This window comes from Natator depressus, chromosome 2, assembly GCF_965152275.1.
Source record: "Natator depressus isolate rNatDep1 chromosome 2, rNatDep2.hap1, whole genome shotgun sequence".
In the NCBI taxonomy this organism is placed as follows: domain Eukaryota; kingdom Metazoa; phylum Chordata; order Testudines; family Cheloniidae; genus Natator; species Natator depressus.
This window is the reverse complement of record NC_134235.1, coordinates 261462196-261532636: the sequence shown is the minus strand read 5'-3', so window position 1 is coordinate 261532636 and position 70441 is coordinate 261462196. Positions and strand designations below refer to the sequence as shown.

The 70441-nt window shown below is 51.7% G+C and overlaps 2 protein-coding genes across 2 annotated transcripts; both read right to left on the bottom strand.

The window, feature by feature from the left end:
* Nucleotides 1-3266: 3266 nt before the first annotated feature.
* On the bottom strand, nucleotides 3267-29037 carry LOC141981941 (uncharacterized). Its single transcript, XM_074943557.1, has 10 exons — nucleotides 28849-29037; nucleotides 28308-28688; nucleotides 26501-26627; nucleotides 25140-25253; nucleotides 23093-23206; nucleotides 21254-22447; nucleotides 7867-8325; nucleotides 5919-6023; nucleotides 4945-5058; nucleotides 3267-4625 (listed from the first exon to the last, which is right to left on the bottom strand). Exons 2-10 carry the CDS (start codon nucleotides 28509-28511, stop codon nucleotides 3664-3666), a joined length of 3393 nt encoding a protein of 1130 aa, XP_074799658.1. The 5' UTR covers nucleotides 28512-28688; nucleotides 28849-29037; the 3' UTR covers nucleotides 3267-3663.
* Nucleotides 29038-39341: 10304 nt separating this feature from the next.
* On the bottom strand, nucleotides 39342-70104 carry LOC141981940 (uncharacterized). The gene is made up of 14 exons (XM_074943556.1): nucleotides 70081-70104; nucleotides 68901-69260; nucleotides 67981-68107; nucleotides 62820-62975; nucleotides 62055-62168; nucleotides 61707-61811; nucleotides 54809-55943; nucleotides 54122-54257; nucleotides 50288-50644; nucleotides 49500-49626; nucleotides 45402-45557; nucleotides 44641-44754; nucleotides 44292-44396; nucleotides 39342-43530 (listed from the first exon to the last, which is right to left on the bottom strand). The coding sequence occupies exons 1-14, from the start codon at nucleotides 70102-70104 to the stop codon at nucleotides 42308-42310; spliced, it is 4239 nt and encodes a 1412-aa protein (XP_074799657.1). The 3' UTR covers nucleotides 39342-42307.
* Nucleotides 70105-70441: the final 337 nt, after the last annotated feature.

Below are 70441 nucleotides of genomic sequence, written 5' to 3'. Positions count from 1 at the left end.
AGGCTTCCTTTGTGTAGTGAAGTCTCTGGTGCAACAGGATTTAAACTTTTCCCGCATTTAGAGGCTTTGTGTAGTGGCTCCCCTTGGGGACAAACTGGGTGGGATTACGGGGTTTGTTGGAATGTGAATGTTTGCCCACACTGGAAGGGCTCTTCCCCTCAGCGAATTCTCTGCTGTGCCTTCAGGTATTACTTGGAGCTAAAGGTTTTACCACACTCGCTCCATTTGCTCTCCCCTGTGTGGGATGTATACTGCAGTTGAAGGTAACGCTTACAAAGGTAGTTCTTCTCACACACTGTCCATTTATGCACAATCTCCTCCTGCAGGTGACTTTTCTCATGCATGGAGAGATCACTCTTTAATCAAGTACACTATATCCACCGGATCACCCTTGTCCTCAAAGAATCCTACTAGATTGGTGAGGCATGATTTCCCTTTACAAAAGCCATGTTTAGTCTTCCCCAACAGATTGTGTTTATGTGTCGGATAATTCTGTTCTTTACTATAGTTTCAATCAATTTGCCTGGTACTGAAGTTAGGCTTACTGACCTGTAATTCCCAGAATCACCTCTGGAGACTTTGTTTTTTTAAATCAGTATTACATTAACTACCCTTCAGTCATCCGGTACAGAATCCAATTTAAGCGATAGGTTACATATTACAGTTAGTAGTTCTGCAATTTCATATCTGAGTTCCTTCAGAACTCACGTGAATACCATCCGGTCGATAAATGCAAAGTTATGCACACTGGAAAACATACAAAATGATGGGGTCTAAATTAGCTGTTACCACTCAAGAAAGAGACCGTGGAGTCATCATGGATCGTTCTTTGAAAACATCCGTGCAATGTGCAGTGGCAGTCAAAAAAGCGAACAGACTGTTAGGAATCATTAGGAAAAGGCCAGAAACAGAAAGGATCATACTGCCTCTATATAAATCCATGGTACGCCCACACTTTGAACACGGCATGCAGGTCTGGTCACCCCATCTCAAAAAAGATCTATTAGAACTGGAAAAAGTACAGAGAAGAACAACAAAATGATTAGGGGTATTGAACAGCTTCTATATGAGGAGAGATTAAAAAGACTGGAACTGTTCATCTTAGAAGAGAGACAACTAAGGGGGGATATGATAGAGGTCTATAAAATCCTGACTGGTGTGGAGAAAGTAAGTGTTATTTACCCCTTCACATAACACAAAAATTAAGGGTCACTCAATGAAATTAACAGGCAGCAGGTTTTAAACAAACAAAAGGAAGTACCTCTTTACACAACATTCAGTCAACCTGTGGAACTCATTGCCATGTGATGTTGTGAAGGCCAAAACTATAAGTGGGTTCAAAACAGAAGTAGGTAAGTTCCTGGAGCAGTGGTCCCCAACCATTCTGTGGGAATAGCACATTCCTATTCCCAACAGACTGTGGTGGGCGCCAAACACCCCGCTGCCCAAATGCCGCCGAGAACTGGCAGTGGAGAGAAGCCTTGCTGCCGAAATGCCGCCGAGAAACAGCAACGCTTCTTGGCCGCCTTTTGGTGGGTGGTTCTCAGGTGGCCGCGCTTGGCAGCGGCATTTCGGCAGCACGGTGTCCTGCGGGCGCACACCATTGCACCATTGCTGGCCACAGGACTCCATGAGCAGCCAAGGCAGGGCCAGACCCACCCCTGCTCCAGGAGGGGCCACCTTCCCATACGCACCTCAATATTGCAATGCTGCTCTTAACAACTAGTTCCAGGAGCACCCACGTAGGGCCCCACAAAGAGCAAAGCACGCAGACCAGGGAAGGGGGAAAGATCAGGGTGGATACTGGCCATGTCAAGCAGTGTGATTTGGTGACTCGGATCAGCCTGTTTTGCAGCCATTATCACATTGCAAACTCGGGTCTAATTTGCTTCCGGCTGCCTACCCTACATCCCATTCAGTCATTGCTGCTTCCTAGATTTCTCCCTCCCATTGGATCGTTTTTCCCCAGATGCGTCAGCTGCATTTTCCCAAGTGCCTGTCACACGCAGGCTCAGTCTACGCTACAAAGTTCTGGCAGCATAGCTATGTTGGCTAGGAGTGCCGGGGTGGGGGGAACCCCACACCCCCTAGCTATGCTGGCAAAACCCCCAGCGTAGACGCAACGATCAACCGTTTCTGGCAGCAGAGCTCATATGCAGCACTGTTGTAGCCACGTCGGTCCCGGGACACTAGAGAGAAACTGGGTGAGGTCAGATCTTTCATTGGACCAACTTCTGTTGGGGACAGAGACAAGGTTTCAGCCGTGACAAGCTCGGAAGCGTGTCTCTCTCCCCAACAGAAGTTGGTCCAGTGAAAGATACGACGTCCCCCGCCTTGTCCTGGCCTAGCGAACGGCGTTCAGGGACATGGGGTACCTGTTGGTAGGGAAAAAAAAAAAAAAATCTATCTCCATTAGGGGGCTCTTCCGGCACAGCATAGCACAAGGGTCCCCAACGCGGTGCCCGCGGGTACAATGTTCTGGGTCTGCGCATGAGAGGGACACCAGAGAGGACGGCTAGTGGGGTCCCTTTTTCCCCCCATTTCTCCTCCTCCCCTTGCCTCCACCCTGCAGACTATTGCACGATTACCACTGCAGGCCCACCTTAGGGCACCCTCTGCAGGGAAACTTCCCTGGCACAAAGGGCAGCTAGGCAGCCTGTGGCGGTTCACCGCTGGGAAGAACACCACTCCCAGCCTACTGAGGTGGAGCGACTGCAGCCTCAGCGCTGCCCACCGTGGTGGGAGTGCTAGTGTGGACAAGGTGCCAGCGACTGCCGGCTTCTGGTCCCCGTGTCACCGAGAGTTAGGCCTGGCTGCATCTGGGCAACGTGCGCCCGTGTAGCTGCAACGGTGCAAACCCCTAATGCAGAAGGGCTGCAGCCGTTCCAAATGGGACTCGCCCCAGCACTGCACCAGGGCAGCGTCCCTGCAGGAGGGGGCTGCAGTTCTCCTGAGCACGGCAACCTATGCACTGGCATGCAGGGCGCTCCCAGGCACCCAAAGGCCAGAGAAACACGTTAGCTGCAAATTCAGCCGGCTGCGTCATCCATGCAGCTCCACTTCCCCCGACGCCACTGCCCGGTTCTTTCTTCATGCCGGTGCTGGCTCCCCAGTGCCGACAGCCCTGCTGTGAGAACAGGAGAGAGCTGCCCGAATTGCCTTTGGCTTGGGGAGAAAAAAAGGCCTAGTCCAGCAGAATTCAGCCAAACTTTATTCTCCATTGTGCAAGAGAAACAGGGAGAGGGATGAGGGCAAGGATGGCTCCCTACATCCCCAGGAGATCTGAAAGCAGCTGGAGAGGTTCAGGGCAGCAGGAGCTGCAGAGGAGAAGGCTGTGATGCCCGTAGCTGTGACACTGCTCCGGGTGGCAGAGACCAGGTCTACATGAGCAGAGGGGGCAGAAGAGTGCGGAGAAATGTGCTCAGCTCAGTTTCACAGAGGGTTTTAGCCACAAGAAGTTTCCTGCTAGAGTAAACCAATGTGGTCTAGTGGTTAGAGCACAGGGCTGGGATCCAGGAGACCCAAGTTCGATTCCCGCCACTGCGTGACCAAGTCCTTTCACTTTTCCTGCCCCCGCTTGGGGAGAGCCAGGCTCCTCTGGGCCCAGCCCAGGGGAAACACTGCACAAGGGCTGAGTATCATCATCAGCTCCCAGACCTCCCCTCAGCTCCTCTCTCGCACAGAGGCATCTGGGCGCAGGCTGGGGGCCGGCCCTGGCTCAGCACTGTGAGTTCGCTGGTGGTCTTTGAGGGACTCCTTGCAGCGGAAGCTCCTCCCGCACTCCCCGCACCGGAAGGGCCGCTCGCCGGTGTGGACGCGCTGGTGCTTGAGCAGGTTCTGCTTGCGGATGAAGCTCTTCCCGCAGGCGGCGCACCGGAAGGGCCGCTCGCCGGTGTGGACGCGCTGGTGGTACTGCAGGTGCTCCTTGCGGCCGTAGCTCTTCCCGCACTCGGGGCACTGGAAGGGCCGCTCGCCGGTGTGCAGCCGCTGGTGGTTCTGGAGGTGCTCCTTGCGGCTGTAGCTCTTGCCGCACTGGGCGCAGGGGTAGGGCCGCTCGCCGGTGTGGACGCGGGCGTGGTAGGTGAGCCGGGAGCGGTGGAGGAAGCTCTGCCCACACTGGCCGCACTGGTGGGGCTTGGCCTTGCCGTGGGTTCTCAGGTGGATAATCAGGTTCTGCTGCTGCTTGACGTTCTGGCCGCCCTCGCTGCGGGCATAGGGCCTCTGCCCGCTGCGCGTGGGCTGGGGGAAGCTCCTTTCGCACTGGACTGGCTCATCTGCCGGGGAGCAGGCCTGGGATTTCGCGGCACTCGAGACAAAGGGCCTCTCTCCTGCCCGCGCGACGTAAGGGGCAGCCGTATCTCGGCTCTCGCAGGGAACTCTGCCCCACCCAGGGCCCGATCCTGCCCCTGCGGAGGGCAACGGAGATTCTGACCCTGGGAGCAGGACTGGCTGCTCAGAGGATTTACTGAGCGCAGCTCCGCACTGATCCTCCACCACGTGGGCATCCCAGGGATCTCTCTGCTCAGGACTCCAGAAAACCCGCCTTTCCGACATCATCCGGTGCTGCTCACGGTGGGGGGGATGCTCCTCAAGACACTGCGCCTCCGTTTTGGTCACGGTCCCACCTGGAACACAGAGAGAATCCAGCCACCTTTGTGCCAGGAAAACGAGCCCTGGCTCGGCTCCAGCCGAGATCAGGTCCCCACTGTACCTGGCATGGTCCAAACACATGATAAGAGACATCCCTGCTCTGAAGAGCTCCGGTACTATGCTGCTAAGGGCCATCTGAGAATCCACCTAGACAGACAGAATCTAAACTGACCCGTGCGGGATGGGGAGAAAGGTCTGATCGTTATCCTGAGCGCTGCCTTCTCTCATTAGCTAGAGTTTGTGAAGCCTGTTAAGAGCTATGGGCCAAAAGGCCACATTCAAACTATCACTCACTGGTGCTCAAAGCCATCAATGTTTCTTTTTCCCTGGAGTCCTGCCGGCTCCCAACACAGGCCTCTTCCCCTTCTTCTGTCCGGGCCACAGCTCCCGCGGGGGAAACTAGAGATTCTGTTGGCAGGAGAGAGAACAACATTATGAAGTGTCCCATGGAGATCAGAAAAGCAGCTCCCGAAACAGGGCTCCGCCCAGTGGCGTTCTCTCTGGGGGGTGGGCTAATTGGACACACCTGAGGATCCGGAGCCAAAGGAAACCGGGGTGGGCTTGAGACCTGCTGAAAGGTCACAATGGCAGGTTTAGCAGCTGTGACTGGTGGGAAGCCGTGTGTGATGATCCATTGTGGGGAGGGCTTGCATGTAAAGCACTGGCGCCTTGCGGGGGTGCTGCTGTACAGGGATCAGGAAGCTGCTACGGGACGCAGTGAGACTCTGGAGCAATTCGACAGCAACCGTCTTTTCTACCTACGGCTCCGCCACAGTTCGAGGGGCGGCGGCTGAGCGGCTAAGGTGCTCCACTGCAAGCCCGAAGGTCGTGGGTTTGCGCCTTGCTCAGGCCACCTCGCCCTGCTGCAAACCGCGTCCCTGGTTGGCTTAGGGCAGTCCCAGGCAGCTGCACGGGATGCTGACCACAGCGCTTCTTCGCGTACTGTTGGCTACGAAACCAACATGCCGTAACTGCCTCAGCCCCGTGAGCCGCTGGCTTGTGGGGACAGACTTCACCTGTGGCCCCAAGCACCTCCCAACCTTTCCTGTATTTATCCTCCCACAGGGGCAGCCCTGTTAGCCTCATTACGCAGATGGGGAACCGTGGCACAGCGTGATTCTCACAGGCAGGGAATGAACTCAGATCTCTGGAGTTACAGACGGACCACTGCACCGGCCTTCCTCTCTCCTCCTTATATAGGAGTTTAAGAGGATTTGGTTAGGTCTGTTTTTCTTTCCAACTCCAGCTACCGTAGGTGGATTACTGACCTGTCCCGAGTCCCGTGGGGATCTCTCTCTCTGCTATGTCCCCCCGGTCCCTGACACATGGCTCTTCCGTCCAGGACAGGAGGTAACGTTTGGAAATAGCACCATCTGGAAAAGGACATCAGAAGCGGTTACATTTCACCATCAGTCACTGGGTCCCTGCCACGTTACGAGGACTTGGAACCAAGAACCTGTCATTGCCAGAGGCCAAAGAACTCTACTGAGGAGACACAATGACTGAGCCAGTGAGGACTAGGGTAGGGACAAGATGCACCAGAAGGACCCAACAGGAGAACATGGGCGCAGGCCCAGCACAGACCAGATCAGAGCAAGGTCATACACACATCAGCCAGTCAGGTCCATGGAGACTCTGGACCACCTCTTGGGCACTGGGGGGACGGGAGATTGGTGGTAACCCCTTCCCCTGCAGCATGCATCTCGGGTAGCCAGCTGTAGCAGGGGCTTCCTCTCTGTGCGTGCAGAGGCCAGCACGAGGGACCACTGAAGTCCTATGGATTCAGTGGGCCGTGCAGGTGAGGCGGCTCCTAACTGGAGATTACAGAGTGTTTGCTCGCACCCGCCAGGCTAACAAATAAGGAAACGATAGAGTTCGGGGGCGGCCAGCTTGTGGGGAAGGGAGCAGCAGTTTAAGGGCATGTTGCTGTGTCAATACCCAGTTCTTGGTTAGCATGGTCTCCCCGCACACGTCCAAGGACTCTAATAACACCCCTGCTGATCAGCACAACCCGACAGGGCCAGAACCACCCACTTCCACGTGCCAGGTTCTGATGTGCTTCTGCCTGGCAGCAGGTTTGTTTGGCCCGTAGCGGCCCTAGCTCCGGTGATCCCAGCGGGCAGCTCGTGGGGACCGAGTGGGGGGCTGTGCTAGCGTGGCGCGCGTCAGACGAGCCCAAGCCCGCGGATGCCAGTGGCGCTCTCACCGCCCCCAACGTGGGCAGAAGCAAACCCGCGAGGAGGGAGTTTCCAGTAGGTTCCGATGGAGAAAAAGGGGCCGGATCCTCATGTACATTAGAAGCCCTGCCGCCGCTCCGGTGGCATAAAGGAGCTTGGGAAGCGGATGGAGCTATCACGGCCCTTTTATGCTAGCAGAGCTTTAGTGCAAACGAGAATCCGGGCAGGGTGCACCGGCCCTGGTGGGCCACCATCAGCGTGAAAGCCCAGAAGGCAGCGCATTGCTGCGCGCATGACAATGGACTCCCCTAGGATTTCATGGGGCTGGCCAGCTGCGTAGGGGTAGCCGTAGGAACGATCCAACACCAAGAACAGCCCAACACAACTTTATTTTGCATTGCATCTGCCATATAAAACTACACCGCCAAACACTTGACAGAGTTTAACTGCACGCTTATGAAATTAAAATGTAAAAACAACGGGGGCGGGGACACAGCGCAACGGGCGAGAAAGAATCAATCTACATCCAGAGGGAGGAGAAATGTGGGGAGAGGCGGTTCTGGGGGCAGGAGCTGCAGAGAAGAAGGCTCTCACACAATCTTGCCGCTGTGGGTGTGGAGCGGGAGAAAGGAAGCGGGTTCTAGAGAAGAGACCCAGGAGTGAGGCCATGGGGGGGGGGGGTAGAACCAGAGCGGGACGTTAGTGGGGACTCGGGGGGACGGGAAGGGACGTGGCTGTTCTCTGGGTGTGGGAGAAGGCGGGGAGCAGCATTCGGCGCATGCACCAGCCTTTCCGGCTCTCTCTGCAGGTTGCGTGGAAGGGGCTCGTCCAGGGGATGGGAGATGGGTATGAAAAACGTGCTGGGGGTCCCTCCGAGGACGTGCCAGACACCCCGGCTGCCTCGCGCCCCGCGGACGTATTTGGTAAAAGCTTTGTTTCTGGCACGGTTTTTCACTTCGCTGCCTTGGATTTAACTCGTGGTCGGTTACGACCCAGTCCCGAGCTGCCATGTGGTCTAGTCCACGGAGTCCCAGGATCTAATCCCCAGTGCCCAGGGCCTGCGGGAGCCCAGGCGGGGGCCCCAGCTCCGCGCCATGAACCCGCTGGTGGTCTTTGAGGGACTCCTTGTAGCGGAAGCTCCTCCCGCACTCCCCGCACTGGTAGGGCCGCTCCCCGGTGTGGATGCGCTGGTGCTTGAGCAGGTTCTGCTTGCGGATGAAGCTCTTCCCGCAGGCGGCGCACTGGAAGGGCCGCTCGCCGGTGTGCAGCCGCTGGTGGTTCTGGAGGTGCTCCTTGCGGCTGTAGCACTTCCCGCACTCCTCGCACTTGTAGGGCCGCTCACCGCGGTGGATCATCTGGTGCCGCACCAGCCCCGAGTGGCAGTTGAAGCTCTTGCCGCACTCCCCGCAGGCGTAGGGCCGCTCCTTGGCGTGGCTCCGCTGGTGGATCTTCAGGCTCTTCTTCACGCTGAAGCTCTTCCCGCACTCGGCGCAGCCGTGCGGCCGCTCCTCCCCCAGCGCGCCGGCTCCCCGCGGGATCAAGGTGCCCGGTAACTCGCCGAAGCTGCCGTCCGAGCGGAAGGATTTACTCAGTCTGTTCTCGCCGGGGTCGGCTTGCTGCGTCACCGAGCCACGCTGGCTCCCGTAGGCCGGGGCCTGGTAGAGCGGCTCCCCAGAGCCCCCCAGGAGCCCCAGCTCTTCCGGGCCTGCCTGGCGGTGACGCTGCTCCTCCGACTTCACCATGAGCCCGTCGCCTGCCGGAAGAAAGAAAGAGAATCTCATCCCTGGCTCTTTGGGGGGAAAAGGCCCCGATCCACAGCACGGTCCCACGGAGCCGAGGGTCTCAGTGGCCTGGGCTAGGATGAACCTGGGATGGAGACCAGCGGTGAGAAGGGTTTGAGCTCTCTCGGTTACATCCAGCTGCTTGAAGAAGACCAGCCCCAGCCCCGGGAGAGAGGGTCAGTATCTGGCCCAGGGGTGGATTTCATCCAGAGAGAATTGGGTCACCGCCACCCAAAGCACTCTCTGGTCCCAACCACATAGGAAACAGGGCTTTGCAGATCATTCCCGACAGTCCTCACAGGGCCTGGGTCAGGGCAGCAGGACAAAAATCCCCATTTGTTTTAATGTGTCATAACAGTACTTTCCCCCCATCACGTCTCCTAACTGAGGAGCACAAAAAATTCAGCAAACATTAACCACTTCACCTCCAGCTAGATGAGCTAACAGTCCCTACTGGCCTCAATCTCTGAGCACCCCAGGAGAGCTGGGTCCCAGCTCCTAACACCTACTGTATGCTCCCTCCCGACTTCCTGCCCGAAGGAGAGGCTGGGGGTAGGGAGAGAACCCAGGAGTCCCAACTCCCTCCCTCCAGACCATCTTTTGTCCCAGTTCTACTCTATTCTAGGCAGGTCCTTACACCATCCTCATCGCCACAGTATCTGAGCGCCTTCCAGTCACACTTTAAGCGGCGTGACGACCCTCCGTCACATGGTGATCAGACAGTGGAGCGCTAATAAAGGTTTCTGGCTTGGGAAAAGATTGATTGTGCCCATTTTCCACTCTAAACATATTATTAAGATCTCAGCCGAACAGGCACCGGGCTGGCACTCAGGAGATGTGGGTTTCATCTCCAGCTCTGTCACATCCACCTTGGCCAAGGCATTCGTCTCTCCGAGACTCAGTTCCTCATCTGTACAATGGGGTTCTCTCTGTCTGGTCTATGGAGCTCGTGAGCTCTCGTGGCAGGGCTGTCTCTCGTTACGTGGCCGTGCAGAGCCCAGCACAATCTCAGTTAAAGAGTCTAGGTGCCACCAAAACCCAAAGGAGCGCTCATCGCTGGAAACACCCAGCCAGACACTCAGCTACGAAAACCAAACAAACCCAAAGTCGTACTTTCACAGCTGAGCACGTTAACCAGTTGCAGGCTAAAGCCAAAACTTCCCAGATGGGTGCCTACTCCTAGCTAGGAGCAGCCGTCACCCAAAGTCTGGGCACACATGGAGTTGAACAGGTGCTGGGGGAATGTACCACGAGACTCCAAGGTCCCTGGCCAACGGCAGAGGTATTTGAAACAGGGGTTATTCCGGGTGGCAGACGCGGAAATGAAAAAGCATTTAATCGCTTCTCAACAGCTATAATCACTGAGGCTCTAACCACCTGCGCACACGCAACCCTGCCCTGGGACTAAACAACAGGGGAAGTTCCCCACTAGGCCTCATGCAGGCGCTCTGCGCAGGGATCAGCTCCGGCCCATCTCGGATAGTGCATAGGAGAGGAAGGCAGCATCTAAGTTCCCTCTAAGCTGCACGGCCGCGCAGCTGCCTACTAAACCCGGGCAGGGGCTCAGGGCTGTGGCGGGGAGAGGCGCCCCTCTCTGCCAGCCCCAGCGCAGACCTGCCCCAGACTTGCCGCCGCCAGGGGAGAGGAGCCCCTCCCCCGGCCTGGCCCAGGACCACCGGAGCTGCCGGGGAGAGGAGCCCCTCCCTCGGCCCAGCTCAGCTCTGCCGGAGCGAGGCGCCTTTCCCCCAGCCCCGAGCTGCTGTGGTGAGAGAGGGCTGGGAGAAGTGGGTCCTCTCTCCCCACCACAGCCCCAGGACAGCATGCACCCCAAGGGACCACTGTGATCATCTAGACCTGCCCACAAATAAACCCTAGAGCAGATTGTTTTTTGAAAAACATCCCATCTTGATTTAAAAGTGGTCAGTGCTGGAGAACCCACCACAACCCCTGGTAAAACATTCCCATGGTTAACGACCCTCACTGTTAGAAACTGCACCTTGTTGCCAGTCTGGACTTGTCTAGTTTCAGTTTCCAGCCATTGGGTTGTGTTAGACCTGCTGTCTCTGCTAGCCTGGATATTGGTTCTCCATGGAGGTACTTACAGACTGTCATCAACTCACCCCTGCACCTCCTCTTTGTCGAGCTAAACCCACTGAGCTCCTTGAGTCGGTCACTGTACTAGGTCCGGCTCCACCAGCAAACCCTCTCGTAGCGTCCTTTCGCCAGGAATGCGGATACCCGCTCCCCAAATGAAATGAGTTATGCCAGCAAAGAGACTTTTTGCTGGGATAACTGTGTCTACACTGGGGCTTTTGATGGCACAGGGGTGTGCGTGTGAGATTTTTCACACTTCTCACCAACACAGCTATGCCTGCCGAACATTCAGGCGTAGACCCAGCCTGATGCTGCTTCAGCCACAGCCAGCTGAAGATTCTGCGGACGAAGGAAGGAAGAGGGAAGCTGCCCAGATCTAGACCAATCAAGAAGCTTCTGCAGGAATCACTTGGAGGAAGATTCTTTGGCCATCTTTATACACGAGATCAGACGACACGATCACACTAGTCCCTTCCAGCCTTAAAAATCTACGAACTGGTGTCTGCCACGAAGACAGGACAAACCTTCCCAACTGCAGGAGTGCTCCCAAGGGGCAGCTGGACTGCTGATTTTTGCGCATTAGCCCCTGGTTTTGGCTTCTTTTAAGCCATTGCTCACCTGGGCCAGGGCCAGTGAGGATTTCTCTTTCGGCCAGCTCCCACGAATCCCGGACACAGGGCTCTTCCTCTTGCTTAATCCAGGATAAAAAGTCCTGGGCAGAAATCAGAGCGTCTGCACCTGAGGGAGAAAATGAAAACACACTGCTTTCTAATACCCACAGAACACTCTGCTCTCAAGTGGATGGCCGGTCTCTGTGTTGGGGGGAGCCAGAAGGGATGCAGACAGGTGCACGAGGCCATTCAGACCTGTCCTGTGCCCTGGAGGTCAGATTGCTCACAAAAAGGAGGGATTAGAATCAGAAGAAGCTAGGACGAAATGGAGGCCTCCCCTCCTTCCCCCCCCCCCCCTCCAAAATCAGAGGCTGCTAAATTTGGGCCTCAAGTGACTTGCCCAAGGTCGTACAACAAGTCAGTGGCAGGACAAGACCCATGAAATGGACGAGCAAAGCTACAGAACCAGCAGAGTTCTGAGAGGAAGCTGTGCTCAATTTCCTGCTCTTTCTCACACTCGCTATTTGCAAGTTGTTTGCATCGATTAGTCACCTGCGCAGGGGTCCGTGGGGATTCCTCTCTCCTCCGAGAACTGCTGCTCCCCAGCAAAAGGCCCCTCCTCTTGTTTGATCCGGGACAGAATGTCGGGCGTTGACATCAGGGATTCTGTTCGAGGGATAGAGAATTAGAAGAGGTTCGTGTATCGGCCATTGAACCCTTCGCACCCATCTCAAAGCAATGCCGCTTCCGCGCTCCGGAAGGGGCATGTTCTGAATCGACACGAACGTGTTAGCAAGGCTCTTGGCTGAGGGGTGAATACGGTACACAGCATATCGTCATGCTATGCGTGGAAGTGACATCACTGGACCTGCTGAGGTGCTTTAGAAATAATAATTCATTAAGCTCCGAAATCTCCCTGTGAGGTAGTTAAGTATTAAGCATTGATCACTTCCACAGGTGGGGAAACTGAGGCACAGAGCAGTATGCCTATACTTTCCAATAGGGACCTAACTTTAAACTAACTCATTATCCAGGTGCTGAGCATCCAGAACTTAATTTGAAGTCAATGGGAGCTCCAGGTGATCAGCATCCCTGAAAAATCACACACGAGGGGTCTCAAGTTGGGCACTAAAAAATGGGGACCCCCAAAATCAGAGGCCACTTTTGAAAATCTGAGCTTAAGTGACTTGTCCAATATCCCACAACAAGTCAGTGACAAAATTAGGAACAGAACCCAGGAGTCCTCACTCTAAGCCTCAATGCTCACCAGCTAGAAATCACTGCTTTCCCATTACGGAAGAGCTCACATAGCGGGTCGAACCAATGGTCCATCTAGCCCAGCATCCTGCCTCCAACAGTGGCCAGTACCAGAGCTTCAGGGGCAGTGAATAGAACAAGGCAATCAAGGAATGATCCACCTGTCTTCCACTCTCAACTTCTGACAGCCAGAAGTTTAGGGACACCCAGATCATAAGTTGCGTCCCTGACCCTCCTGGCTAATGGCCATTGACAGACCTGTCCTACATGAACGTATCCAGCTCTTTTTTGAACCCAGTTATACTTTTGGCCTTCACAACTTCCCCTGGCGAAGTGGAGCAGGAGTTATGCCTTAAGAGAAGTTGTCTAGAGCCCACGGTACAGCCATCATCAGAGATAAGGAGCGAGCAGTGACAGGCTGAGGAGCGTAGCCAAGTAAAAGGGTACACCAACGGGAAGGTGTCCTGAATGGTTAAAAGACCAAAAAGAGCCGAAGAAGTCAGGACTGGAGGAAAACCATGAGCGACACCAACAGGCCTTGAACGGGACACAGACACATCAGCTGCAATTTGCATTCCACTCCCTGCCTCTGAGTGCTCGAATCTCATTCCTCACCTGTGCAGGGCTCTGGAGGGATTTCTCTCTCCTTTAAGTTCTGCTGATCTTGGACACGTGGCTCTTCCCCTCGTTCAATCCGGGGCTCGGGGTCCGCTTTGGAACGGGTACGGTCTGTTCACAGAAAAGATACCAGGGGAACCCAATGTTTCATTTTACAGCATGCGATTGTTAGAGACCTTTCATTTATTTAAAGCCAACCCCATTTCGTCACTGGAGGGGACGGGGGGAACTTTGCAGCAAAAGCTATTGACAAAGACCCTGTGGGAAGGTAAAGCATTCAGGGGAAGGTGGGCTGTGCTCTAAATTCGAAGATCTCCGTATGGAGAGGAGCTCACAGAGTACAAATGGTAAACCACTCACCTATTCATAAAACTACAGAAGCTCAAACCAGTCCAAGGCAGGGCAAGCAACACCCGCCTGTAACTCTACTCACCTGGCTCCGCATTAACAAAGTGGATTTTTCACTAGTGCCATGCAGAGCCATGCTGAATATGCACAAGTAAAGATCAGTATTGGGGCAATTTTAGCCCTGATGTCAGCAAGCATGACTCCAGAGACAACAAACCCTGGAGACGGATGGATTGGACCCATGACAGGGCAGGTGAGTCTCTCCCATTAAATGGGAGTGGAGTGTGGATTGGAGGTCTAATTGCTAACCTTTGGGAGAGTCTAGCCACCGCCCCGGCTGAAATGAAAAGGCCTTGCGCTCTGCCTGGAGCTGGGGCTGTCTCCAGCACATCACAGATCACACACACCGTCCGGTAAGCAATGAAAACGCATGTTTACCCAGCGAGCTCAAAGATTCATAGTTCTCCTTCACCAGGTTATTGTACAGCTCCTTCTGCCAGTCTTCCAAATTCTTCCACTCCTCCGCAGAGAAATAGACAGCCACATCGACAAACGTCACCGGCATCTGCAATCACAAGCGTGTGGGAGGTCAGCAGAACTGGCCTGCATTAGGCAGGAGGTCAGACCAGACAATCGCAATGGGCCCTAAAAATCTACGTGTGTAAGCTGGGAGTCTCAGTCCAACGCCCAGGGAACAGTGTCCACATAGCCAAAGTCAGCATCCCTTTTGGTGCCAGTTGACACCTTTGTTGGCAATCTCAACAAACAGGCCAAAGACCAAATGGGCCATGAGGGCTGAACTGCTCTAGTTCAATGGTTCTTCCAGGAGAGGGTTGCGGTGAGACAGCGGAGGGAAGCTCGGAGCGCTGCCCGCTCCTCTCAGACACAGGAAGACTTCGGTCTCCAGTGCCACCAAGCCAACACCTTCCCCCAACGTCAATGTCACGCAAAGATTCACAGGAAAGAAAGCGGAGTTACACTGACCCACCGTATTATCCAGCATTACCGCTCCTCCTCATTCCAAGCAATTCCACAGCAGTAGACACACGGACCTACACATCATGGAGATATTACAGAACATTTCAGCACATGCTTCTCAGCACTAGCTGGGATATCGTTACCTTGGGGACCTCCCCTTTAGTGCCTGGGGGGAGTCTCAGGACCCAGAAGTTCCTGTTCTTCAGCAGGTTCTCCACATTCTCCAGCCTCCTCTGCAGCAGCCCATACTCCTGGATCAGAGTTCCCAGCACGGCCCACTTACTCTCCAGCTGGTTATTGAACTCCATTGCTGTTTTTTCACAGTCTATTAATTTCTTCTCGGCCGTCCCAGATCTCCCCTCCAGGCTCAGCAGGCGCGTGGCCAGCAGATCGATCTTCCGCTCCATGGCCTGCACTGTGGCCACCACAGTCCAGAGAGAGGCCTCTGCAGTGTGCAGCTGTGCTTCTCTCATGTGAGCGCGCTCGGGGACAAGGGGCGGCTGCAAAGGCAGCAGATGTTGCGCCTCGACGTTCCATTCCTGAATCTGTTTGCAGGGAGAGAAATCGACAACGGCTGAAGTCGTGTTTATTCAGTGGCAAAACGCTAAAGGATCAGGGAGGATGCGGATCAGGATCCAAACATCCCAGTGTTTATCTGAACCTCACTGGCTGGGATTTGGCCTGGGTCTCTCAGGAACTCAAGCTCTCGTCTGTGAATTCCAGTGCATCCTGTTGCCAGCCAATCTAGAAATGCAAGGCCATACTTCCCCACTTCACTACTTGGGCTTCCAACCCCAACTGGAAAGAAAGTGCAAAGACTGGCAAATATCCACTGGCCAAAAGGAAAAGAGGCAAACTAGGTCAGTTCTTATTGTAGCGAATTCCTCCTCCCACAACAACATTCTAACCTGCAGAGGAATGTCCAGCCAGGCCAGGCCAGCCCAGGGAAGCCTGGGGAGAAGAGAACGTGATAGATGAGAAGCACGGCCCAGGGAGGAAGGGAGCATGTGCAGGGGACACAACAGAAATTAGCTTCAGTCACAACAAACAAAGCACACAGCACTTGAGTGGCATCCAAACAAAACACCTCCCTGATGTTACATTGAGCACAAGACAGTGCGCGGGTGACAGTTATTTCAGTGGAGCCTATCTAGGTATTTATACCATGTTCATCAGTGGGATAGCTGGAATAGTCATTTGCTCCCACTAACACCAGTTAGGACCTGATCCAAAGCCCACTGAAACCAATGGGAGTCTTTCCACTCATTGTTATCACAGCAGGAGTTAGGAAGCCTAACCGAGGATCAAGGCTCCGTAGTGGTAGATGCTGCACAGAAAAATGACAGAGACTTTGCTCCAGAGAGCTCACAATCTACAGGTCAGAGACAGGACACAACAGATGACTAATCAAATGAGGAGGGTGCAGGTTGGGAGGATGAGGGCAACACAGAGCAAAAGAGTTTAGCAGAAAAGTAGAAGCCATAGTCTATGGACTCTACCTGGCTTTGGGCAGACCTTTCAGGGCCAGCAGGAATGAACGGCCAATTTTCCATCATGGCAAATGGTGAAGAGGGAGGTGCCCCACGGATCTGCACTAGGATCAGTGACTAAGATATTTACTAACTGGGAAGAAGGGGGCAAAGGTCTGACGATGGCAAAAGTAATTCAAGTTAGTCAGGACTAAAGAAGACTCAAGAGGGACGTTTCCAGCCTAGGCGGATGGGCGGCACAAGGGCAGACGAAATTCCTTGTTGACAGACACAATGTAACCCACTCTGGAGGATGTATTTTGAGCTTCCCGGGCATGCTGTGTGAAATCCAAACTTCAGTCTATCAAATCAACATGTAGCTGTGATCAAAAAAAGCAAAGACAATGTCAGATGCACGAGGAGCAGGACAGAAAACTATACTGAGCAGATTATTGTTCTAGTGGGCTGAGAATTTTTCAACAAACTTTTTCCCCGACTGGAAAATGCTGATTTGTCTAACCTGAAATTTTTCACAGAAATGGATCCGTTTTGAGGAAACTTTTGTCAGGAAGGTTTCCCGGGTCTAGGATGGAATTGCTGGTCAAAACCAGAGAACATCTCACCCCAATGGTTAGAACAGGGATTTGAACTGGGGTCTCTGACATCCCACCACTGGGCTATTGGCTATTCTAGAGGGAATCTCTCATTCATGTTTTTTCACAGAAATTTTCAAAAGGTCCCCGTTTCCTTCTGATGCAGAATGAAAATAAATTTTGAAACCTCAAATTTTTTTTGCAAAATTGAATTTGTGTTTTCCACCAGCTCTAGTTTTCACACCATCATACAACTCAATGGGATGCCCTTGGCTGGACTCTTGGGATCAGTTCTGGTCACTCTTTCTCAGAGAAAATAAGCAGAGTAGAAGAGGATTAGAGATGGACAACAAACGATTAGAGGCCTGAAAAAGACTTCCTTAGAGATTGAAAAGCTTGGGGATGCTTAGTATAGACAGAGCAGGAGACGATACAGGTCTACAGAATACCGAATGGTCTAGAAACAGTGCGTCAGAAACCCCTCTTCACCTTCTCTCGGAGCATAAGAACAAGGGAACGGTCAATTAAAGTGAAAACTAAATTACTTTAAGCAAACAAAATTGTGTAAGTCGGTGGAACTCACTGCCACAACATATGTTTGAAGCCAAGAGCTCAATGAGGATGAAGAAAGGCCTGGACATTCCCATGAATCATAAAAGCCTCCCAAGAAGGGCTCGTGCTTCAGGGAATGAGCCAACCGGGCAAGAGTCTGGAGCGCTGTTGATTCCCCAGCTCAGCTGAAAACAACTTTCCTGCCCCAGTGAAGCCCAGGTGTCCCTTTCCCAGTCCTGACCTGCGGCTGCACCATCCGGCCCAGAAGTCCCCAGCTAGCCTGAATCCAAATGTTCAAATCCCGGCAGGGGCAAGGCAGTCCCCCCACGCCCGCTGTTCCGCGTGGACAATAAGGCGGCCAGGGCACTTCCAACGCCGAAAGGCCTCACCCCACTGCCCCTGCTCAGGCCGACCCACGCTGCTGCGGCCTCCGCGGATGTCCTGCCCCCCAGAGGGGGCTGCCTCTCGGCGGGGCGCTTTGGGATCGCCCAGGAGGGCCGGGACGAGGGAAATGACCCTCTCAGACAGCCCTCGGCGGGCGATGCGGCGGGGGGCGACTCGCAGCCCCCCCCGGGCCGGCCCGTGCTGCCAGGAGCCGCGAGCCCCCGGGCGGGCTCCGCGGCACGAGCCGGGCCAAGCCCCGCTCCCGGCTCAGCCCGCGGGCCGGGCCCGGCCCCAGCGCGGCGCTCCCTTACCTGGGCGGGGGCCCACTCGGCCATGGCCCCGCGCTGGGTGGCTCTGGGGGGAAGCGGCCGGGCCGGGGCTCGCTAGGGGCGTGGGCCGGGTCCCGCGGCCATGCTGGGGAGGGAGCGGCCCGAGTGCAGCCTGGGAGGGAGCCGCCGCCGCCGCCGCCGCCTCGTTGGTCCTGCAAAGAGCGCGGGCGGCCGGCGCGCCAGGGGCGGCGAGCTCCGAGCAGTGCCGCCTACCGGGCGCGGGCGCGGGCGCAGCGAGCTCCGAGCCCGCCGCCGCCCCCGGGCCCGGTCCATGCGCAGGAGCCGGGGTGAGGGGCCGTGCCGGGCCAGCGCCCTGCGGGGGCTCCGGCCGCCGCCCCGGCCTCACCCAGCGCCGCTCTCCCGGGAGCGGCCCCGCCGCACGGCCCCGAGCCCGCCCGCCTTCCCTGCGGCCAGCGCCCCCGCCTTTAGCCCCAGCCCGGGCTGCTCTTCCGCCCGCCCCGGCTCCCGCCGTCCTCCGCACTCCCCCTCGCCCCTGGAGACGGGGGGTCCCCAGCCCCTGGGGCTGCAGGGAAGCGCCCGGAGAAAGGCTCGGCAAGGAGAAGGTAAAGAAATAGAGCCACGAATGACTGACGTTTGGGGGCCCAGCCTTGATCCCGCGCCGCTCAGTGCTCGAGGGCAGGCAGCTCTTCGCGGGGTCAGAGCCTCAGGGTGCAGCTACGCTGCCAGCAGATGCCCCAGGCTGGCCCATGTCAGCCGGCGTGGGCTGGGGGGCTATAAAATTGGGCTCTGGGACCCCCCAGCCCTCGCCCAGGTGACTACACTGCCATTTTACAGCCTCACCAGCCCCTTGTATTGCAGTGTAGACATACCTTTGGAGAGCCAGCATCAACCATTTATTCAAACGCACTTGCGTGACCACGAGGGCACCGGTCCAGGGATTCTAGCAATCCCCAGCTCCTGTTACAAACGGTCTGGACTGAGTCTCTGACCCCTTTGGCACTTCGGGAATAACCCACTGCTCTGTCACCTATTCTATTTCACTGTTGCAGCCCTAAGCCACCATATCGGAGGGGGGGATGCTGCCCATTCTCGCAGCGGAGCTTTCGGAGGAAAGCAGGAGCAGTCAAATCACTGGCCGCAGGTGCTAGGATACCCTGAGGTTGAGGATGGTATAAATCCCTAGCCAGAGGAGAGAGCCGTGCCTCAGTTTCCTGCTCTGTGCAGAATAGTGGTGTGTAGCTAGTGGCCCTGATTCAACACTCTCTCACAGGCTATGCTGGTGTAGTCACACTGGTGTGACAGAGAGACCCAGGGCCAGCATTTGCAGCAGAAGAAAGTCTCCGTTCCATGAAAATGGTGGGAGGGGGAATCCTGGCTTTTTCACTGACTTACTTAGGCCAGTCACAGCATCTCCATGCTTCAGTTTCCCATCTGTAAAATGATAATGACACTGAGCCACCTACCTTCCAGGAGTGATCCAAGGATGAATTAGCTTAGCATCTGTACAGTGCTTTAAATATGTGAAGAGCTATATGAAAACTGATGACCTGATCCCCTTCTCTTATACCAGTGTCAGTCAGGGGTAATGCCACTGGCCTAAGACCCACAAGATAAGAATCAAATCCTCACTAGAACTGTCAGTGTGCTCAGCCCTCCGGGGATGGATCATTTTACTACTTAGTTGCTCTAGAGCAGTGGCTCTCAATCTTTCCAGACTACTGTATCCCTTTCAGAAGTCTGATTTCGCCTTGTGTACCCCAAGTTTCACCTCACTTAAAAACCTACTTGCTTACAAAATCAGACAAAAAACAAAAACAAAAGTGTCACAGCACATTACTGAAAAATTGCTGACTTTCTTATTTTTACCATATAATTATAAAATAAATAAACTGGAATATAAATATTGTACTTACATTTCAGTGTATAGTATATAGAGCAGTATAAACAAGCCATTGTCTGTATGAAGTTTTAGTTTGTCCTGACTTCACTAGTGCTTTTTATGTAACCTGTTGTAAAACCAGGCAAATCTCTTGTTAGTGGAGAGCACCTCCACTAACAAACTAACCCTCACAGCAGGCCAGGAACTAATCCTCATTTTAACCACTGGGAAACAGAGAGAGCGAGAGAGATGTGATTTGCCCAAAGTCACAGAGGGAACGAGTCCGCACTAGGACAGGAATTCCCTGCCCCCAGTCCTGTGCTCTGACCTCACCTATCAAAGCGGAGTAGGGCCCCTCACTACTCAGATACAGCAAAGGAAAAATAATCATGACAGAACTTGAGAACCAAGAGCACCATCTAGAGGCTGCAGACCCAAATGCTGGAACAGAACTGCTTTGCCAAAAATAATTTTTATTAAGGTGAAAGAACATTATTAGAAAACTATTTTTTAAACACATACATACAGGTAATGTTATCATTCTAGATCACACACATACCGTACACGTTAAGCCATATGGTAACAACACACCACTTTTTAAACCAGAGATAAAGGAAGATACTGTTTTTACAAAGAGATGACCAGAACTGCTGGCCCCGGAGCAGGGAGCATGTTCTCCAGCAGTCACGTTAGTAGGAACAGCAGAATCCCGGAGTTTGTAGGGATGGGGCTTTTACCTGCCAAGATCTGTACTCAGGCTGTATTGCAGGAGAAACCCCAAAATTACTTGCAAATTACACCATTTTGCCAGTTACACCCATTTGCTAACCACTGACTGCTAGCATCTTCTTATTTCTCACAAGCAACTCATGGGATCACCAGGCCTCGAACATACAACTTACACTGCCATTTACTCATTCATTTGGCCCCACTCATTCTGTCAGTGCCTCAATTTCTCTTCCCTTCAGCGTGTCTTCCTCATGCCCCACAGCTGTTTCCCTCACACCACTGCATGGTTATCTTTAGGGATGTGGCTTTCATGCTATGGCCCCCAATTCTAACCTCAGATACTGGGGGTGCAACTATAAACATAAAGCAACAGGAGTTTTTTTCTTGTATCAAAAAAGCAGACTGGCAGCCCACATTCCCTTGGCCGATACTTGCTCTGCACAAACAGCCTGCGGGTAAGATTGCTCTTGCTTTTTGGTTTAGAGACGCGGCCGCGCTCCCTCACACCCACGCAGCTGGTGCTCTTCGTCAGGCCATATGGCTGTGACAGGCGGGAGCGCACACAGGTTCTCATGGGCTGTGCAATTTCCCCTGGGGCGTAGCGACAGACAGGTGCTTGGGGCTTGCCCATTTCCTGTTGCGTTACCGTGTTGCTGTTCTCAATGTCTATTCACTGGGCTGCCATCAGCACCAGTGTTTATTCTCACCCCATGGTGCCCATCTTCAATACCTGCCTGGAGTTGGGCGCAACCTGCGGGTGACCCAGCTCGGTGCCATGAACCCTGGCGTGATCCTTCAGGGACTCCTTGCAGCGGAAGCTCCTCCCGCACTCCCCGCACTGGTAGGGGCGCTCTCCAGTGTGGATGCGCTGGTGCTTCAGGAGGTGATGTTTCTGGATGAAACTCTTCCCGCAAGCAGAGCACTGGAAGGGCCGCTCCCCAGTGTGGATACGCCCGTGGTTCTGGAGGTGCTCCTTGCGGCTGTAGCTTTTGCCGCACTCGGTGCATTTGTAGGGCCGCTCCCCGGTGTGGACCAGCTGGTGCCGGACCAGGTAGGACTGGCAGATGAAGTGGATACCGCACTCGGAGCACTGGTAGGGCCGCTCCTGGGCGTGGCTCCGCTGGTGGACGGCGAGGCTTTTCTTCAGGCCGAAGCTCTTGCCGCACTGGAGGCAGGAGTAGGGCTGCTCACCGGTGTGAACTCGGTAATGCACAGCCAGCTTGGAGGGTTCGGCAAAGCGCTTGGCACACTGGGCGCAGGCGTAGGGCCGCTCCCCCGAGTGGATGCGGCTGTGGTAGTTGAGCCGCGACTGGTGGATGAAGCTCTTGTCGCACTGGCTGCACGGGTAGGGGCGCTCCCCGGTGTGGATGCGCTGGTGCAGCAGGAAGTGCTCCTTGCGGCTGAAGCGGCGGCCGCACTGGGCACACGGGTAGGGGCGCTCCCCGGTGTGGGTGCGCTGGTGCACCGTCAGGTTGAAGTACCTGCGGAAGCTCTTCCCGCACTGGCTGCAGATGAAGGGCCGCTCCTCCGTGTGGGTCCTCTGGTGCTGGATGTAGTGCTCCTTGCGGCCAAAGGTCTTGGCGCACTGGGTGCAGGCGTAGGGGCGCTCGCCCGTGTGGGTGCGGCGGTGGCTGCTGAGTTTGGACTGCTGGGCAAAGGTCTTGCCGCACTGGGCGCAGGCATAGGGCTGCTCCCCGGTGTGGGTGCGCTGGTGGGACAGCAGGGTGTCTTTCCGGGTGAAGCTCTTGCCACACTGCAGGCAATGAAAGGGCCTCTCTGTGGGCGGGCTGAGTTGGGGGACAGCAGTGCCCTGGGGCTCAGCGATTTCATTCCAGCCACCCCTGCATTCGCTGGGCTGCCCCAGGTCGTTCCTCAGCTGCATCACCGGGCCAGGCAGACTCTCACAGGGTGCTCCCCGCTCAGGAGCCTGCACCTCGCTCTCTCTGGATGTCCCCAGTTGCACCCCATGTGGCTCTGGGCTGTCGTGGCCCTCCCTGACAGTCCCCTCCTCCGTTTTGATCACAAGCCCATCACCTGCTGCAACAAAATAGAACAGAATCCAGCACGGTTCCCCCCCCCACCCCATTTCATCTACTTGGGCCATAAGAAACCACTGGGAATGTAGTCGCTTAATACATGTGATCATGTCCCCTGTGCTGGGCATAGCAAATACAAGAGCTTCCTAATTCCTGACAGCTAATGAAGTTACTCCAGGGGCTTGGGCTGGCAGCTGTACCAATGCCGCCATGACCTGCTGGCCCTAACCCGAACGTGTGCTGAATTACCCAAACAGCCAGATTCACAGGGGCAGCTGATACACTACAGTGACAGTTTCAATTTTCCCCTTCTCCAGTCCCGAGCCCAGCACTGATCTATAACCCCACCTGGATCAGGGGCTAAGGCACAGGGCTGACATTTTGGAGTGGAAGAGACCCCAGTCTTCTGATCACTGACTCTGCGTGACCTCGGGCAAGTCGCTTTTGTGCTTCAGTCTCCCAGTCTGTAAAACGGGAACAATGGCATTTCCCCACCTTTTCCAAGTCCCTATGGATAAAAAAAGTGATGTGGAAGTGCTAAATATTTCCATCCCCTCCTGTTCGGTGCGATACCCACAAGAGATTTGCTGGACTCTCTCATTTAACTTCTCTCCCAGTTTACAGAGGCTGTTACTCTAGAACTCACACATGGTGGGATCTGCAGGGATTTCTCGGTCTTCCAATTGTTGCTGATCTCTGCTGCACGACCCCTCCTCTAGTTTAACCTGGGATAAAACGTCAGGTGTCGGAACTGGAGAGTCTGTTCACGTAAACAGAGTTATTTTATTGCTGTAACACCTAGCAGCCCAGTCACAGCCCAAGCCCCCATCCTGCTAGGTTCTGTGCAAACACAGATTTGTATAGAATTTACTCATGCAATTATAATGCTTCACAGAATCATAGGACTGGAAGGGACCTCAAGAGGTCATCTAGTCCAGTCCCCTGCACTCATGGCAGGACTAAGTATTTTCTAGACCATCCCTGACAGCGGTTTGTCCAACCTGCTCTTAAAAATCTCCAATGACAGAGATTCCACAACCTCCCTGGGCAATTTATTCCAACGCTTAACCACCCTGACAGGAAGTTTTTCCCAGTGTCCAACCTAAACCACCCTTGCTGCAATTTAAGCCCATTGCTTCTTGTCCTATCCTCAGAGGTTAATGAGAACAATTCTTCTCCCTCCTCCTTGTAACAACCTTTTACGTACTTAAAAACTATTCTCATGTCCCCCGTCTTCTCTTCTCCAGACTAAAAGTAATACTTGCATATTATTTTTCATGCAGAAAGCTCAAAATACTGTACCAAGATGGGTACACATTAGTATCCCCTCTCATACACATCCGCTTTGAAGGCACTAGGAGGTTGACCTGGCTTGCCTCAGGCCACAAAGCAAGGCAGTGGTGTACCAGGAAGAGAATTCCAGACTCCCAATTCCCAGTCCTGAATCTGATCCACTAAGCCACAGAAACCACTGAACACTTCATAACAGATTTCAAAATCAACTGCAAACCATGGGATGCTTTGGTATCAGGTATATTCCTTCAGCTTTGGAAACATTTTTAGTCATGCCTTTTTGGCCAAGTTAATTATCACACTCTTCTTCTATCACACTCATTCCTGTGAGCTCATATGAGAGGCAATGGCTTAGCATCAGATTTGAAACACCAAAACACTCTGGAACCGCAGGTTCAAATCCCAGGAGAGTCAACTGAGCTCTTAATCCTTCTCAGGTAGAGAAATGGAGTCTCATGCTATCTTTACAACGTACGGGGGTGAGGGCTAGGGAAGGTATTTCAGAGAAGACCTTAAAAATAGAGGTGCTCTCCGGAGATGATAGGAGCTCAGACACATTCCTCAGGAGTACTCATCCTTAGCCAAAGTACCCTCTCCCTACTACTTCTGTACAGCATGCAACGTGGTCGCTATGGCCTTCCATCCCAGAGGTGGCTGCATTTCAGTGGAGCTGTGCACATGTAGTTTGTGATGGCTGTTGGATGAAAGGCCCTTTATAAATGTAAGATACTGTTGTTTACACAGAGGAGAAACATTGCTTTGTGTTTTAAATTGTCTATGAGAAATTAAAACTGGATCTCAGACCTTTGCTGGGGTGAGGCATGCGCTGAATGGACATGGGCACAGACATTAAGAAGGCTCCAGATGGGACAAAGGGAAACTTTAGGGTCCAGATGTGTGGAATGCCCAGAATGCTGAGAACACAGAGGGTTAGATTCAGAGTCAGCTGGGAATGAGATCGGTGGAGATTCCAAGAGTGACAGCTCTCGCAGGCAAGGACAACAGAAATCCATGGGCAAGGGGATTGTGTCGGAAACCATGGAACAATAGGAGCTACCAAAGGGTTTACTCGATTTTTAGCTAAGTAACTAAAGTGAATAAACAGGACAAATGGGGAGTCCTGGGCTGTCAATCTAGCCTCTTCCAGGAGCATTGAAACCACATCATACATATAAAAAGAAAGTTTAAGTGGAAAGTCGGATACCAGGTAAGCACACAGATACCAGTGAGGGGCACTGTGCAAGATCCTAGAGAGAGTTTAGTCCTTCATCTGGTAAGTTTACACAGGTTAAAGAAAGCAAACTGTTAGCTAGTGATCTTTTAATCTGAAGATATAATTAGTCATTTGACACAGCACATAGCAGCTTCACTCCACTGTCCGTTTCAGATCTATTACTCACCAGTGCTGGGATCCGCAGGGGTTCTTCTCTCCTCCAGAACTTCCTGCACCCTGACACCTGGTTCTTCCTCCTGATCAGTCGGTGATAGGATGTCAGGTTTGGAGATGGTACAGTCTGTTCATGGAAAGAGACATTAAAAGAGAAAGTGTCTGATTAATATTTGCTAGGCACCTGGCAGAAATTTTAAAAAAAATCTAAATCAAGCCCCACAGCGTCTGTTTCTCACCAGAAGGAAGAGAGCAACCTGAACAGATTCTAATGTTAACTAAGACCATACAAGAAAGTACATTAAAGCATTGGTGGGAGCAGGGTTGTAATTCCTAGAAGAGATGCAGGGGTTCCCAGAAATGATGCAATTTGAAGACTTCTTCACTGCACCAATATAATCCCCTTGTCCATTGACAAACCTGTGGAAACGCCAGAGTCTATTTCAAAGACAAGGCCAGGCCAAGGAAGGGATATGGGGAGAGGAAAGACATAGAATGGTTTATATAATTGCATGTTTCTGAGCCAGCAGAAATTAAAATATAATTTTGGTTTATTGCTAGTTAATTACTATATTGGGGAAAAACAGCTCCCTTGACTCATAACACAATCTCCTCTTAAACCTGTGGGCGTGTGCACACGTGTGTAGGGTTTTAAGTGGTATTAGTAATAAATATGGAACATTATGTTAAACTGCTAGAGGCTACCACTGTTCCCTTGATAACCTATGCAGCTTTGATTCAAGAAAACACCCTTTCAAGGCAGCGACGGCACGTACACCCTGCACGCAGACTAGCCCAGGGTTTTCTACGCGGGGGCGAAGCACGTGCATAAATAAATGCAACCTTCAAATAAACAAACAGGACGAGAGCTGAAGGTATCAGAGCCAGGGCTGTGTGTGTTCCAGGCTCCTTTCAAATGGAGGATGGGTGGAACTGACCACCGAGCAAAGGCTCTGTGGGACCTATATGTTCATTCATAGAATCATAGAAGGTTAGGGTTGGAAGGGACCTCAGGAGGTCATCTAGTCCAACCCCCTGCTTGAAGCAGGACCAATCCCCAATTTTTGCCCCAGATCCCTAAATGGCCCCCTCAAGGATTGAACTCACAACCCTGGGTTTAGCAGGCCAATGCTCAAACCACTGAGCCATCCCTCCCCCCCCCCCCCCCGAAACCAAAGGAGCTGTCACCTCCTAACTATTTATTTATGTGGCTCGCCAAGGGGAAAAACGAGGAAGAACTAGCTGAGGTGCTGTCCCCATCTTTCTTTCATACCCTAGGCTCCGGTTAGGCCTAAGCTTTAGTCAGTGAACCTGGCAACCTGACACTTTGCTTAGCTCACAGCTTCTCATCAATATGTGAAATCTGATCTTTACCCAAGGAGATCAAAGAGTCATAGCTGTCTTTCATCAAGTTCTTGTAAAGCTCCTTCTGCCATTCTTCTAAATTCTCCCACTCCTCCCTGGAGAAGTGGACTGAGATGTCTTCAAACATAACCGGGACCTGAAATCACAAGCATTACACGCACAGCACTTTCTGCTGCCATCCTATCTGCACACACCTTGCTTTTTATCTTATATTAAAAGACGGCTGGCCAGGCACCAACAGTGACCAACACCCAGCACGTCCCACCAGCTGTTTGGTTATATACATGAAATGTGTTGGGTTAGTTCCTCTCAGACAGGCAGCCACATCACAAATGGCACGAACTGGTACCCATGGTGGTATTCTTGCCAGAGAAGACCAGGAATGGACAAGGAGAGGGAATTTACTCTTTGATCCCTACAAGTGAGGATTAATGGGAAGGAGCATGGACTAGTGGTAAGTTAGCAGGCTTGGAAACTAACCTCAGCTCTGATACCGACATGCAGTCTCATAAGAACGTAAAAACGGCCATACTGGGTCAGACCAATGGTCCATCTAGCCCACTATCCTGTCTTCCGACAGTGGCCAATGCCAGGTGTTTCAGAGGGAATGAACAGACCAGGTAATCATCAAGTGATCCATCCCATCTCCCTTGACCATCCTGTGCCTCTGTATCCCCATACGTACAATGGGGATAATCATAGAATATCAGGGTTGGAAGGGACCTCAGGAGGTCATCTAGTCCAACCCCCTGCTCAAAGCAGGACCAATAATGCTGCTTCCCCAGCACTTTAATGTGCTTACAACCCAGCTGAAAGGTGCTATACACATGTAAAGGAAACTTCTCCTTCTAGGCTACCTCTTTCTGCTGCTCATGACAGGTTACACCTGATTTAAACTGTGCCCAACTGGAGACCAGACTGGAAAGCTAGATAAAGATGCCTTGGTCTAAAACAAACTGCGGCATTTATATATCTGCCCACAATTACCCAGTTCTCTCTCACCATTCAGTGGAGGAGCTATGGCACTGCTCCCCCGCAACAGGCCCACTATTTCAGTATCTATTGGATACATTCATGGGTCCATCAACGGCTATTAGCCAAGATGATCATGGATGCAACACCATGCTCTGGAAGTCCCTAGCTTCTGACTGCTAGAAGCTGGGACTGGATGACAGGGGATGGATCACTCAGTAAAATGCCCTGTGCTGTTCACTCCCTCTGAAGCATCTGGCACCAGCCGCTTGTTGGAAGACAGGATACCGGGCCAGAAGGACCATTGGTCTGACTCAGCGTGGCCATTCTTATGTTCTCTGCTGGATGCTTTGTGGCTTGCTCTGTCTGAGGCCCAGCAAATGGCAAAGTGGGAAGCCCAGCTGACTGGCAGTAAGTATGCAGCCAGATTGGAAAAGCATTTTGGAGACTATGAGAGTAAGGGCAGAGAACGATAAACCTGGTTCGTCAATCAAACACTAGGCAGGTGTTTACCTCACCCAATCACGCTCCTAAATCAGACTGTTCCAGGGTGGTGCAGAGATCACGGGAATATTAAAGATCCTGTCAAACGGTGATCATAGAATATCAGGGTTGGAAGGGACCTCAGGAGGTCATCTAGTCCAACCCCCTGCTCAAAGCAGGACCAATCCCCAACTAAATCATCCCAGCCAGGGCTTTGTCAAGCCTGACTTGATCCAGCACCAAGCTTTACTTCTGCTCCTCATTGCGAGCTGGGATATTTGCACTCGGGGCCTAAATACCTTTGAGCATCTGGGCCTCAGATACTACAGTGACGAGGCCACGGAGGTCCCTAGACAGTTACCTTGGGGACTTCTCCCTTAGCACCTGGGGGGAGCCTCAGGATCCAGAAGTTCCTGTTCTTCAGCAGGTTCTCCATGTTCTCCAGCCTCCTCTGCAGCAGCCCATACTCCTGGATCAGAGTTCCCAGCGCGGCCCACTTACTCTCCAGCTGGTTCCCAAACTCCGCCACTGTCTTCTCACAGTCTATTAGTTTCTTCTCGGACATCCCCGTTCTCCCCTCCAGACTCAGTAACCGTGCGGCCTGAGAGTCCACCTTCCTCTCCGCGGCTTGGAGGGCAGCCAGGACAGGGAGGGAAATCTCTGCCCTTTGCAGCTGTCCCTCTCCTCGGGGGGTCCCTCCGGAAGCGGGCAGGGGCCGCCCCGGGCAGGGGGCGGCCGGAGCCTGTTCAGGACAAGACACCAAGCTGAGGTTGGGGGGCACATGACCAGCTAACAGGTCAGAGGCACGGAGAAACGGGGGGCGACCATTCCCCAGCTCTGACCCAGGAGAAAGGGGCTTCAAAAGGCAGCGCAGCGGGGCAAAGCCTGGGGCTCACACGCACCTGCTCCACCCGAAGGCGAGGGAGGGAAGCTCGGGCCGGAGGAGGATCCTGAGGCAGCAGGAGGAAAACAACCCACGGGGGCGATGCCAGCTGCCGCGGGGCTCACAACCCCACCGGCCCCGGGGCGGGGTCTCGCTTTCACCCCGCAGCGAGCCCGGAGCCCCCTGCACGGCCCCCAGGGGCTGCTACCAACCCCAGAGACCGCGCAGATCCCCGGGCCGCGCTCCCCGGGCCGGGCGGGGAGAAGCTCCCGGGGCCCGAGGCTCCCCCGCCCGCCGGGCCCTCACCTGGGCAGCGGCCCGCTCGGCCATGGCCCCCCCGGGCAGGGCTGCTCCCGCGGGCCCGGCCCGGCCGAGCCCCGCTCCCGCTGCGGGCTGGGCAGAGTCCCGGCGCCGCCTCGCCACGGGCCGGCCCCGCTGCCGGGCGGAGCAGAGCGAGCGCGGCCCGCAGGGAGCCGCGGCCTGGCTGCCGGGAGGGGCCGGGAGCGGCGGGGCGGGGCCGGCGGGGAGCGGGGCGGCAGCGGCCCCTGGCGGCGGGAATCGCCTCCCTTTCCCCGCCCTCACCGGGCGAGAGAACAGGCTCCTCCCCTGGGGGACCCGCCCATCCCCGTGTCCTCGGGCAGCTGGGGAAGCGGAGGGGGGGGGGCAGGCACCTGCCCCTATTCCACCGCCCACCAGTGGGACAAAGCGCCGCGCGCCCGCCCGCCGCGAGCCCGGCCACGGGCCCAGCTCAGGGGACCCCGAGCTCCCTCCCCAGGTGCCTTGGCCGGGGCAGGGGATTCCAGCCGCTTGCAAATTGTCCCCCAGGAACCCAGCTCTGGGACCAGAACAAAACAGGGACTGGTGCTTGGGCTACTGGGCCTGCTGGAAAACCCACGGGGGGTGACCAGAGAAGGGGTGAAGATATTTTTAATCCTTTCAGTTGTTGGAAAGTTTGCTGGGTATCATATTGTCAGTGAGTTAGGGAGGGTCTTTAAAAGAATCTAAAATAACTCTAGGCCTTTTGTCTCCCCTGCTCTGTGCCAACCCATTGTTGGATGCTGCAAGTCACCTGCATTTTCCTTCTGAGCCCTGACAGGTAAAGTCCGCATTCCCACTCCCGATGGGACCATTGGTCTGACCCCCGATGGCTGTTCTTGTGTTATGGTCTTACGAGATTGGAGATGGGGTTTGGGGGTTTACTAATTGAATTGCTCAAGTAAATGGCAGGTTTCAGAGTAACAGCCGTGTTAGTCTGTATCCGCAAAAAGAAAAGGAGTACTTGTGGCACCTTAGAGACTAACCAATTTATTTGAGCATAAGCTTTCGTGAGCTACAGATGAAGTGAGCTGTAGCTCACGAAAGCTTATGCTCCAATAAATTGGTTAGTCTCTAAGGTGCCACAAGTCCTTCTGTTCTTTTTTCAAGTAAATGAGGCACCTTCATGTGCTTAAACTTTGCCTCACAAAATTTTTAAAAAACAGTATCCAACTAGCACAGAAACTATGATACAGAGGATGGATTAAACCTACCAGCAGCCAGGGAGGCACACAGCATCATGAGAAGGCTTAGGCCAGGGAGTGGTTTAGTGAGGAAAAGCAGACATGCTTTGAGGAAAATCTGTTAGGAAAATACAGGCCTTGAGTCTGCTCTCACTCAAAGTGATGTAACTCAAAGGTAACTCCACTCAAGTCAAAGGAGTAACATGGGCCTATCTGAGAAAAGAGTCTGGCCAAAGGAAGCTGAAATGGAGCAACCCCATGGGGCAAAGGCCTTGAGCAGTCTCTGTACAGTGTGAACTCCACCCATGTGATGTAGCCACACAAAATAAATACTTGCAGCACTGCCAACCCCACAGGTTCAAAAATTGTAAGTCAGCCCCCCCAAAAGATGATTTAAAAAATAACAACTGTCCCAAGACTCAAGACAAGACTGCAAGAGTTAACAATGTCTTTTGGGTGGGAGTGAAGGTTCTGCTTCCTGATTAGTGTAAACGTATTAAAAATCAGTAAGGAGAAAACCACATCAATGGGGAGTGCAGAAGCACCTGAGCAGCTGGAAATAGAGCCCTGAAGCAGGACTAGGTAGGCAAAAAAACCCAGGCAGCAGTAATTTGCACACAAACACTAAATCTCTCATCAATTTACCACAAGTAGCCTCTTTGAGAAATTGCTAATTATTTTGTTTGAGTTTATCTTTCCCACATGTGTTTAGCTCCTTCTCTCTGAATCTGGTGTAGTTCACTAGCTCAAGTCAGGTCAGAGAATCACGCTCCCGGGTCGTGCTGTTCTGTGACGTCACATATGCGCACTCAGTCTCTGGTGTATCAACTTGCTGTCAGGACTGTGAGCAGTTTTTCCGTTAAGTGTTTTTCGAAAAGCAGTAATAATCCTGACACATAAATAACTTGAATGGGATATAAATAATTGGGATGGTATGTTTCAAAGTTCTCAAATCTGTGCTTAAGCAGTTTAAACAATTCCAGTTTTTTTAATAACTTACTTTTTATAATCACTAAAAAAAAACCCTGCACCTTATAAGGCAAAACGGTGGTGCAAGATGTTTTAAGCAAGATTTGTTTTATTGTTTTAGAGGTAAAAATTGTGTCTGAATTCCTTTTATATATACAAATAATATATTAACTGACCGTGTTTTGGTTTGTTCCTTTTTTTTAGTTCCATGGGGGAAACTCTCTCTCTTGCAGGATCGAAGGTTTTTCAGGATAGCAGCAGAATAAAAATGCAAGAAACAACGCAGGAGCAGGTGGAAGTAGCAGTGGGTATTGCAGGATGGAATGGGAGCAAGATTCAAAAATTATCAGGCGGAGGACTCTAGCTGATAGCAGAAAGCAACAGGAGCTTTCACCCTACTGCCTGCCTCTACACATTGCAATAGGGTCCATGTTAAAAGTGTGATTTGCTTATTGATGATACTTACAATATCCTGAACACTGTAGCAGGTAACTGCAAGCTCACTGCGATGTAACGGTACGTGTTCCTATTGCTGGGCTCACTCAAGAGGCTCTGTTAAACCTTGGTTAACAGTGGACAATGGAGTGGAAGATGGCAGCCTTCACGAGGGCCCACTCTGCTAAGTAAGCATTCACAATGAATGCCATCAACTCAGCAACCGAACATCGCTCAGCGATCTCCTGGTCATCAGAGCAGCAACTCAGCAAATCCTAAAGTTCCTCCTCAGGGCCATACAACGTGCCAAATAGGCCCTGGAATAAGAATCCTGCAACTTAATGGTGAAGGAGTATCATGGGCAAAATGCAAGTATCTTGGAAACTTGCTGAAGACTTATAACATAGATGTCCTCGTGTTGCAAGAGACCCATGTTGGCAACGACCAACAGGCTAGACGCTACCGTATCTATGGATACAACTTAACAACTAGCGATCATCATCCTAAATATAGCTTGGCAATATACATCAAGGACACCGTCACAGATTTTAATGTTATTCCACCAACCAAAGAGGAGACCACATTTACCACAACTATCAAAGTAGGGGAGCTCCACATTACCAACGTCTATAAAGCCCCAAGCACAAGATGGCCAAAACCAGCGCTACCCAGCTCTCCTATTCCATGCATCTATGCAGGTGATTTTAATTATCACCACACTATGTGGGGCTACAAAACAAATGAAACCGATTGCGAAGATCTCATGGACGGGATATCTGCACAAGACTTACAACTAACCTATGAACTAAAACAACAATCAAGATTCCATTCAAGCCGCTGGCAACGTGGGTACAATCCAGACCTAACATTCGTGTCTAAAGACCAGTGTGGTGATACTCTTACCACAACATGTGAAGTATTATCCACGTTTCCAAACAGCCAACACAGACATATAATGATCTACGTAGGCATCAAAATTCCCGTGTTCTTTCTGAAACAGGTACCACGATGGAATTTTGCTAAAGCGGATTAGGATGTCTACAAACAGACCGTTGAGAAAACTGTTGCAAGGATTCCAGCGAGACCAGAATGCTATCAACGGTTCACAGGCCTCTTGAAAGTAGCAGGAAAAAACATTCCTTGAGGCTTCCAGAGAAAGCTCACTGCCTGCCGAACGAGAGAGACGCAGGAGATGCTCTGGCAGTACAATCAGACCAGGGCTCTCGTATTGCAAAAGCCCTGCTACACTCCCTTGACGCAGCAAGACGCCAGCGCTGGCTTGACTGCCTGCAAAACCTTGATTTTACACATTCAAGTCACCGAGCCTGGACGCTACTACGATGTCTTGGGGCTGCTAATCCCACAGAGTACAGGCCACCGAAAATCTGGCCAAACTCAATAGCTTCCAAACTGGTGGAAAACACAAAAGGACCACTTGATAAACACACAAGAAGAGAAGTGTATCAAGAACTCTACCCAACACTTGCATCAATCCCCCAAGGACCTTCCACTGTCAGCACTGAGGAAGTAAAAGGACTTGCCACGATGAAAAAAGGGAAGACTGCAGGCCCTGATGGTATTCCGCCAGAATTTCTCCATCTCGGTCCCAAAGGACTCCAATGGCTAGCAACATTGTACTCCACTACCTTAAGGACAGTACGGATCCCTGAAATATGGCATGAGGGAATGGTAATTGCTATTCCAAAGCCTGGAAAGCCCCCTGATGAAGCAGGAAACTATAGGCCAATTGCTCCACTATGTGTAACCTGTAAACTTCTTGAACGTATCAACCTCAAAAGAATATGCCCTTTTACTGAGCCAATTATCCCTGTCAAACAGGCAGACTTCCGGCCAAAATGCAGCTGTGACCAAGTTCTGGCACTCACAACTCACATTGAGTCTGGCTATCAAAAAAACCTCAAGACTGGCACAGTATTTGCTGACCTGTCATGTGCGTATGATAGTGTATGGATTAAGGGCCTGATGCTGAAACTTGTTAAAATTATCCCTTGCTACCAAACACTTTGCCTGTTGTGGACCATGCTGAGTGACAGGGGCCTACTGGGGAATAAGACCAGCTCACCCTGCAGCATAAACAATGGGTTATGCTTGCGCCAGCCCTTTTTAATATTTACATCAATTACATGCCTCCAACTAAATCACGAAAATTTGGATATGCAGATGATCTTGCCAGGACAATCCAAGCATCAAACCTCCACGACATTGAGAAAGCACTAACTGAGGGCCTCTACAATATGGAACAATATTTCTGGAAATGGAGGCTCAAGTCAAACCCTGGAAAAACAATAGTAAGCGCATTTCATCTTGATAAGAAGAGTGCCAAAAACACACTGAAAGTAGCTTTCTGTGGTAAAAATGTGCAACACGATGACACCCCAACATATCTGGGAGTGAAACTTGACCGCACCCTGTCCTTCCATGATCATCTTGAGAAGGTAGCTGGAAAGATCAAAACGAGAGCCAACGGAATCCAGAAACTAGCAGGTACAACCTGGGGTCCATCGGCATCAGTGTTGCGAACCTCTGCAATAGCACTTGTATATTCAGTAGCTGAATATTGTGCACCAGTATGGAGCATGCAGCCACACACGACTTGTGGATACCCAGCTAAATACAGTGGTGCGGTGCATCACAGGAACCCTTAAGGCAGCTCCAACCCCATGGCTAGCTGTCCTGTCTAACATCGCTCTCCCGCCGATACGCTGAACGGCTGCAACATTCCATGAAGCTCAGCGAATCCAGGAAAACAGATGCCTTCCTATTCCTCAAGACCTTGACAATGCCCCTGTGACAAAGCAGGACTGTTCTTAATGTTTCCTCTGAATATTGTGGGGGTGCCTCAGTTTCCCCTAGGCAGTTCTTAAGTATCTAGGTGGTGGGATAAGGGTGTATGATCGTTGCAGAGCCCTAGAGTGCAGGTGTGCAGGGGTCTGGACACAGAGAATGGCCGACACCCTGTTTCCTGGCAACTGATGGCCTGGGCCCTTCCCCCCTGCAAGGTGAGAGCTAAAGGGTGGGAGAACAAAGGAATCAGGTGCCCTCCTGGCCCGGGAAAGGGGAAAGCCCAGAGGAGGAGGGGCTGGAGGGTGAGTCAGTTTGGACTGGCTGGGGATGAGGAGTGAAGTGCAGACGTGGTTGTCTGGCTCACTGGCCCCCAAAATGGACCCAGCTGAGGGGTCCTGTTCTCTGCACCTACAAGCTCTGTTTTAGACCATGTTCCTGTCATCTAATAAACCTTCTGTTTTACTGGCTGGCTGAGAGTCACGTCTGACTGCGAAGTTGGGGTGCAGGACCCTCTGGCTTCCCCAGGAGTCCCCCCTGACCGGACTCGCTGTGGGAAGCGCACGGAGGGGCAGAGGATGCTGAATGCTCTGAGGTCAGACCCAGGAAGGTGGAAGCTGGGTGAGCTGTGTCCCCTGAAGACAGTCTGCTCACAGAAAGGAGACTTCCCCAGAGTCATGACTGGCTTCGTAGGGAGCAGTTCCAGAGCATCACCTGGGGACTCCGTGACAACTGGTGACAGCAGTGGGATGTACTGCACCCCGTGGATGGCACTTCCTGCAGTAAGTGACTGGGGAACAGTAAAATGAAGGGGGACTGACGAGGACCAGGCGTGCTGAAGGCTCAGAGAGGAGCGGTTTCGGGGGGCAGTTAACCCCTGGGAGTGTGTGACCAGTGAGAATGACTGTGCAGTAATGAGGTCCCCCTGGGGACTGCGGTGAGCAGTGTCAGGGGTGGAGGAGCCTGTGGCTTGGCCCTAGGAGAGAGAAGGACTTTTGCAGTAACAGGGTTCCCCTGGGGATTGCAGCAAGTGGTCCAAGGGGCGGAGGAGTCTGCAGCTCGACCCTGGCAAAGAGATGGTGACCTCAAGAATGGCTGGCACACTAGGGGGTCTCCCTGGAAACCGTGGGGAGCTGAGAGCGCACCGGCCTGAGAGTCCACAACAACTTGGGAACAGCGGAGTGATGGCCTGTCACTTGAAGGACATTGTAACCCTGTGCAGAGAGGGTTGAGCATTGGAAAGTTCACCAAAGCACAGTTAATCGTGCAGCTGGAGGAGGATGACTGCTCTAAGGAGCAGATTCCTGACCCCAAATGGGGCTATAGCAGGATCTGGGAGCAGCTGGAGTGGTAGCCAGGCATCCCCAAGACTCCTGTCCCTGACCAGACAGGGGTCTTCACGATCGGGTTCCCCATCCGGGGATCGGAGATGGATGGGATTGGAGCGAGTCCAAGAGGACTGTGAGAGACAGCGAGAGCCCAAGAAAGAGCTGCAGAAGCAGCAGCAGCATGAACTGGCGGTGGGGGAGCGGAAAGGCCTAGGGGACCCCCCAGGGGTGAGTGGGGATAGACCCCGGGGTGCCAGTTCTGCAGGGAACCTCGACTAAATTGCTGCCCCTGGTTAAGGGGGGGGGGGATGTGGATGCCCACCTCACTGCCTTTGAGGAGGCTGGCGATTTGAACAAGGGGGACCCTGCGGAAAAGCCCCGGTGTCTAGCTTCCTTGCTGCGTCCCAAGGCCATAGACTCCGTCAGCCAGATGGGTGGGGAGGTGGACAGGCTCCCACTCCTGACCCCAACCTATATATCTGTGTGGAGTTTCCTGGGGTCAGGCCCCTTGGACCTCCAGTGGGAGCGGAAGGTGAAGGTCAATGGGGAGACATTCCTGGGGTGGCGAGATCCTGGGACAGAGAAAACTGTTGTCAGGCCCCTGGTGGTGCAGCCTCAGATGCTGAGGGGCTGTGTGAGCTGGGTGAGGGTCCCAGGGATGAAGCCCCTCATCCTGCCTATGGCCTAGATCCCAGAGCAGACACAGGAGGTGTGGGGCTGGCTGGTCATTGGGGTTCTCCAGGATATCAGCTGTGAGACCCTGTTGGGGAGTGACTGTGACTCTTTGGGATAGGATCCAGGCCCCGCTCCTGTAAAGGCCAAAGGTTTGAATTTGAATCCAGGGAACCAATCGGCAGAGAGGGAAATGGTCAGTGAAAATGCAGAAGACCTGGCTGGCAGGGGGGAGGAGCTGCTAGGCTTAGGCTACCTGCCTGCCTGTAACCAGAGCCCTGGGGCTGGGTGGGACAGAGAGATGCTCCCCGCCCCCTTGCACATCAGAGAGGGGGCTCACGCTGGCTCTGATGCAGTGAGGAAAGTAGCGAGCTCGCTGCCTACCCCACTGGGACAGCAAGGGCAGCGCTGAGCACAGTGGGAGCTGAGACCCCAGCTGAGTGGGGAGAGACACAGGCAGGGCAGGGGATCTGTTGGGAGTGGCAAGGTGCTGGGTAAGGAAAGTCTGGATGAGCCTAGGCAGCCTTGTGAGCTGATGGCTGTGTCTAGTCAGCAGGGTGGGAAGGCGAGGAGAGTGGAAGATGAGTGTCCCTGGACCTTACCTGTTACCTGGGTGGAGAATTGTGACAGGGAAGGAAACGTGCCTGTGTCTGTCAGGGGTATTGACTTGCCTTTGGAGGGAGCTACCCTGATCTCCAAGCAGTTGTCTGTGACCAGCCTTGTGTGCTGGGACAAGGGGAATGAGATCCCAAGCGGTGTGTCTGGTGAAGGAGAAAGTGTGTCCGGCTCTTAGAATCATAGAATCATAGAATATCAGGGTTGGAAGGGACCCCAGAAGGTCATCTAGTCCAACCCCCTGCTCGAAGCAGGACCAATTCCCAGTTAAATCATCCCAGCCAGGGCTTTGTCAAGCCTGACCTTAAAAACCTCTAAGGAAGGAGATTCTACCACCTCCCTAGGTAACGCATTCCAGTGTTTCACCACCCTCTTAGTGAAAAAGTTTTTCCTAATATCCAATCTAAACCTCCCCCATTGCAACTTGAGACCATTACTCCTCGTTCTGTCATCTGCTACCATTGAGAACAGTCTAGAGCCATCCTCTTTGGAACCCCCTTTCAGGTAGTTGAAAGCAGCTATCAAATCCCCCCTCATTCTTCTCTTCTGCAGACTAAACAATCCCAGCTCCCTCAGCCTCTCCTCATAAGTCATGTGCTCTAGACCCCTAATCATTTTTGTTGCCCTTCGCTGGACTCTCTCCAATTTATCCACATCCTTCTTGTAGTGTGGGGCCCAAAACTGGACACAGTACTCCAGATGAGGCCTCACCAGTGTCGAATAGAGGGGAACGATCACATCCCTCGATCTGCTGGCTATGCCCCTACTTATACATCCCAAAATGCCATTGGCCTTCTTGGCAACAAGGGCACACTGTTGACTCATATCCAGCTTCTCGTCCACTGTCACCCCTAGGTCCTTTTCCGCAGAACTGCTGCCTAGCCATTCGGTCCCTAGTCTGTAGCGGTGCATTGGATTCTTCCATCCTAAGTGCAGGACCCTGCACTTATCCTTATTGAACCTCATCAGATTTCTTTTGGCCCAATCCTCCAATTTGTCTAGGTCCTTCTGTATCCTATCCCTCCCCTCCAGCGTATCTACCACTCCTCCCAGTTTAGTATCATCTGCAAATTTGCTGAGAGTGCAATCCACACCATCCTCCAGATCATTTATGAAGATATTGAACAAAACCGGCCCCAGGACCGACCCCTGGGGCACTCCACTTGACACCGGCTGCCAACTAGACATGGAGCCATTTATCACTACCCGTTGAGCCCGACAATCTAGCCAGCTTTCTACCCACCTTATAGTGCATTCATCCAGCCCATACTTCTTTAACTTGCTGACAAGAATACTGTGGGAGACCGTGTCAAAAGCTTTGCTAAAGTCAAGAAACAATACATCCACTGCTTTCCCTTCATCCACAGAACCAGTAATCTCATCATAAAAGGCGATTAGATTAGTCAGGCATGACCTTCCCTTGGTGAATCCATGCTGACTGTTCCTGATCACTTTCCTCTCATGTAAGTGCTTCAGGATTGATTCTTTGAGGACCTGCTCCATGATTTTTCCAGGGACTGAGGTGAGGGACCTCTTCTTGGTCTGTGGAGCAGACAGAAGGGGCCTTGCAGCCTGTGATGGTTGAGGGTCGTGCAGTTGTCTCAGAGCTGGTTCTGGATTCAGCTAAAGCCCAGGAAGGGAATGGTCCTAAGTTTGTGTCTGCTCCGGAGAATGGCCCTGTAACTAGATCGCATCCAGTTAGCGTCTATGTAAAATCCCAGAGCCCAGACAATTCTGGTGCTTGTATTTTGCCTGTTGCTAGTGTGTGGCTGGGAAAGGGTGTAGCAACTCTGTCTAATCAGGGTGAGATCCTAGCCAGGGCAGAAGGAGAGCATGAAGGTGATTTGATCCTGTTACCTACTGATGGTGTGGAAACCTGTAGCAAGAAGGAAAAGATTCCAGAACTTGTGTGTGGCAAAGGGAAGGAGAATGCTTCTAAACTTTTATCTAGGAAGTGTGTAAATTTGCCTGAAAGGGGATTGTGTAGGAATCCGCCGGATGGGCCAGAGGTAATTCTGGATGTAAGTGAGACCCAGAAAGAGTCTGTTGTTGCTCAGGAAAGTATTTCTCTAGAGCAAGCCCTAGGTAAAGAGGGTAAGGGCAGAATTTCTGTGAAGGGTGAATTGTTGCATAGAAAAGCCCTAGGGAAAGGAATCCTCATGGAGTCTTTGCAAGCAGTTTACTGCAACTGAAGGGTGTGAAAGTGATTTATTCAAGAGTTTCAGTTCCTAACAGCCAAAAATGTTCTGTTGTGAATGAAGCCACTGACTTTCTTGTTGAAGGATCCAGTGTGGATAGCTTTGAGAAGGTCTCAGATGGAGTGAAAGCTGTTAAGAAAGTTAAACAGTCATGTATCCAATGAAGCGAGTTGTAGCTCACGAAAGCTTATGCTCAAATAAATTTGTTAGTCTCTAAGGTGCCACAAGTACTCCTTTTCTTTTTGTGAATACAGACTAACATGGCTGCTCCTCTGAATCCTATAACCAAGTGGCTGTGTTTGGCCAGCTTGTTGGGGAGACAAGGTTGTTGAGAAACGAATGTCTCCATGCTAGTTCTGTAAGTGAACAGTATATGGCCCAGGTCAAGATGCGGGCTCTTAACCAAGAGAGCCCGAATTGCAGCCCTCCAGACTGGAGCGCAAGGAGAAGACCCGATCCCAGTTTGACCCCGAGGGTTTTGGGGTGGCAAAAGGGCACAGGCCTCATAAACCTTCCCACATGCGGCATGCGAGTGCTATTGACCAACCCCGACCTAAGGGAGGGCATGAAACTGGAAGGGCCTGGTGTAACTCCCACCAAGGAACAGGAGAGATGCTGGGGCATCCCTGGGAACGTTGGTGACTTCAAACTTCCCCAGGTCACTGGCTAAAGTGACCCCGCTCAGTTCGGTCTCGAAGGGGGGAGAGATGTGACGAAGCGGGACTGTTCTTAATGTTTCCTCTGAATATTGTGAGGGTGCCTCAGTTTCCCCTAGGTAGTTCTTAAGTATCTCAGTAGTGGGATAAGGGTGTATGATCGTTGCAGAGCCCTAGAGGGCAGGTGTGTGCAGGGGTCTGGACACAGAGAATGGCCGACACCTTGTTTCCTGGCAACTGATGGCCTGGCCCTTCCCCCCTGCAAGGTGAGAGCTAAAGGATGGGAGAACAAAGGAATCAGTTGACCTCCTGGCCCAGGAAAGGGACAAAGCCCAGAGGAGGAGGGGCGGAGAGAGTTTCAGTTTGGGGCTGGCTGGGGACGTGTAGTGAAGTGCAGACGTGGTTGTCTGGCTCACTGCCCCCCAAAATGGACCCAGCTGAGAGGTCCTGTTCTCTGCACCTACAAGCTCTGTTTTAAAGACCACGTTCCTGTCGTCTAATAAACCTTCTGTTTTACTGGCTGGCTGAGAGTCACGTCTGACTGCAGAGTTGGGGGGCAAGATCCTCTAGCTTCCCAGGACCACGCCTGGGCGGATTCACTGTGGGAAGCGCACAGAGGGGCAGAGGATGCTGAATGCTCCGAGGTCAGACCCAGGAAGGTGCAAGCTGTGTGTCCTGAAGACAGGCTGCTCACAGAGAGTAGACTTCCCCAGAGTCCTGACTGGCTTCGTAGGGAGCAGTTCCAGAGCATCGCCCGGGGACTCCGTGACAGCCCCTCCACAACGAATTAAGTCCCGCAAGTCTCTCTGGGAACATTCGTTTAGCCTCATGCAATCAGGTTATGATCAGAAGGAAGCCTGGAAAGCAGACTGGGCTAAACAAGAACTAAAAAATAAGCACCTTGTGCCAGATCCCATGCAGAAAGTTCCTGGGTTTGACCCTCCACGGTCATCTTGATCAACTCTAAACCAAATTTGAACCAACCATGGTAGATGCGGCGATCTAATGCACAAATGGAAGATCAAGGACTCCCTGGTGTGCAAGTGTGGTTCCCCACGACAGCCCATCGAACATATCACTACCTACTGCCCAATGTATAAAGATGAAGGAGGCATCACTGCAATAAATTCTGCTACTCCTGGTGTAGCTATTTGGATCCATCAACTTCAGGTGAAATTGTAGTTGCTGCTCTACACCAGTCGTACAAAAGAAGAACAGCGGACAATGCAAATTATAGTATGTACATCAAGATAAAAGCTTCAGGGAGAAACCCTGAAATGGCTGAGGAAATGTTGGTGGGAACAACCGCCTTCTCACTCGGAAGGAGGAGGTGACAGTGTTACCGTTAGGTTTTAAAAGTCATGATCAGATCTGTACATGTTACATGATAAAAAAAACAACACAAACACCCCCCCACACACATATGCTCCCCACCTGCCCAAGTGAAAAGCTCCAGGGTGGTGACCTGCCCAGATAATTCCTGTGTCAGGAGTCTGTGAGAACATCTCTTTGGATTTACCTACTAACATAGGGGCAGGAAGTAGGGCTGCTGCCACACCCCCTGGCTTGAAAGGGTTTCCATCATATGAAGAGTTTACAGTTTGGTTCAATGGATCTCATTATACCCCACTATACAAATCATTCCAGCCCCCCTCCCTACTGATCTCCCATGTATTCCCCATTTATTCAGGTTATTTCTCATTATCTCCCTCTTTTTGTTTTACTCCTGAGTCCCTCTTCTGCTGGAGTCACAGAACTCAGATGTCCTCCAGGTGAGTGAAGGCCAAAGCGAGGGTCCCGTTAGGAACAAGAACAGACTAGACTTCCTAAGCTATTGCTGGACGTGGGCCATGGGGCTGAACTTGAGATGTCCGCTTATGTCCTAAGCAATTGTGATTCAGTCTTGCCCAGTGATGCCCAGCAGCAGGCCTTCCATACAGAGTGCCCATCCCCCTCCTACTCCCAGTCATTCATGTCCCTCCGACTTCTTCCTCTCCCGGTGCCGTCCGCCTGCCGCCACGTGGGGATGTTTCACAAGCAGAAGTTGGTTCCCCTGCGTGTCCCCATGGTGCCGTTGCTGCATTTTCAGTTGAGAGAGAAGAATCCTCCCCAGCTAGTGTCCCTGGTTCCCCTTTCACGTGGGGACAGAAGGGAGCCCACTGGCTGGGTTTCCACCTCTTCTCCAGGGGCTCAGACACACACGCTGATCTGAGGGGCTGAAGCTCTCTCTAAACCATGGACGTTTCAACTCCTCCTCTTGCCTTTCGTCTGACTAACGCACCCGCTGTACGTTAACTCCACTGGCTACCACGTATCTTCCATCTTTACGACCAGGAGTCCAGCCTCTGCTCCCTGTCCGGGGCTCCGAGAAATCTCCGGATGCCCTTGCTCTGCGCTGTGGAGGCTCTGATGTTCTTTCAGAGAGTCCTCGTATTGGAAGCTTTTCCCACACGTGCCACACTGATGTGGCTGCTCCCTGACAGGGCCCTGCTGGTGCGTCTCAGGCTTCCCCGTGAAGCTTTTCCCGCCCTCAGTGCGGCGCTTCAGCCCTTCGCCCGACTCGTTCCCCTGATGGCCGACAGACCCGCCGTGGCTTTTAGCAGCTGGGCCGCCCTGGTGCGGTCTCTCTTCCATGTGGTTTCTTTGGTGCTTCATGAAGCTCCTCTTGAGCAGGAAGCTCTTGCCGCACTCAGCGCACTGGAAGGGCCGCTCGCCGGTGTGCACGCGCTGGTGGTTGAGCAGGTACTCCTTGCGGCAGTAGCTCTTCTCGCACTGGGTGCACTTGTAGGGCCGCTCCCCCGTGTGGACGCGGTAGTGGTTGTTGAGCTTGGACTTCTCGCTGAAGCTGTTGTCGCACTGGGTGCACTTGTAGGGGCGCTCGCCGGTGTGGACGCGGTAGTGGTTGGTCAGCTTGGACTGCTGAGTGAAGCTCTTGCCGCACTCGCTGCACTTGTAGGGGCGCTCGCCCGTGTGCAGGCGCTGGTGGGAGATGAGCACGGCCTTCTGCCGGAAGCTCTTCTCGCACACCGTGCACTGGAAGGGCCGCTCCCCCGTGTGCACACGCTGGTGGTTGAGCAGATACACCTTGCGGCTGTAGCTCTTCTCGCACTCGCTGCACTTGTAGGGCTTCTCCCCGCGGTGAATCATCTGGTGGCGCAGCAGCTCTGACTGGCAGTTGAAGCTCTTCTCGCACTCGGTGCACTTGTAGGGCCGCACCTTGGCATGGCTCCGCAGGTGCTTGACGAAATTCCCCTTCAGCCGGAAGCTCTTCCCGCATTCACCGCAGGCAAAGGGCTTCTCTCCCGGCTGCACCACAAAGCCCTTGAGCAGGCCGAAGTCTCGGTCGCACTGGGTGGATTTCTCCACTCTGCTGACTGCAGCGTTAGCCAGCGGTGCAGCCACTCCCTGCTGTAGGCTCTGCAAACCCTCCTCTTCTGATTTCACTGATGACATCCCCTGCAGCTCCAGCTTCTCCAGACATCCCTTCCAGGACTTCTCCTTCTCTTTGCTCGCTGTCCCATCATTTGCTAAAGGAGAGAGAGAGACAGACAGACAGACAGATGAGCATTAGTGCTTTGATCTGGAAGGAAACTCCCCTGGCTAAGAGATTCTGTGCAGAAAAAAAAAGACACTTTTTAATGGTCCAATGAATAATTTATAGCTTCAGTGTAATTAACTCAACAGACTTAAAGTAGGGCTCATCTTGGCTTGAAATCTTGTCTGCTAGACAGCACAATTTGGGTTGGATGTCATGACACTTCTAGCCTACACACCTCCTGCATCACGGCATGACTGATGTTATGAGCCTGAAACCACCCCTCCGAGCTGGGTGTCGAGGGGTAAACATTCCCCCAGAGAAGGCATGGGGGCAGGGTAAAGAAGGGGCCCTGTTCCTCTGCATCCCATCAAACACTCAAAAAGGTGAAAGATGGGATCGACTGCCCCCCACTACTCCGGACAGGCGGGGAGCTGTGACCGACACCCGCCATCAAGTGATGGCTGTACATTTACAGTGGGGCTATTTGACTGTCAGCTCTTTAGGGCAGAGATTGTCTTTTTGTTCTGTGTTCATAGACCACCTAGCACAACGGAGCCCTGACTCGGGACTGCAATGCAAATAACAATAAACGATCACTAGAATAGGAAGAAAACCCAGAAGTGGAGGAGATCCTATGAGCTGCAGGTAGCTACTCCACTCACTTCCTTTGAGGTGTTTCAATCCCTTAGGGCCCCACTCTTCCTCAGAGCCAATGGAAGTTTTGCACAAGAGCAGCCAGTCATTGCTCACCCATGCTGGAGCCTGAGAGAATTCTTCCTTCCCCCAGTTCCTGATAGTCCCCAGCACCCAGCTCTTCCTCTTGTTTGATCCAGGTTGAAGTGTCAGATGTGGAAACTGGTGATTATGTTAATGAGAAACAGAAACAAATTAGTGTGTGTTTTACCAGCACTTATTGACCTCTTTCTGCAAAGGATTTGGGGCTAGAGCTGTTTGGGATGGGTGGGAGGTTGGGTAACATTTTGTGGAGAGAAGGGAAAACAGATGAGAAAACACATCCAGACAGATGCAGTTATACATGCTGATGGGCCAGGTGCTGTTCACGCCTCTCACCAAGTCCGGGTTCCAACCCATTCCTCACCTGTGCTGGACTCCAGGGGAATTTCTCTGTCTGCCGAACCCCTCTGGCCCCTGATACTCGGCTCCTCCCCTCCTTCAGCCTGGGGCAGGATGTCAGGGTTGGAAATGGCATGGCCTATTCATGAAGACAGAGTTGAGGGGAAATGCGTGGTTTATTCATATTCACCAGGCACTTACATGTGATTTTAAACCTGAGCTGAACAGAGGCAGAACTGGTGATCCTCAGGAAAGCAGATCTCTGCTTTTCCCAGGGGAGCCTGAGGAATTCCCACACTCCTGTAATATTGTTCCCTGCAGGGTCACACAGCTCCCCCTGCCTTGTCCACTTTTCATCCTCTTGTCTTGGGGGGGTTCACTTCTGCCTGAGCAGAGGTCAGGGCGAAAAGGGGGCGTGGCAGGGGCTGAGACAGGGCGTGGCTGGCATGTGGGTTTCAAGTGCAAATCCAGTTCATGAACATGAGATGCCTGGCAGATACTTGGGAGGGCTCCGAGAGACTCCTACAGCCAGCCAGGAGTAGCAGTTCACCTGTGGGCGCTCTGGAGCTGCGCTTCCAACAGAAAGTTCAGTGCCTCATATGCAGACTACAGGACACTTTGTGGCCCACTGGCCTGCAGCCCCCTCCTCTCATCTTCCTTCAGCTTGTTGGATGATGAGTAACAAAGCGCTGGGCCCTGCCGACGACTCTCAGCCCTCGCCCAAACCCTGCATTTTTTTAGTCCTTACGGAGAACGTGTGGGTTTGTGATACTTGGTAGAACTCACCAGCGTTGGGGTCCACAGGGATTTCTCTTTCCACCAGCCCTTCCTTCTTCTGGATTCTTTCCTCCAATCCTTCCAGGGATTCCCACCGATCCCTGACACACGGCTCCTCCCCTCGTTCAATGCGGGACAGAATGTCTGGCTTAGAAACAGCGTAGTCTGTTCATGGTAGCAGATATTAAGGGAACGTCATGGCCTATTAATATTCATTACAAATAATGCTAAATGATTTTAAACCAGCTCCCCTTCCCTCGCTGGAGCTGATGACAGATCTGAAAGGAGGCCAATACCTAATAAGGATCCTGTAAAAGATACCATTTCTTGTGGAGGTCGGGTGTGCTTCCCAGCAGAAGAGCCGGGGTTCACCTCATAGAAGGGGAGTTGATATGCACAGTGGTATATTAACCCATTTGTTGGTGAACCTAAACCTGAACAAAGTCTACAGAGTCCCTTCAAGGCCAGAGCCAGTTCAGGGAGGAATGCTCCATGCTCTATTACCAGGTGACACAAAAGGAGAGGTTACTTAGCTTACCGTAACTTGAGTTATTTGAGATGCTTGTCCCTGTGGTGTGCTTGCCATAAGATACATGCACGCCTGTGTGCTCTCAACCAGAGACAGCAAAGCAGTGTCTGCAGGCCTGCGCAGAGCAGCCCCTCATGCCTCCAAACAAGACTCGCTGCCATTCAGTTCCTTCTCTACCACCTAGCAGAGCCTCTACAGCCGAGGGGAAGGAAGGTGGAGCATCCATAGGGACAAAGCATCTCAAAGAACTCAAGGTCCTATAAGGTAAGTAACCTCTCCTCCGCCTTTGAATATATATGTCCCGATGGGTGCTCCACCAGAGGAGACTCCCAAGCAGTAACTTGACAGGGAGGCAAGTCCAAGATTGTTTGGAGGATTGCTTCACCAAAGGTCATATCATCCCTAGAAGTAGGTAAGATGGCGTAATGCTTGGCAAGGGTGTGACCAGAAGACCAAGTTGCAGTCCTGCACATTTCTGTTATGGGTAACATCTTTCAGCAGAGCTATAGCTGTGGACTGAGCTCTGGAGGTGTGTGCTGTTCTAACAGGTTGAAATGCAACCTGAAACTCCTTAGACAGTCTGAGAATGGAAATAGGTTGTCCATTCCTCCTCTCTGCAGATGACACAAATAATCTTGGAGAAGCCCCGAAGGTCTTAATCCTGTCAGGGTAGAGGGCGAGATTCCTTCTGACACCTAGTGTAAGTAGACTGGTCTCCCCTCCAGAGGCTTTGGGTAAAACACTGATAGGCGGCTCTCTTCATTAATGTGGTACTCTGAAGAGACCTTAGGAAGGAAGCGAGGATGGGGATGCAGTGTAACCTCATCTCTATAGAGGGTAGTAAATGGTGGGTCTGCCATAACACCAAGCTCTCCCATTCTTTAAGAGATGGCTCTAAAGAACTAAGTCTTGAAGGAGAAGTGCAGGAGAGAACAGGTAACCATAGGTACAAAGCGGGGGGCCCTCAGGGCACTGAGAACCAAATTAAGGTCCCACTTGGGAACTGGAGTCTCTACAGGGGGAAACAAGTTGTGTAGCCCCTTGAGGAATCTGGCATAAGTGATGTGGGCAAAAACCAAGAAGCCCTCAGTGCGTGACTGGAAGACTGTGACAGCAGCCAAAAGTATTTTGAGTAAGGCAAATTTATAGTGCAGACCTGACATCAGTATAACTATGCTGCTCAGGGGTGTGGATTTTTCACACCCCTGAGCAACAGTTATACCAACCTAACTGCCAGTGTAGACAGCGCTAAGTTGATAGGAGGGTTTCTCCCGTCGATGTAGCTACCGCCTCTCACAGAAGTGGATTAACCACACCGACGGGAGAAGCTCTCCCATTGGCATAGTTCTGTCTTTAATCAAGTGGTGCAACTGCAGAGCTGCAGCATTTTAAGTGTAGACCATGCCCTGGATTCACTGCTAGACCCTGTGTCTTCAAATCCAACAGGCAGCCCAGGATTCTGGAGAGTAGAACCTCTGATGCTTGAGACGAGTGCAGAGAATAGCAGGAATGGAAGCTTTTCCACTTCTGAAGGTAAGTTTCAAAGTACTAGTTTTACTGCTAGATAGGAGAACTGACTTGACCTTATCCGAACGGGTTACTTCTGTGCTCAAAACTCACCTAGAGCGATGTGTACTGGCAGTACTGGGGTCTCTTTCTGGCTGGTACTCTATAAAATTGTTCACCAAGGTGACCCCAAGGATTCCAGGAAGCCCAACTAGGGGGCTGATAGGTGAAGGTCCCCACAGATACTTGTAACGCCTGGATATGGAGCATCTGATGGGGTACTAAGCACTCCCCAAAATAGTGGCTTAGCAGGGTGTGATGGTATAATGCTGAAAAAGAGCCCTGTACTGAGACCTCAGAGTCCAAAGTATAATCATCCCCTGGGCAGAATGCGGGAGAACCAGATACAGGTGCCAAATGCAGAGGCTGGACGTCTGACCGATGTTCAATCCAGGAGGATAGTGGTTGCAGGTGTCTGAGCGGTACCAGGGAAGGAGCTTTCGAGGAGGTCAGTAACAGGGGAGATGCCAGTTCCTCTGGTATGAAAAGGCCCTCTGGAGAGAGAAACCTGGAGGGTACTGGAGGGCTACGGTATGCGCAAGTCTGAGTTTGTACCAGAGCCTGGACGCCGTGCTGAGATGGTGAGCACGGTAGCAGAGAGGCTTGTAGAGAAACTTCTCTGACCTCCGAGCTCTGGTGCAGGGAAGGTGACGGTACTGGAGTGTCAGTAGGAGGCCTGTGCACATCTCAGGGCCGAGAGGGGTCACTCAGTACCAAGGTAGACGACTCCCTGTGTTATTAGAAGACTTCTCTGCACGCTGCTTCTTGTGAGGGGCCAGCGGCTCGGTTCTGGAATCAGACGGCACCTCAGCTGTGCCCTTAGAGGAACACAAGGCCTCCTTAGAGTGGAATTTAGGGGGTGACCCACCCCTCTTTCTTGTTTCCCAGATAAGGGCAAGAGGCGGCTGCTTCTCAGAAGTCCTCGCCTCTCAAGGTGCTGCTGGAGCAGCCTGGGACGTGGAGGCCAATGTACAGAGGAGGACGCGGGCCCCACCAGCGCTAGTGAGCATTCCATTAGAAGGTACTTCAGTCTAGCCTCTCCTTCTTTCCGAGACCTGCCTCTAAACCCTGAACTGATCTTACACTTGGACAGAATGTGGGTGTCTCCAAAGCAGTTTGAATGCCTCTCACTACAGGGAAAAGACCTGTGGTAAGTTTGGCAGGACTTAAACCCTGGGATCTTTGGCATAATGCAGAGTGCTAATGGACCAAATTGGACGATAGAAAGAAAAAGAGCTGGGGGGGGGGAATCCCTCCTCTCAACACAGCTGTGTTAAAACTGAACGCAGAAATAAAATAATCACACAAATAAAGCAAAAACTAAGAATAAATCACTATGTTAAGAAAGGCGGGAAGCTGAGAACCAGCAGACATGCAACCACTCCATCTCGAGCCGCAGGCAGTTGAGAAGGAACTGAGTGGCAGCAGGTCTGCGCCCCCCTATACGCCCTCGGTTAGAGGCACCACTCTGGCAGGCATAGGCCTGCAGACACTGCTTTGTCATCTCTGGTCAAGAGTGCATGGCATGTATGCATCCTATGGTGCAGCATCCTATGGACATACACTCAAAGGACTAGCTGATACAATGGTAGGACTGAGATTTTAAATCAGCAGAAGACTGATTTTACCACAGGATGGGGTGATCTGGCTCTTTAAGGAAATGAAGGATGCTTTTGTATTTCAGGCACTGGCCTGCTACTCAGAACATCTGGGTTCAATTCCTAGCTCTGCCACAGACTCCCTGGGTGATCTGGCAAGTCACTTAAACTTGCCGGACTTGATCCCAAACCCTTGGAAGTCAATGGGAGACATTCCACATCCTTCAAAGGGTTTGGGAAAACTAGATATTAGAAGAAAAGAGTTTTAAATAGAAGGGTGTGTGGTATGAGCTGTCTATTGCTAATGCTCTGGGAAGTAGTGATCCACTGGCAATCAAAGGAACTGAAGAATAACCTGCAATAGGAATCAGAGTAGCAACTGTTTCTAATCAGAGAGTGAAAACTGATCCTTACCCAGAGAGATCAGGGTCTCATAGTTCCCCTTCATCACGTTTTTGTAAAGCTCCTTCTGCCATTCGTCTAAGTTCTCCCACTCCTGCTCATTGAAATAGACGGAGACATCATCAAATGTCACCGGCACCTGGAATCACAAGGGTTACAATAAGCTTCTTTCTTAGACTATAGCAGCTTGACTCGAAGCCCACCAAAGTAAATGCCATTGACTTCCATAGGCTTTGGAGAAGATCCTTATGGCAGGGAATGTATCTTATGCTGTGCTCTTAGATGAACCAAGTCTGGACCAACAATTTTAGCAGAAACTTTGAAGAGTCAGGCCCAAAATCAGCAAAAAGATGTGTGTCTCCTGAAAGGTGCAGAGCACCCTCGCCTCCCACTGACTAAATGCAGTATTTGCAGCAGGTGGTCTGTTGAAAGCATATGGTGGGCTGGGCACATGGGGCTGGCTGTCATCTAGGTTTCCAACTACTGTTTCCAAACTGCATCAGACGTGATGCATAAGTACACTCCTAATATTACTTTTCCACATCAGCACTTGCTGGAGATGAAAGGCAAATCAGTGACTGAGCTGCAAACAGAGCCCAGATGTCCTATACATTATGCATAAATGACTGGACCGACTGGGTCTGGCAAGTGAGTTTTTGGACACCATAAAGCCAGTAAGATCACTCCCTGCATCAGCACTCTTATAAAGTGGTGAATTAAAGGGCCTGCACATCAAAAGATATGAAAACCCATTCAGTATCTAAGTTTGTACCCCTCAATACTAGCTGGGATATTGTTACCTTGGGGACTTCTCCCTTAGTGCCTGGGGGCAGTCTTAAGATCCAGAAGTTCCTGTTTCTCAGCAGGTTCTCCATGTTCTCCAGCCTTCTCTGCAGGAAATTATTCTCCTGGATCAGAGTTCCCAAAATAGTCCATTTACTCTCCAGCTGGTTACCAAATTCCATTGCTGTCTTCTCACCGTCTGTTAACTTCTTCTCAGTTGTCCCTGTTCTCTCCTCCAGATTCAGTAATCGTGTGGCATGGGAATTCACCTTCCTCTCCACAGCTTGGATGGCAGCCACTACTGTCCACAAGGAGATCTCTGTAGCGTGGTGATGGGCTTCATTCACAGGAGTTTGTTCAGGAACAGTGGGATCCTGTTTCCAAGAAGAGAAACTGAAAGTCAGCATCAGGGAAAAAACAGCCTAAGAGCCCTTCAGCACTACCTGGGGCTGGATCTTCTTGTACAGTCAGGATCCACACAGGGGAAAACTATTTCCTTTCCTGTACTGAAGGAGATTTGAAATGGAAACCCCACAATGTCTGACTCATAGGAAGTATGGAATATTCATAGGCTATAGGGCTAAAAGAGACCATTCGATCATCTATCCCAGTGGTTCTCAAACTTTTGTACTGGTGACCCCTTTCACATAGCAAGCCTCTGAGTGCGACCCGCCTGCCCGTCCATTATAAATTAACAACATTTTTTTATATATTTAACACCATTATAAATACTGGAGGAAAGCGGGGTTTAGGGTGGAGGCTGACAGCTCATGACCGCCCCCATGTAATAACCTTGCGACCCCCAGTTTAAGAACCCCTGAATTCTAGCCTGACCTGCACACCGCAGGCCATTGAGTTTTACCCAGTTGCTAGGCCGATACTCAGGCCGGTAACTAGTGCGTCCCTACAGCCCGGAGCTGGTGTCTTGACGCTCCCCACAAGCCCGCGCTCTGCGCACCCCGGCGGGGACCTACAGCCCCCCAGGGCGCCCACGGCCGCGGGCTCGGCGGAGCCTGGACACAGCAGCAGGAAGCCCTGGCACGACGGCCGGTGTCTCTGGGGCAAGGGAGGCTCCCGCACAGACCGAGAACTCCCCCGCCGGGCCGGGCCAGACGTGCGCCCAAGGGAGCCCCCGGGAACCGGGCTGCTCCCCCCAGCGCCCGGGGCGGAGGTCAAACCCCCGGGGGTACCTGGGGAGCAGCGCCGGGCCCCGCCCCTGCTGCCCGGGACCCCCCGGCCCGGCCGGGCAGCACCGCGCTCCCAGAGACTGCGCAGATCCCCGGGCCGCGCTCCCGGGGCCCGGGCCGGGAGAAGCTCCCGGGGCCCGAGGCTCCCCCGACCGCCGGACCCTCACCTGGGCAGCGGCCCGCTCGGCCATGGCCCCCCCGGGCGGGGCTGCTCCCGCGGGCCCGGCCCGGCCGAGCCCCGCTCCCGCTGCGGGCTGGGCAGAGTCCCGGCGCCGCCTCGCCACGGGCCGGCCCCGCTGCCGGGCGGAGCAGAGCGAGCGCGGCCCGGAGGGAGGGAGGGAGCCGCGGCCTGTCTGCCGGGAGCGGCGGGGCGCGGCGGCAGCGGCCCCTGGCGGCGGGAATCGCCTCCCTTTCCCCGCCCTCACCGGGCGAGAGAACAGGCTCCGGCCCCTGGGGGACCCGCCCATCCCCGTGTCCTCGGGCAGCTGGGGAAGCGGGGGGGGGGGCGGGGGGCAGGGGGCAGGCACCTGCCCCTATTCCACCGCCCACCAGTGGGACAAAGCGCCGCGCGCCCGCCCGCCGCGAGCCCGGCCACGGCCCCAGCTCAGAGGACCCCGAGCTCCCTCCCCAGGTGCCTTGGCCGGGGCGGGGGATTCCAGCCGCTTGCAAATTGTCCCCCAGGAACCCAGCTCTGGGACCAGAACAAAACAGGAACTGGTGCTTGGGCTACTGGGCCTGCTGGAAAACCCACGGGGGGTGACCAGAAAAGGGGTGAAGATATTTTTAATGCTTTCAGATGTTGGAAAGTTTGCTGGGTATCCTATTGTCAGTGAGTTAGGGAGGGTCTTTAAAAGAATCTAAAATAACTCTAGGCCTTTTGTCTCCCCTGCTCTGTGCCAACCCATTGTTGGATGCTGCAAGTCACCTGTATTTTCCTTCTGAGCCCTGACAGGTAAAGTCTGCATTCCCACTCCCCTGATTGTAATGGGCTCAGTTCCATCTTTAGCACCCACACTGATAGGAGATAATAGACACCAGGTTTAAAACAAACGAAGTACTTCTTCCCACACCACACAGTATACCTTTGGAACTCTTTGCCAGTGGACCGTGTGAAGGCCAAAATTATAACTAGGTTAAAAAAAATAGGTAAGTTCCTGGAGAATAGGTCAATCAATGGCTAATAGCCAGGGGATGCAACTCTATCCACCGGATGTCCCTCAACCTCCAACTGCCTGAAGCATCTGGCACTGGCACTGGCCCTGGCCCCTGTCAGAAGACAGGATACTGGGCTAGACGGACCATTGGTCTGACCCAGTATGGCCATTTTTATGTTATGCTCTAAAGAGACTGGCAATGAGTATTTCTTTGTTTACTAATTGTATTGCTCAAGTAAATAAAGGACCCTCATATTCTTTAACTTCACCTTTAGTTCTTATCACAAAATCAGTTTTTAAAACACAGTATCCAAAATAGAGCAGATGTGCATAAGTAATGATGATACAGAGGATGGATTAAATTAAGCAGCCGGAGAGGCACCGAGTGTCATCAAAAGGAAGGCTTTACCGGGAAAGGGGTATTGTGAGGAACAGACATGCTTGCTTTGAGGAAAATCTGTTAGGAAAACACAGGCCCTGAGTCTGCTCTCACTCATAGTTGTGTAAATCAACAGTAACTCCACTGAAGTCAAAGGAGTAACACTGCCCTACATGAGATAAGAGTCAGGCTAAAAAGCTGAAATGGGGTAACCGCTATGGGACAGAGGCCTTGATGAGCAGTCTCTGTACAGGGGAGACTCCACCCATGTGATGTAGCCACACAAAAGAGATACTTGCAGCATTGCCCATGCCACACATTCAAAAATCATGAGTCAGGCCCCTCAAAATCGTGATTTAAAAACGAATAAATGTTGGGTTCTTCTTTCTTGCCTTCTGAGATTTTAGGTTACACTTGGTCACATTTTCAAGTTTTTCTCCACAACAAGGAACAGAAATGTGGGGTTTTTTTAAACAAAAGCTTAGAGCCTCCTGTAATCAGTTGCCTCTAGGAGATGGGGCTTGACAGACACCCAATATCCCAAGACTCGAGACAAGACTGCAAGAGTTAACAGTGTCTTTTGGGAGGGAGTGAAGGTTCTGCTTCCTGATTAGTGTAAACATATTAAAAATCAGTAAGGAGAAAACCAGTGCAATGGGGACTGAAGAAGCACATGAGCAGCTGGAAGGAGAAAGCAACAGCATCCTTCAGCCCATGGCCTGTCTCTACACATTGCAACAGGGTCCACGTTAAAGTGTGATTTGCTTATTAACGATACTTACAATATCCTGAACGCTGTAGCAGGTGACTGCAAGCTTGTAGCAATGTAGCGGTACGTGTTCCTATTCATGGGCTCATTCAAGAGGCCCTGGTAAGCCGTGGTTAACAGTGGACAATGCTAATTACAGTACGTACATTAAAATAAAAGATTATGGGAGAAACCCTGAAATGACCGAGGTGTTGTTGTGGGGGAGGTAGGAACAACCGCCTTCTCACTCTGAAGGATGAGGTGACAGTGATCAGATTTGTACATGTTACGTGATAAGAAATAGCTCAACTACCCCCCCCCCCCCCACACACACACACACACCCCCACTTGCCCAAGTGAAAAGCTCCATTGTGGTGACATACCCAGATAGTTCCTGGGTCAGGACTCGGGGAGAACATCTCTTTGGATTTACCTGCAGTACTAACTTCCCATGTGTTCACGATTTTTTCAGGGTATTTCTCATTATCTCCCCACTTTAATTTTACTCTCGAGTCCTTCCTCTGCTGGAGTCACTAGAGAATTCACATGACCTCAAGGTGAGTGAAGGCTAAAGCGAGGGTCACATTAGGAACAAGAACAGACTAGACCTCCTAAGCTATTGCTGGACGTGGGCCATGGCGCTGAACTTGAGATGTCCGCTTATATCCTAAGCAATTGCGATTCAGTCTTGGCCAGTGATGCCCAGCAGCAGGCCTTCCATACAGAGTGCCCATCTCCCTCCTACTCCCAGTCATTCATGTCCCTCCGACTTCTTCCTCTCCCGGTGCCGTCCACCTGCCGCCACGTGGGGATGTTTCACAAGCAAAAGTTGGTTCCCCTGCGTGTCCCCATGGTGCCGTTGCTGCATTTTCAGTTGAGAGAGAAGAATCCTCTCCAGCTAGTGTCCCTGGTTCCCCTTTCACGTGGGGACAGAAGGGAGCCCACTGGCTGGGTTTCCACCTCTCCTCCAGGGGCTCAGACACACACGCTGATCTGATGGGATGTTTCAACTCCTCCTCTTGACTTTCATCTGACTAACGCACCTGCTGTATGTTAACTCCACTGGCTACCACGTATCTTCCATCTTTACAACCAGGAGTCCAGCCTCTGCTCCCTGTCCAGGGCTCCGAGAAATCTCCGGATGCCCTTGCTCTGCGCTGTGGAGGCTCCGATGTTCTTTCAGAGATTCCTCATATCGGAAGCTTTTCCCACACGTGCCACACTGATGTGGCCATTCCGCAGCATGGACCTGCTGGTGCGTCTCAGGCTTCCCCGTGAAGCTTTCCCCACACTCAGTGCGGCACTTCAGCCCTTCTCCCGGGTCATTACCCTCATGGCCGACAGACCTGCCATGGCTTTTAGCAGCTGGGCCGCCCTGGTGCGGTCTCTCTTCCATGTGATTTCTTTGGTGCTTCATGAAGCTTGTCTTGAGCATGAAGCTCTTGCCGCACTCAGCGCACTGGAAGGGCCGCTCGCCGGTGTGCACGCGCTGGTGGTTGAGCAGGTACACCTTGCGGCTGTAGCTCTTGTCACACTTGGTGCATTTGTAGGGCCACTCTCCTGTGTGGACGCGGTAGTGGTTGTTGAGCTTGGACTTCTCGCTGAAGCTGTTGTCGCACTGGGTGCATTTGTAGGGGCGCTCGCCCGTGTGCAGGCGCTGGTGGGAGATGAGCACGGCCTTCTGCCGGAAGCTCTTCTCGCACACCGTGCACTGGAAGGGCCGCTCCCCCGTGTGCACACGCTGGTGGTTGAGCAGATACACCTTGCGGCTGTAGCTCTTCTCGCACTCGCTGCACTTGTAGGGCTTCTCCCCGCGGTGAATCATCTGGTGGCGCAGCAGGTCTGACTGGCAGTTGAAGCTCTTCTCGCACTCGGTGCACTTGTAGGGCCGCACCTTCGCATGGCTCCGCAGGTGCTTGACCAAATTCCCCTTCAGCCGGAAGCTCTTCCCGCATTCACTGCAGGCAAAGGGCTTCTCTCCCGGCTGCACCACAAAGCCCTTGAGCAGGCCGAAGTCTCGGCCGCACTGGGTTGATTGCTCCACTCTGATGACTGCAGGGTTAGCCAGCTGTGCAGCCACTCCCTGCTGTAGGTTCTGCAAAACCTCCTCTTCTGATTTCACCAAGAAAATCCTGTGTGGTTCTGACTTTTTCAGACATCCCTCCTGGGGCTTCTCCTCCTCTTTGCTCGCTGTCCCATCATTTGCTAGATTAGAGAGAGAGAGAGAGGGGCATTAGTGCTTTGATCTGGAAAGAAAGCTCCCCTGGCTAAGAGATTCTGTGCAGAAAAAACTGACACTTTTCAATGGCCCAATGAGTAATTTATTGCTTCAGCATATGAACTCAACAGACCTAAAGTAGGGCTCATCTTGGCTTGAAATCTTGTGCGCTAGACAGCACAATTTGGGTTGGATGTCATGACACTTCTAGGTTATACACCTCCTGCATCACGGCATGACTGATGTTATGAGCCTGAAACCACCCCTCCAAGCTGGGTGTCGAGGGGTAAACATTCCCCCAGAGAAGGAATGGGGGCAGAGTAAAGGAGGGACCCCATTCTTCTGCATCACATCAAACACTCAGAAAGACAGGATCAACTGCCCCCCATTAGTCACACAGGGAGTGACTGACATTCACCATCAAATAACGGCTATACATTTACAATGGGGTTATTAGACTGTAAGCGTCAAGTCAGGCTATGCCTGCTACCGTAATGAGAGTAGATGGTACTACCTGCAGCTCATTAACCCCACTGCCGTGTGGGTAGCCAGGGAGGGCATAAGGTAAAGGGAGCAAACCCTGACAGATAAGCCCCCCGCCTTGTGGTGAATTCGGGAGAATGTAAGCCTATGCGAGTAAACTCAGACAGAAAATCTGGAGCAGAGCTCCAAAAGGCAGTCAGGGACTAATATTTTAGAAACTTTCTGGCAACTCCTGCAGCAGATCGGGTACCAGATGTATTGATTCTTCCTCTTCTCTGGATTTTACCAGTGACACCGAGAGGGGGGTCCTGATGCATGGGCAACTCAGGGCCTCCATAGCATATGCCCAGGCTTGTGCCCTGGAGAGGTACTCCAGCTTCACCTCAAGTGTCAGCACAACTCGGGAGGCAGTCGTCACTGGTTCTAAGCTCTTACTCTATTGGCATAGAGTTGAATGCCAGGGGCTGTCTCTGACGGTGGGAGAGATCATCATATCTCACTGGACAACTACCACCCCCCATAAAACTGGGCAGCCCCCAGACAATAGGGTGTTGTCCCACCACAGTCTGCCTGCTTCAAATGAGTGCTTGGAACTTAGAGTTTTATAGCTTGACAAGCGGACTGTGACCAATGCACCAGGCAAATCAAGTAAAAGAAAGAAAACATCCGTAAAGACAGGTACGCACCATGACAACTGGATTATCTGAGGACCTTCAACACATCAACGATGCACGTAAAACTGCCATGATTAATGACGAGCTGAAACGACAATGTGGATATCGCATCCCTCCAAGAAACTTGGCTAGCATCAAGCAGCTCTCTCAGAGAAAAAGACTACACGTTTATCTGGCAGGGGGAAAGCGCAGAAGAAACACGTGAGAGCACGGAGCGGGATTTGCCATTGAGAACTCACTTTTGGGGATGACTGAGCCACATACAAATGGATCAGAGAGAATTTTGGCACCACACTTGTTCACATCTGAGGACTCAGTCAATCTTGTGAGTGTGTATGCCCCAACACTCTCCTCGTCTTCTGACATCAAGGACCAGTTCTATGACCAGTTGAACACTACCATCAGCAGGATTCCGAAACACAAATATGTTTTCCTGCTAGGGGACTTAATGCAAGGGTGGGAGCTGATCATAAAGCATGGACCAACTCTCTTGGTCAGCACGGAACTGGTAAGATGAATGTAAATGGTCAGAGACTGCTAGAACTTTATTCCTATTATCTCTGTGTAACAAACTTATTCTTCCAGACAAAGTCGCAACACAAAGTGTCTGGGAAACATCCCTGATCTGGCCACTGGCACCAACTGGATCTTATCACCACAAGACATGCCAACCTTAACATTGTCCTCATTACCCAGAGTTATCAAAATGCTGATTGCAACACAGACCACTCTCTGGTACGCAGCAAGATCAGACTCAAACCAAAGAAAATACACATATCTAAAGTAAAAGGATGACTTCATATTAACCTCAGTGCCATAGCAGACCAAGAAAAGCCACAGCAATACAAGAACACACTACAAGCCCTTGACACCAGTGATTGTGTCACAAGTGCCCAGCTGAAGTGGGAGGAACTGAAGAACACAATCTCCAATGCAGCTCTGTATCTTTAGGAAGAAGAAAAACAAGACCAACGACTGGTTTGATGCATATTCCAGTGTATTGACACTAGTCATAGAGGCCAAACACACCTGCCCAAACCACCTACAAGAGAGACCCAAATGAGAAAACCTTACCAGTGTTGAGAGTGGCAAGAACCAAGGTACAACAAACTGCTCAACACTGCACCAGTGACTATTGGCTGCACTTATGTGAAGGCATCCAAGTAGCAGCTGATGCAGACATCATCAGAAACATGTATGACGGGATCAAGAAAGCCTTGGGTCCAACTTCAAAGAAGACAGACCCATTGAAATCAACAACAGGGGAAACAATCAGTGATCGCACCAAGCAAATGGATCCCTGTGTAGAACACTACTCTGACCTTTACTCTAATTAAATATTGTTAAGGACATAGCCATCAACGCCATCAAAAGCCTGCCTGTTATGAACCAACTTGACAATGAGCGAACTGTTGAGCAGCTTAGCCTTGCCATAGATGGTCTCCCCAATGGAAAGGCCCCTGGAAAAAACTACATACTGTCTGAGGTTATAAAATGCAGAAAATCTATTCTACTGCAACATCTTCATGAGTTGCTCTGCCTATCCTGGAAAGAAGGCGAAGTACCACAAGAAATGAGAGACGGCAACATCATCACTCTATAAAAACAAGGGTGACAGGAGCGACTGTAACAACTATTATGGCATTTCCCTTCTTAGTATTTTGGGAAAAGCCTTTGCCCACTTGTCCTGAACAGACTTCAGACCCTTGCAGGCAGAATCTATCTTGAATCACAGTGCAGCCACAGAGCTGAAAGGTCTACTATCAACATGATCTTCTTGCTGAGATAACTACAAGAGAAATGCAGAGAACAAAAGCCCCTCTACATAGCCTTCATCCATCTCACAAAGGCTTTTGACCTTGTCAGTAGATGTGGACTATTCATGCTTCTAGAAAAGATTGGATGTCCCCCTAGGCTCCTAAGCATGATTCGATCCTTCCATGAAAACATGTACAGCACAGTTCAATATGACGGCTCAGTGTCTGAGGCTTTCCAGATTCGTAGCGGAGTTAAGCAAGGCCGTGTACTTGCCCCAACTCTGTTTGGGATCTTCTTCTCCCTGCTACTGAAACAAGCTTTTGGTTCCTCAGCTGAGGGAATCTACTTGCACACAATGTCTGATGGATTGCTGTACAATCTTGCAAGACTCAGATCTAAAACCAAGACTCGGAAGGCCCTTATCCAACACCTCCTTTGCTGATGACGCAGCAGTGACAACCCACACAGAAGCTCATCTTCAAAGTCTAATGGACAGTTTTTCTAAAGCCTGCCAAGACTTTGAGCTTACTAGAAGCCTAAAAAAGACTAACATAATGTGCCAAGGAGTTGAGGAAGCATTCTCCATCAAGATCAACAACTATGAACATGAAGCGGTGAACAAATTCACATACCTGGGGTCCACTATCGCAGTCAACCTTTCACTTGAAACAGAACTCAACATCCACATTGAAAAACGCGCCACAACAATGTCTAGACTGAACAAGAGGGTCTGGCAGGACAACAAACTGACAGAACACACAAAGATCTGTGTGTATCATGCGTGTGTTATCAGCACACTTTTGTACGGTAGCAAGACCGGGACCTTATATTCTCATCAGGAAAAGAGGCTCAACAGCTTTAATATGCATTGCCTTCACTGAATCTTTGGAATCTCTTGGAGGGACAGAGTCACCAAAACTGAGGTCCTCGAACAGGCCAGCATACCCAGCATCCAAACACTCCTCAAACAAACAGAGAAGCCTCCGCTGGCTTGAGCATGTGTGCTGAATGAATGATGGGCAAATCCCAAAGGACATCCTCTACAGCAAACTGGCATCTGGAAAAAGACGCAACGGAAGCCCAAAATTGCATTTCAAGGATGTGTGCAAGCGAGACCAAGAAATGGATGTGGACAAATGGGAAGATCGCACTCAAGACCGGAGCCTTTGGAAACAAGAATTTAACAAAGGTCTCGAGTTCCAGGAGAAAGCTGTCCAGCTTAGCAGAGAAGAAAAGAGCTCGCAGAAGGCAGGGCCCAAAGGGTCAAGACACCACCTTTAAATGTGACAGATGCGGCAGAGATTGTCTCTCTCAAGTGGGTCTCTTCAGGCATAAAACCAACTGAGTAAATTCTTTACCTCTCAGGGGCGCACATTCATGGGCTCCCGAGACTGAAGGATGCCTACTACTATTAGACTGTAAACTCTTTGGGGCAGAGATTATCTTTTTGTTCTGTGTTCATACAGCACCTAGCACAATGGGGCCCTGATTCAGGAATGCAATACAAATAATAATAAATGATCATTTAGAACAGGTAAGAAAACACAGAGGTGGAGGAGCTCCGAGGAGCCGCAGGTAGCTACTCCACTCACCTCCTTTGAGGTGTTTCAATCCCTTAGAGCCCCACTGTGACACCCTGACACCCCAGTATTCACCACTGTCATGTAGTTAGGACATGTTTTGTACAAAGTATGTCTTGTGAGGTATCATTCTAAAAGTCTTGATCTGCTAGACATTAATATCTCGTTGGATTGTATGTGCTATTGTTGTATGTGAAGTTATGAAGTTTGGCTATATATGTGTTACTGAAACATGTTGTGGGGTTGAAAACACCCACAAGCAGCCTTTCAGGTACAACAGTAAAAAGGCCAAACCATGTTAATGGCTTATTGAGGAAATGCACACAAACATGAGGATTACCCCAGGAACTGTGTACAATAGAAACCTCTCAGAGATAGCACTACACAATAAGAACTCTTTGACCCAGGTAACAGGAAAAGAGCTTTCCAGCAAGTGGGGAGAAGATATAAAAGGGGGATGACGACAGCATGAGAGGACCTCACTCTCCCTACAACACCACGACTGGAAACACATTGGGGGCAAGGACTGAACTGTGGGAAGTGATGGTCCCAGGTGAGAAGGATTTTTAGCCTGAGTATGAAAACCTGGGAAAGCCAAGGCAACGTGTGCCTTAAGAATCTGCCAGCCTGTTTATCACTCACGGTGAGAATTTGCTAATTTATATCCTACCTATCTAGTGTTTTAAGCTCAGTTTGCATTTTTTGTTTATTTACTAAGGTGATCTGCTTTGGTCTATTTGCTATCACTTATAATCATTTTTAATCCATCTTTTGTAGTTAATAAACTTGTTTTTGCTTTTTCTAAAAAAAGTTTGTGGAATTCATAACTGGGGGGCAAAAAGCTGTGCATCTCTCTCTCCACATTGAGGGAGAGAGCAAATGTTATGTAATTACACTGTACAGTTCTTTTGAGTTTACACTCCAGAGGGGGGTGTGCACTTGAGTACCTGGGCAGTTCCTTAGCTGAGCCTTCTCATGCAGAGCTGATCTCAGTGTCTGTGTGTTTCTGCACCTGGGGGTGTCCCTACCTGTATGTGCGCTGGTAAAGTGCAGCCTGAAGCTTGGGGAAGGGCTTGACAGGCTGCATAGCAGTACAGTGTTAAGGGAACCCAGACTGGTGGGTCAGGCAGGTGGAGTGGTACCCCAGTACATCAGGTGGATCCCCAGACCGGGGGGGCAACTCATCACACCCACTCCCCCATAGCCAATGGGAGTTTTGCACAAGAGCAACCTGCAGGAGCAAGTCAATGCTCACCCATGCTGGAGCCTGAGAGAATTCTTCCTTCCCCCAATTCCTGATGGTCCCCAGCATCCAGCTCTTCCTCTTGTTTAATCCAGGTTAAAGTGTCAGATGTGGAAACTGGTGATTATGTTAATGAGAAACAGAAACAAATTAGTGTGTGTTTTACAAACACGTATTGACCCCTTTCTGCAAAGGATTTGGGGCTAGAGCTGTCTGGGACGGGTGGAAGGTTGATAACATTTTGTGGAGAGAAGGGAAAACAGATGAGAAAACACATCCAGACAGATGCAGTTATACATGCTGATGGGCCAGGTGCTGTTCACGCCTGTCACCAAGTTCAGGTTTCAACCCACTCCTCACCTGTGCTGGGCTCCACGGGAATTTCTCTGTCTGCCAAACCCCTCTGGCCCCTGATACTCGGCTCCTCCCCTCCTTCAGCCTGGGGCAGGATGTCAGGGTTGGAAATGGCATGGCCTATTCATGAAGACAGAGTTGAGGGGAAATGCGTGGTTTATTCATATTCACCAGGCACTTACATGTGATTTTAAACCTGAGCTGAACAGAGGCAGAACTGGTGATCCTCAGGAAAGCAGATCTCTGCTTTTCCCAGGGGAGCCTGAGGAATTCCCACACTCCTGTAATATTGTTCCCTGCAGGGTCACACAGCTCCCCCTGCCTTGTCCACTTTTCATCCTCTTGTCTTGGGGGGGGTTCACTTCTGCCTGAGCAGAGGTCAGGGCGAAAAGGGGGCGTGGCAGGGGCTGAGACAGGGCGTGGCTGGCATGTGGGTTTCAAGTGCAAATCCAGTTCATGAACATGAGATGCCTGGCAGATACTTGGGAGGGCTCCGAGAGACTCCTACAGCCAGCCAGGAGTAGCAGTTCACCTGTGTGCGCTCTGGAGCTGTGCTTCCAACAGAAAGTTCAGTGCCTCATATGCAGACTACAGGACACTTTGTGGCCCACTGGCCTGCAGCCCCCTCCTCTCATCTTCCTTCAGCTTGTTGGATGATGAGTAACAAAGCGCTGGGCCCTGCCGACGACTCTCTCTCAGCCCTTGCCCAAACCCTGCATTTTTTAGTCCTTACGGAGAACGTGTGGGTTTGTGATACTTGGTAGAACTCACCTGCGCTGGGGTCCACAGGGATTTCTCTTTCCACCAGCCCTTCCTTCTTCTGGATTCTTTCCTCCAATCCTTCCAGGGATTCCCACCGATCCCTGACACACGGCTCCTCCCCTCGTTCAATGCGGGACAGAATGTCTGGCTTAGAAACAGCGTAGTCTGTTCATGGTAGCAGATGTTAAGGGAACGTCATGGCCTATTAATATTCATTACAAATAATGCTAAATGATTTTAAACCAGCTCCCCTTCCCTCGCTGGAGCTGATGACAGATCTGAAAGGAGGCCAATACCTAATAAGGATCCTGTAAAAAGATACCATTTCTTGTGGAGGTCGGGTGTGCTTCCCAGCAGAAGAGCCGGGGGTCACCACATAGAAGGGGAGTTGATCGGCCAGAGCCAGTTCAGGGAGGAATGCTCAATGCTATATTATTACCAGGTGAACAAAAGGAGAATGTTACTTACCTTACGGTAACTTTAATTCTTCAAGATGTTTTATCCCTATGGGTATGCGCACCATAAGATGTGCATGTAACCAACTTGCCTAAGAGGGAGATATCTTTTTAAGACAATGGAACTCAACCTGCAGCCCAATCAGCACATAGCTGTGGCCCATGTGACATCCCCAGGGCCATACAGTTAGTCTATATATTGCGTGGATGCGGCTCATATAACATATAGAGAGCTACATATGTGGCCCATAATGGTAAATCGGTTGAGAACCACTACTTTAAGAGATCTATGAGGGGAGGGGGTAGGAGTAAGTTGTTCTGGGGTCATTGTTGCTAGGCAGATTTAGAACTCCACATCTGGAAGTTTCTGGAATTGGGTGTGGTAGTTTTGGGCATGCTCCAGTAGGTTCCCTGTTGCTGGGGTCAGACACCAGGAGGGCAAGCAGGTAGGGCCTTTTGCAAAACAGCTGCCACGTGCCCTGCGTAGGTTGGGAGAAGTTGAGCCCAGGAGCAGAAAGCAGATTGTTTTCCCTAACTCTGAAGCATTTTACAGCAGGTAAGTGATGTTGTTAAACCGACAACAGGGAAGCATAGCCAATGTTAATTAAAGGAAGGGGAAATTGGGAGGTAAAAATAATTTATTTTATTGTAATTGTATACTGTGAATGTTGTATTGATTTTATCCCAAGTGTTTTAATTACATTAACTCAACCAGTGCGATTCACCAGCTTTTCTTTAAATTTGATCATGGGGAAAGAGTCATTTAGATTTTGCAATTTCTTGTAACAGGGTTTGTTTTAAATCTATACACTTAACTGAATGATTGGTTAATCAGCTAGGTGACTGGCTAGCAGTGATTTCAGCAGAGGAAGAGTCTGCATGGATTCCAACTGAAGATTCCTAGAAGCAAGTGGAGGGAAGATGTTGCTTTTGAACCAGCAGACTGTACAGATTTAGTGGTCAAAGAATCAGACTCAGGTGAACTCAACCTAAACTTTTGGGAATTCTGAGTTTCCTTTCACTGTGTTTCTGTGGAGACTGAGCTGTTTAGATTTAAATTTGTTTTCTTTATGTTTATGCATAACTGTGAAGACAATGTATAAAGTTGCCAGGTTATGTTGTAGAAATTAAGTTATTATTCATTATGTTTCTTTATCATAAGATTTATAATGTTGGTACTTAATTAAGTTCATTCCTTTTGTTCTTTTGGGGACTTGAATGTGGGGAGGTTGACCCTGTGCAATCCTGGCTGAAAATCCTTAGACTGGATTTTGGGTTTCCAGCTAGTTTTCTGTGGGAATTGGGGTTTTTTAGGCACTAGAGAAGGACAATGAAATGAACTCAACCCCCCGCAAAGGTTACATGTGCACACCCATGTGCTCTCAATGAGAGACAGCAAAGCAGGGTCTGCAGGCCTGCGCAGAGCGGGACCTTGTGCCTCCAAAAAAGGGCATATAAGGAGGCATGAACTCATTGACACTCAGTTCCTTCTTGACTGTGAAGAAGAGCCTCTGCAGCCAAGGGGAAGGAAGGTGGAGCTGACATAGGGACAAAACACCTCAAAGAACTCAAGGTCCTATAAGATAAGTAACCTCTCCTCCTCCTTTGAGTGTATATGTCCCTATGGGTGCTCCACCAGAGGAGACTCCCAAGTACTAAACTCCACGGGGAGGCAAGTCCAAGATGGTTCGGAGGACTGCGTCACCAAAGGCAGAAGTAGGTAAGATGGCGTAATGCTTGGCAAAGGTGTGAACAGAAGACCAAGTTGCAGTCCTACACATTTCTGCTATGGGAATGTCTTTCAGCAGAGCTATAGCTGTGGACTGTGCTGTCACTTTGTGAGGGGGCCGCATTGCAGCATGTTCTAAACAAGTTGAATTGCAGCCCATTAGACAGTCTGAGTGGAAATAGGGTTTCCCTTCATCCTCTCAGCAGATGATACAAATAATCTCTGAGAAGCCCAGGTAGAAGGTTAGAGCCGTTCTGACACCTAGTATAAGTAGACTGGTCTCCTCTCCAGAGGCTTTGGGTAAAACACTGATAGGCAGCTTTCTTCTGGCTCTGCCATAAGAGCACTGAGCTCTTCCATTCTTCCAGCTGAAGAGACGGCTATAAGGAACTAAGTCTTGAGGGAGAGGTAGAAGTCCCTGCCTCTCAAGGTGCTGCAATAGCCACTGGGACGTTGAAGCCAATGTAAGGAGGAGGACGCAGGCCCCACCGGGGCTAGTGAGCATTCCATTAGAAGGAGCTTCAGTCTAGCCTCCCTGAACTGATCTTACACTTGGACAGAATGTGGGTGTCTCCAAGGCAGCTCAAATGCCTGTCACTACAGAGAAAAGACCTGTGGCAGGTTTGGCAGGACTTAAACCCCAGGATCTTTCGCATAACACAGAGTGTTAATGGACCAAAATGGACTATAGAAAGAAAAAGGGGGGGGGGGGGGGAAGCTTTGTTAAAACTGAACGCAGAAATAAAATGATCACACAAACACAGGAAAAACTAAGAATAAATCCCTATGTTAAGAAGGGCGGGAAGCCGAGAACCAGCGGACATGCAACCACTCCATCTCAAGCCGCAGGCAGCTGAGAAGGAACTGAGTGGCAGCAGGTCCGTGCCCCCCTATATCCCCTCATTTGGAGGCGCCACTCTGGGCAGATGTGGGCCTGCAGACACTGCTTTATAGTTTCCAGTCAAGAGCACATAGCATGCGTGCATCCTACAGTGCAGCACCCTATGGACATACACTCAAAGAACTAGCTGATACAATGGTAGGACTGAGATTTTAAATCAGCAGAAGACTGATTTTACCACAGGATGGAGCGATCTGGATCTTTAAGGAAACGAAGGATGGTTTTGTATTTCAGGCACTGGCCTGCTACTCAGCACACCTGGGTTCAATTCCTGGCTCTGCCACAGACTCCCTGTGTGACCTGACAATCACTTAAGCTTGCCAAACCTGATCCGAAGTGCTCTGAAGTCAATGGGAGACATTCCACATGCTTCAAAGGGTTTGGGAAAACTAGATAGCTGTAGCTCACGAAAGCTTATGCTCAAATAAATTTGTTAGTCTCTAAGGTGCCACAAGTCCTCCTTTTCTTTTTGCGACTACAGACTAACACGGCTGTGTTAGGATATAGATATTCAGGCATGTCTGTAAAGGCCTATACTCTAAGAATTTAGGTGTATTCTTATCACTTGGCTAGTTATAAAGGTATAAAAGAAAGAATCAAAAATCACTGTCTGCTGGTGTAAGAGCCTTCTCTTACTGTGACAGTCTGAGGCCCTGTTCTTAGGCTAAGGCCTCTGACTAAGCAGCAGAGGCAGCCATAAGCTGGGAAGCGAACGGTCACATTCTCACATTCCAAACTAGTCACATTGAAAGAAGGTGCTATTGGGCTCTTAGGAATACAATCCTGTCCTGATAGTGCCTATCGCCTCCAGAGAAAGGGAAGTGCCTAGATAATGTAAAAGGAAACTTAGTTTGATAGCATCTTGTCCGGCAAGAACTCACTTATCAATAGCTGGGATGTGAAATCCTCACTTCTGTATTGTTTTGTCATTATAGTTCCCATTTTGCTATTGTTTGTCTGTATAATCTCTGTCTGGTTCTGTGATTGTTCCTGTCTGCTGTATAACTAATTTTGCTGGGAGTAAATTAATTAAGGTGGTGGGATATAATTGGTTACATAATCATGTTACAATATGTTAGGATTGGTTAGTTAAATTCCAGGAAAATGATTGGTTAAGGCATAGCTAAGCTGAACTCAAGTTTTACTATATAGCATGCAGTGAATCAGGAAGTGAGGGGGTGGGTCTGTGTTGGGAAAATGGGAACAGGGAATGTGGGTAAGGAAACTGGAATCATGTTTTGCTAAAGAGAGGAAATGGAAACAGGGAACAGCGGTAAGGAAATTGCAATCATGTTTTGCTAAAGGGGGAAATGGGAACAGGGAATGGGGGTAAGGAAATTGGAATCATGTTTGGCTAAGGGCAGGAATGGGAACAAGGACACAGGTGTAAGGCTCTGTGGTGTCAGAGCTGGGAAGAAGGATACTAAGGAAGGAAACTGGAATCATGCTTGCTGGAAGTTCACCCCAATAAACATCGAATTGTTTGCACCTTTGGACTTCGGCTATTGTTGCTCTCTGTTCATGCGAGAAGGACCAGGGAAGTAAGTGGGTGAAGGAATAAGCCCCCTAACAGGCTGCTACTCTGAAACTAGATATTAGAGGCATCGCAGCGATGAACAGGCTCCTCGCATACTCTGCAGCATGTAACTACAACGGTAATCTGCAGCTAGGAAGCACTGGACCATATATACATCTGCAGTTTCCAATTTAGTTCTAAATAGGAGGGTGTGTGGTATGAGCTGTCGATTGCTAATACGCTGGGAAGTAGTGATCCACTGGAAATCAGAGGAACTGGAGAATAACCTGCAATAGGAACCAGAGTAGGAACTGTTTCTAATCAGAGAGTGAAATGGCTATTAGCCAGGATCAATGGCTATTAACTAGGATGGGTAGGGATGTTGTCCCTAGCCTCTGTTTGCCAGAAGCTGGGAATGGGCGACAGGGAACAGATCACTTGATGATTACCTGTTCTATTCATTCCCTCTGGGGCACCTGGCATTGGCCACTGTCAGAAGACAGGATACTTGGCTAGATGGACCTTTGGTCTGACCCAGTATGGCCGTTCTTATGAAAACTGATCCTTACCCAGAGAGATCAGGGTCTCATAGTTCCCCTTCATAACGTTCTTGTAAAGCTCTTTCTGCCATTCCTCTAAGTTCTCCCACTCCTGCTCATTAAAATAGACTGAGATGTCATCAAATGTCACCGGCACCTGGAATCACAAGGGTTATAATAAGCTTCTTCTTAGACTATAAGGACCTGATCCAAAGCTCACTCAAGTGAATGCCACTGACTTCCATAGGTTATGGAGGAGATCCTTATGGCAGGGAATGCATCTTGTGCTGTACTCGTAGATGCACCAAGACCGGAGCACTAATTTTAGCAGAAACTTTGAAGAATCAGGGCCAAATTCAGCAAGAAGATGTGTCTCTCCTGAAAAGCGCAGAGCGCCCTCAGCTCCCACTGACATCCCGTACATTCAGTCCCGTACATTATCCACAAACGACTGGACCAACTGGATCTGGCCAGTAAGTTATTGGACACCTTGAAGCCAGTAAGATCACTCCCTGCATCTAAGGTGTAATAAAGTGAATTAAGGGGGCCTGCATATCAGAAGATATGAAAACCCGTTCAGTACCTAAGTTCCTATCCCTCAGCACTAGCTAGGACGGGATAGGCAACCTATGGCATGCGTGCCAAAGGCAGCACACGAGCTGATTTTCAGTGGCACTCACACTGCCCGTGTCCTGGCCACCAGTCTGCGGGGCTCTACATTTTAATTTAACTTTAAATGAAGCTTCTTAAACATTTTAAAAACCTTATTTACTTTACATACAACAATAGTTTAGTTATATATTATAGACATATAGAAAGAGACCTTCTAAAAACGTTAAAATGTGTTACTGGCACGCAAAACCTTAAATTAAACAATAAATGAAGAATAAATGAAAACTCAGCACACCACTTCTGAAAGGCTGCCAACCCCTAAGCTAGGATATTGTTACCTTGGGGACTTCTCCCTTACTGCCTGGGGGCAGTCTTAAGATCCAGAAGTTCCTGTTTCTCAGCAGGTTCTCCAGATTCTCCAGCCTCCTCTGCAGGAAGTTATTCTCCTGGATCAGAGTTCCCAAAATAGTCCATTTACTCTCCAGCTGGTTACCAAATTCCATCACTGTCTTCTCACAGTCTGTTAACTTCTTCTCAGTTGTCCCTGTTCTCCCCTCCAGATTCAGTAATTGTGAGGCATGGGAATTCACCTTCCTCTCCACAGCTTGGATGGCAGCCACTACAGTCCACAAGGAGATCTCTGTAATGCGAGGATGGGTTTCTCTCACAGGAGCTTGTTCGGGAACACCAGGAGCCTGCTTGCATGAAGAAAAACAAAGTCAGCATCAGGGAAAAACAGCACAAGAACTGTTTCCCTTCCTGTAGTGAAGCAGATTTGAAATGGAAACCCCACAATGTCTGACTCACATCAACTGTAGAACATTCATAGGCTTTAGGGCCAAAAGGGACCATTCGATCATCTAGCCTGATCTCCTGCGCACCACAGGCCATTCAGTTTTACCCAGTTACCCCGTACTGAGCCAGATAACTAGTGTAGCGGTCCTCAAACTGTGGGTCGCAATCCCCTGACTCCACCAGGCTGCCGGGGCTGAAGCCGCCGGCGGCAGCTCCGGGAAGCGGAAGGTAGGGGGTAGGGTTGCCAGGTGTCTGGTTTTCAGCCGGAACGTCTGGTCGAAAAGGGATCCTGGCGGCTCCAGTCAGCACCACTCACCCGGCCGTTACTGCACGAACTAGCAACCGATGAGCTGGCGTCTTGACGCTCCCCACAAGCCCGCGCTCTGCGCACCCCGGCGGGGACCTACAGCCCCCCAGGGCGCCCACGGCCGCGGGCTCGGCGGAGCCTGGGCACAGCAGCAGGAAGCCCGGGCACGACGGCCGGTGTCTCTGGGGCAAGGGAGGCTCCCGCACAGACCGAGAACTCCCCCGCCGGGCCGGGCCAGACGTGCGCCCAAGGGAGCCCCCGGGAACCGGGCTGCTCCCCCCAGCGCCCGGGGCGGAGGTCAAACCCCCGGAGGTACCTGGGGAGCAGCGCCGGGCCCCGCCCCTGCTGCCCGGGACCCCCCGGCCCGGCCGGGCAGCACCGCGCTCCCGGGGCTCCCCCGCCCGCCGGGCCCTTACCTGGGCAGCGGCCCGCTCGGCCATGGCCCCCCCGGGCGGGGCTGCTCCCGCGGGCCCGGCCCGGCCGAGCCCCGCTCCCGCTGCGGGCTGGGCAGAGTCCCGGCACCGCCTCGCCACGGGCCGGCCCCGCTGCCGGGCGCCGCGCAGTGCATGGCGGGAGCGAGCCGCGGCCTCGCCCCCCCAGGTCCCCCCGCCAAGAGAAGCGCCTGACGCGGAATCCGCAGGGGCGCCGCGAGCGGACAGCGCCGCCTGCAGGGCGCGGCGGAGAACGCAGCTCGTGGCCCGGAAGGTTCAGCCCGGAAGGCCGCGTCCATCCTCCCCTGCTGTGCGAGCCCCGCCTCCCCCCAGCACCAGGCGGGGG

Excerpts from the sequence above, each read along its gene's own strand:
- LOC141981941 (XM_074943557.1), bottom strand. The coding sequence starts at position 28,511 with ATGTCCGAGAAGAAACTAATAGACTGTGAGAAGACAGTGGCGGAGTTT. Across the intron at positions 25,254-26,500 it reads TGACTCTTTGATCTCCTTGG|ACTGTACCATCTCCAAACCT; the intron begins GTAAAGATCAGA and ends TTCCATGAACAG. Across the intron at positions 22,448-23,092 it reads CCCTGCAGATCCCACCATGT|CAGGTGATGGGCTTGTGATC; the intron begins GTGAGTTCTAGA and ends ATTTTGTTGCAG.
- LOC141981940 (XM_074943556.1), bottom strand. The coding sequence starts at position 70,104 with ATGGCCGAGCGGGCCGCTGCCCAG. Across the intron at positions 55,944-61,706 it reads TCTCTCAGGCTCCAGCATGG|CAAATGATGGGACAGCGAGC; the intron begins GTGAGCATTGAC and ends TCTCTAATCTAG. Across the intron at positions 50,645-54,121 it reads CTGACCCAGGAACTATCTGG|GATCCCACTGTTCCTGAACA; the intron begins GTATGTCACCAC and ends TCTTGGAAACAG.